The 51,843-nt window shown below is 37.9% G+C and overlaps 7 protein-coding genes, 1 long non-coding RNA gene and 1 pseudogene across 10 annotated transcripts in view; 4 read left to right on the top strand and 5 right to left on the bottom strand.

The window, feature by feature from the left end:
• The window catches only part of LOC149038392 (uncharacterized), a 3,033-nt gene extending 3,017 nt beyond the window's left edge, over window positions 1-16 (top strand). Inside the window, exon 1 of the mRNA XM_089185074.1 lies at window positions 1-16. This exon is cut by the window's left edge and continues 3,017 nt beyond it. The gene's annotated coding sequence lies outside the window, so the exon portion shown is untranslated.
• Window positions 17-2,488: 2,472 nt separating this feature from the next.
• LOC149038391 (uncharacterized) lies at window positions 2,489-4,069 on the top strand. The gene is made up of 2 exons (XR_016180480.1): window positions 2,489-2,734; window positions 2,903-4,069. It is a non-coding gene; the product is annotated as an uncharacterized LOC149038391 (long non-coding RNA).
• Window positions 4,070-7,927: 3,858 nt separating this feature from the next.
• Window positions 7,928-9,547, bottom strand: LOC149038390 (uncharacterized). The gene has a single exon (XM_089185072.1). It carries the CDS (start codon window positions 9,530-9,532, stop codon window positions 7,928-7,930), a length of 1,605 nt encoding a protein of 534 aa, XP_089041198.1. The 5' UTR covers window positions 9,533-9,547.
• Window positions 9,548-15,507: 5,960 nt separating this feature from the next.
• Window positions 15,508-18,178, top strand: LOC149038389 (uncharacterized). Its single transcript, XM_089185065.1, has one exon. The coding sequence runs from the start codon at window positions 15,649-15,651 to the stop codon at window positions 17,257-17,259; it is 1,611 nt and encodes a 536-aa protein (XP_089041191.1). The 5' UTR covers window positions 15,508-15,648; the 3' UTR covers window positions 17,260-18,178.
• A 561-nt stretch (window positions 18,179-18,739) lies between these two features.
• LOC149038388 (uncharacterized) lies at window positions 18,740-29,218 on the bottom strand. The gene is made up of 3 exons (XM_089185073.1): window positions 29,089-29,218; window positions 19,449-19,598; window positions 18,740-19,135 (listed from the first exon to the last, which is right to left on the bottom strand). Exons 2-3 carry the CDS (start codon window positions 19,563-19,565, stop codon window positions 18,785-18,787), a joined length of 468 nt encoding a protein of 155 aa, XP_089041199.1. The 5' UTR covers window positions 19,566-19,598; window positions 29,089-29,218; the 3' UTR covers window positions 18,740-18,784.
• LOC113670727 (uncharacterized) lies at window positions 22,043-23,837 on the bottom strand (annotated as a pseudogene).
• A 275-nt stretch (window positions 29,219-29,493) lies between the features above and the next one.
• On the top strand, window positions 29,494-32,794 carry LOC149038387 (uncharacterized). Its single transcript, XM_089185066.1, has one exon. It carries the CDS (start codon window positions 29,603-29,605, stop codon window positions 31,211-31,213), a length of 1,611 nt encoding a protein of 536 aa, XP_089041192.1. The 5' UTR covers window positions 29,494-29,602; the 3' UTR covers window positions 31,214-32,794.
• Window positions 31,838-39,404, bottom strand: LOC113667657 (gamma-aminobutyric acid receptor subunit gamma-2). 2 transcript variants are annotated; one of them, XM_089185070.1, is made up of 10 exons: window positions 39,285-39,404; window positions 37,775-37,976; window positions 37,248-37,327; window positions 36,838-36,905; window positions 36,211-36,431; window positions 35,490-35,572; window positions 34,724-34,852; window positions 34,101-34,315; window positions 33,394-33,543; window positions 31,838-33,098 (listed from the first exon to the last, which is right to left on the bottom strand). In XM_089185070.1, exons 2-10 carry the CDS (start codon window positions 37,825-37,827, stop codon window positions 32,727-32,729), a joined length of 1,371 nt encoding a protein of 456 aa, XP_089041196.1. In that variant the 5' UTR covers window positions 37,828-37,976; window positions 39,285-39,404; the 3' UTR covers window positions 31,838-32,726. The 2 variants fall into 2 exon arrangements, with proteins under 2 accessions (XP_089041196.1, XP_089041195.1); XM_089185069.1 differs by having other exon boundaries at window positions 39,086-39,369.
• Window positions 39,405-40,398: 994 nt separating this feature from the next.
• LOC113667770 (gamma-aminobutyric acid receptor subunit gamma-4) lies at window positions 40,399-50,191 on the bottom strand. 2 transcript variants are annotated; one of them, XM_089185068.1, is made up of 11 exons: window positions 50,094-50,178; window positions 48,271-48,335; window positions 46,798-46,937; window positions 46,240-46,352; window positions 45,443-45,510; window positions 44,672-44,895; window positions 44,361-44,443; window positions 43,707-43,835; window positions 42,956-43,170; window positions 42,084-42,257; window positions 40,399-41,860 (listed from the first exon to the last, which is right to left on the bottom strand). In XM_089185068.1, the coding sequence occupies exons 3-11, from the start codon at window positions 46,860-46,862 to the stop codon at window positions 41,429-41,431; spliced, it is 1,503 nt and encodes a 500-aa protein (XP_089041194.1). In that variant the 5' UTR covers window positions 46,863-46,937; window positions 48,271-48,335; window positions 50,094-50,178; the 3' UTR covers window positions 40,399-41,428. The 2 variants fall into 2 exon arrangements, with proteins under 2 accessions (XP_089041194.1, XP_089041193.1); XM_089185067.1 differs by lacking the exon at window positions 48,271-48,335 and having other exon boundaries at window positions 50,094-50,191.
• Between the last annotated feature and the right edge of the window lie 1,652 nt (window positions 50,192-51,843).

The following is a 51,843-nucleotide window of genomic DNA, read 5'->3' as shown; positions in this document are numbered from 1 at the left end:
TTTAAGTACCAGTAGACATATAACTTCGAAAATAAAAACTAAATTAACTATAACAGGAACAAAAACTCGTTTTGGCAGTAATAACCTCATTCATCACGCAACAAATCTAGAGAACCGTGCGACAACCTCCATTTATAGGATAGGGTAGATATGATTATTTGAAGTTTTCCCACTAAAGGCGAAAATCTTATGTTATTATATTAATGCCCAGCAAATAAACATACCAGTAGTCCAAATTGTACAGGGCATATGAAAGAGGAAACAGAATTCGACACACAAAATCAATTTTTTCGGGGAGAGTTTTTTTTTTTCATCCCACATTTAGTTCTGGGTGACTTTGGGTTTCCTTCAAGACACTGTAAGAAACTGCCATTCTTCTGCGATAGCTCTGGTGTCTCGTCCTTCGAGCCAGTGTGGCCGTCACTGGTAGGACATGAACTCTTCCCTTAGCTGGGGATTTGACGGAATCACCTGATATGTTCAAAGTTTTGGAGCTCCTGCGATGACGTAGGTCCAGTTTGCTCAAGGATAATCGAGAAGTGTTCTATTAAATCTTTAAAAAAAATTATCTTTTTCCATTTGATTCACTGTCACGACCATACGGGGATTGAAACCTCGGATCACCGAGGGAGCAAATCACTTAGTGAACAGCAAGGATCGAAATGCACCAATCAGAGCTGTTGAAAAAACAACTAATCATAGCAGAGCATTATGCATGACCGGTCGACCTCATCGCCTGAAGAAGACTAGCAGTATGCAGTCGAAACGTCGCGATCTACATCACACGTGACTACATCGTGAGACAAACGAAAAAACTTAGCTTTTATTACATATACCACGTTTGCATCAATTTACATTCGTAGACTGTTTTATTTTTTAAACCCTCGGTTGTCTTTTTTTTTCTGTACTTATGTAGCGTCTGCTTACGTTTATTGTCCATGTTTAATATCAGGACTGAAGAAAATTACCTGCTTCAGCTTTAAATTCTGCAAGGAAAATCAGTGTAAGATCCTAACGTGTATTCTATTTTGTTTTTATGTTGCTTTGTCTTTTTATGCCTTCCTTCCCTCTCAAACATATTAATTAAAGAGATGCATTGCGGCCTGAGCTCGTTTACTGGGCTCATTATCAAAGAAATACACCAAATGGAATAAATCGGCTGAGGGTAAAGGCCCAAAGCCACCTTTATTTAAATATCAACATTCTATTGTCTGAAAAACATACTTCAAATATCAGCCCAGTAAAGGTTAGGGCACAAAAAACGCCAAACAAAATTATATAAATTTATGTATAAACTCAACAATAATACGTATCCGAGAGGTAGGGAAAAGGGGAGGAGGTGAGTAAAAACAGACAGCGTCGGATGGAAACAGAAAGTGTCTTCACTCGATTAAAGTGTGAAAAGAATAATCAGTAATCGATACTCGCCTCGATTTCATACTGGCTCAACTCCCTAAAGGGAGTATGCTAAAAATGTACCATCCTAACCCATCTAATACGTCCCGGATGTTGTAACGCCAACTTTCTATTCAGTGTCACACATACGTACATAAAGATATACTAAACAATAATTCGTTCGACTGTTTCAGGATTTAGTTACTATTATCGAAAAACGTTTTGTACGTTTATTTGACATAATAAGAAAACTTTATAAATAAACTGCTTTTGCAACCACCAGACAATTTACACTTTACCTACAAGGCTCATGTCCAAGTCTCAGTTATTTCAAAGCTGTAACATTTTGCTTGTTACATTTCGCGTTAAAAATATTGTTCATTTTGCGTCAAAAAGTTTTTACATTTCGCGTTAAAAAGTTGTTTCATTTTGCGTCAAAAGTTGTTACATTTCGGGTTAATGTTACATTTCGCGTCAAAAGTTGTTACATTTCACGTTAATGTTACATTTTGCGTCAATTGTTACATTTTGCGGCGTAACATACGGGTGTTGCATTTTTGGTAACGCTATGATTTAAAGTTCCTCAATGGTAAATAGAAGGAGGGTTTACAACGAGCCTTGGTTGTCAATAAGGGCAGAAATACATTTATTATTTTCAAAATTCATTTTAGATATGTACGGCCAATATTTATACGGTGTACGTCTAATTTTTGCAGAGAGCGAAAATTGTTTTGCTCTCGGTCATACAACAGATTGGTCTAAGTCTATTTTTAGCGGAATATTGAAGGTCACTATTACTGATAGCGAATCGTAGTAAAAATTCTTTCCGATCCTAAAACTCTGAAGCGTTGAATTCGTGGTTGAGTGCATTTACACTCAAGTGTGAATTTCAGTAGATTGATTTTAAGAGTCTCGTGAGCCGGAGTTACCACTGGTTTTTCCAATCTACCAATCATCTTGTTAGTAAATATAGTAAATTATTTCACTTAGACACAGTACAGTCCAAATACACTGTCTAGAAAAGTTTAAAAATATAAATTTACCTCAATGTCTGTATGTACACGGTATGACTATATTAAAGGAGATATGAGGCATTTTTGTGTGGGATTTCCCACACTTAGTCAACGCCCGAGAAATTTATTTCTTTATTTATTTGTCCACGAGAGAGAAGTGCTTGTCACGTGGTTTCTATTTGCGTTCAGTGAGCCGTGAAGACTGGATTCCAGTCGGCGTTTTTTCATAGTGTATTGTACGGCGGCCATTTCTCTTCTCAGTCGTTGGGTTTTGGAGAACTTATTCGGAATTTCATGTTTGTTTCTTGGGGATTTTTGTTTCCAAGGTAAGGATAAGTCATTTCATATTTTCACGGGTTCTTTGCGTGCTTTAACTTTTCAATTTTGTTGTGGAAGCTTCACGATTAAGCTCTCACGAAAGGCGATTACGTTTGTACACCTGGTTTGTGTTCTTTCTTTCATAATCTGAGGCGTTTGTTTCGTTATTTCTTCAGGTGTCTATAACAAAAGATTTTTTCACGTAAGTCAGCACGCTGAAACGCGGCTTGTGTTCAGTGCAGGTTGCACAGGAGCTTTTACGCTTTCACAAGCCAACATTTATCTGCTTGGACCTTCGGTGCGGGTTGTGTCAGATTGAAAGGAGTCATTGTACTCTCGCAAGCCAACATTTGTCGGCTTGAATGTATTTGTGCGGGTTGCGCTTCAAAGAGTCTCAAGGTATCTCAAAGTGTCTCACTAGTGTCTCAAAATGTCTCACGAGTGTCTCAAAGTGTCACAAACTGAAAGAAACTATTGTTTGCCTTGAACTGTCAAGAGTGTTATCTATTTTAATAAACTGAGTTTCTAGTTAGTTGGATTGTTGTTGCTCGCTCAAGCACACAAGTAAATATGGGGATCTCCATTGACCAATTCCGTTCAAGGATTGGATCTCATGAAGATTTACATCCTGATTTTAGTGAAAACTATGACCTCTTTGATGATCTCAACATTTCATCAACATCGCTGAATAATGAACCACTGATATTGAATGAATTACCTAATTTTGATTTTCGTCAAATGGTCCAGACACCCGATAAAGAGCAAAAAGAATTTTTTTAACACATTTTACATCAGATTAAAACCTCAGAAACCCCTTTCTACTGCTTCCTCAGTGGAGGGGCTGGTGTTGGCAAATCGCATTTAACAAAAGCTTTGTATCAGGCAGTGCTTAAGTATTATAACACTAGAGCTGGTGATGATTTTCATCAGATCATAGTTATACTATTAGCTCCAACTGGTAAAGCTTAAGGGTGACACTCTTCATAGCACTCTGGCCATTCCTGCCAATCAATCACTGAGAAATTACAAACAGCTTGATTCAAGTAGACTAAACACTTTGAGGAGTCAATTGATTTTTGTTGATGAAATCTCAATGGTAGGAAATGGTATGTTTGCAATACAGCTAAACAATAGGCTTAAAGATATAAAAGGCTGTAGAGAGGATTTTGGAGGTGTGAGCATAATTGCTATTGGTGACTTATTCCAATTAGAATCTGTTATGGATGCTTATATTTTCAAAGACCTCAAAAATGTAGATTTATGCTGTTCTTTCTCCCAGTTTATGGCATAAACACTTTAAAATGTTTGAACTTAATGAAATCATGGGTCAAAGAGACAGCAAATTGTTTGTAGAATTACTTAATAGGTTGCGTAAAGGTAAACACACAGTAGCTGACATTGCAAAACTTAAAGAGAGCTATACAAGAAGACATCAACAACCCAATAGATGCACCTCACCTATTTATACAGAATGCTAAAGTAGATGAATTTAAACAAAGGGCCCATAATGCAGCCACAGGAAACAAATTCACAATAAATGTTCAAGATAGTGTTATTGGAGCTATCTCTCCAGAGCTAAGAAACAAAATACTAAGACAAATACCCAATGATCCAAGAAAAACAAAACAGTTAGCCTCAACCCTTTGTCTTGCTGAGGGTGAAAGAACACACCTTGTCATGAATGTACGAACCGAAGATGGCATGACAAATGGTGCTGGAAATGTTGTTAAACTAGTTCAGTTACATCAACAAACCAAACCATCTGGTATTGTATGGGTACAATTTGACCACTCAGATGTAGGTCAGAAAACAAGGAATGAAAAAAGACATTTGTATGTACAATGAATTGAACACACATGGACCCCAGTAAACCCTGTGACTACACAGTTTGCGGTAGGTGGAAACAGAACAGCACAAGTTGTTAGAAAACAATTTCCACTGCGTCCCACAGCAGCAAAAACAATTCACAGGTCACAAGGTGATACTGACAGTAGAATTGTTGTGGATTTTAGTACCAGAAATACTATTCCACACATACACTATATGGGACTCAGTAGAGTGACTGCTATAGAAGGCCCATATATTTCTGATTTGTGTGAAAGCAAGATTGCTGTTAATCCAGATGGAGAGATTAAGAACAACTGCAAAACTTAAGCTTTGCACCTCCCTCTCCATGACATAACATTTTCCCTTCTTAAACTGTGTTATCTTAATGTAAGGTCTCTTCACAAACACATAGAAGATAAACATAAAGACTTAATTTATCTAAGTGCTGATATCAATATTTTCACAGAAACAAGATTTAATTCTCAAGATAATAATGACATGTATGACATTGCTGGTTATGTTCTCTTCTGTAATGATAACCTTAATTCCAGCAATGGATCAAGGTCTTATGGTGGTACAGCTGTGTACAGTAAAATCCCATACTTACCTGGATACCCCTATTGTCACAATATACATGGTGTTGAAATAACAGTAATTAAGTTAGCAAGGTTTGAGGATTGGACAATCATAGGGATATATCACTCCTCCCCAAACGTGCCTGTAAGACAACTTTATGAAGCAATAACTGAGGTATTAAATAACATTTCACCAGACAACAATATCATTACTAGAGACTTTGATATAAATTGGCTTGTTGAAACAGACAGAAGACCTTTGTATAATTTACTAGTGAGGGATAACCACTACAAACAGTTCATATCAACTTATACAACTGACAACAACACAGTAATTGATCATATATATACAAATATATCTAACATTGATATACAAGCAGATGTTTTAGAAACACATTTCACAGATCATAAAGCTGTTTGGACCTCATTTCACGGTGTCCTATAACAAATTACTTTATTATGATGTACATTGTTTTTAAGTTAAGAGAGCAACAAAAGAAAGCAGTAAATAGTTATGAAAAGAGTTGTTTCTCTTTTTTCAGAGGAATTTGTAATGAGAAACTTGCAAAACTATTAATAAGGAAATGCTGCTTATTCATTTGGTACCGGAACAGGCCTTTTAAAATTAAGTTTGAAGTCATCTTTCTAAGAGTTGTCCAGTTTAACAACCATTTACAAAAGACAAAAATAAACTACATAACACACAGTCCTGAAATTTCAAGGCAGTTCCTTTAGCATCTTGGCTAATTTCTAACTGCAACCTTTATTGACAACCCTGCATTAAACAATTATTCCACAGTTAAGTCTGCAACCCCTCCTGAAATACTCCAGGATACCAAAAAAACAACAACAAGCAAACAAACATATTAGTGAAGTGAGAAAACAACCACATGCGTGACTTTCACGTAATATAAAATTCGTGATTGCAGCATTCCCACGTGCGTAAAGTGCTTGTAACTTACGGGAAACACACGCATGTTACACCAAAAAAACCCGCGTGTAGTACAAGAGGCCGATTACTCGCAATTTCTCGTAGTTTTGAATTTCCCTTTTGTTTTTCAGAACACCCATATACCTGTACTTTTTTACACCGATGCGATAGAAATTAATTGGAAAAACATTCCTTGAAATAGGAAGTCGTCCTGTATTTTCAGCGAAAAAGATTGTCAAGTGATCAAAACAACACCGGCCAGATTATAGTCACGTGCTCGGCAACGACTTGTGGAAAGCGATCATCTTTCATTCTTACCATCAAAACAGTCACGCTTGCATAGAAGAATAACAAAACGAAACGATTACAACGGAAAGACCCAAATTGGCGTAGAAAGAAATAATGCTGCAAATTACCATTTTTTTTATGTCATGTGTACATGTTTCCGTGGGAATTTCTGTGTCAACAGCTTGCTGTCAATCACAAACTCTTCGTGATTCTCGCTGGTCCTCGTTATGTTCAGCGCATGGACGATTCGAAGACGCTTCAAATTTGGTTTTTAAGTTGATCATAGCACTAATCTGAAACATTTAAAGTCCATTTCAATATAGTAAATGTCGAGACAGGCGTGTAAAGACAATAAATATCGCAACGATCAGTGCAATCATAATAGCGCCACGACTTTGGACTTACTTCTTCGGAAGGATAGATCTCGAGTTCGAAGCCGACTAATTACGACTAATTACGAAGAGTCCACGCTAATTTGCATATCGCAGAGCGCCCACAAGAACTCGTTTCTACGCTATCGTGTATCCACGAGTTAAAAAGTAGTAGCAGAAATTTTTTCAGTTTTTTTTCAATGACTGTTACGAAAATATTTACTGCTCCAAGTATTTCCAGTATTGCCGTATAAACAAATAAATAGCCTAAGCCACCAAGAGGTAATTTATTTGTTGAAGACGATTACCAAACGTTCAAAAACACGCCAAAAAGCTTCCAGGGAGGGAAGGAAAGGCATATTGCTTGATAAAAGGAAAAGTCAATACCCCAGATCCCTCCTGTGAATCTGTATTTGTTCAAATAATTCCCACACAAAAATTACTATTCAGACAGTTGATTCCAGGCCTAATATCACCCCTGTAGTACACAGTTGACTCACAGTGAGCGACAGGTTTGCTTCTGCTCAAAAACCCCTTCCAAACACTTTGTCAATAAAATCCCACACAAGTACGCATTGCGGACCTATTTTTTTATACCGACAAGAAAGGTGATGTTCTTGAAAGCTTCATGGTAAGATCCTTATAAAACGAGTGTACAAACAGCACCCGTACGCTTTGAAAATTCCGTGTGTCTTGACTTTCTGTGATGTTTGTTCACATACATTATTAACAGATAATAACATGATTTCTCTTGCAATTTACTCGTGCTTATTAACTCCGAATTGGACTCGGAATCATGTTAGTACTAATACATATACCTTAACAGACGTTTTGGTGTGTAGTACCGCTGACAAGTAAAACAAAAGTACAACAAGTAAAAATGCTCATCGATATTGCACACCAAAACATCTAATAAGTTTATTATTATCCATGCAACTGCGTGTTTTTCTGCCAGGTCTTTTTGTTCATTTCTCATAAGGCGGGAAAAGCAAAGCGGATAGAGAAGCGTAGCGCGCGCAGCCGACTAGTTTTTATAATGACCAACTGTACAAATAACCGAACAATATCGGTGGATATTTGTACTCTACTTTGTGCAGTTGGATAATAATAACGGGTAAATGCAATATGTTATCAATCTCTAGCACCTACACAAGTCAATTAACACAAGGAAGACTGAAAGACTACCGGCAATTAGGTTTTAGAAGTTCTCTATGTGAAGGGCATTTTGCAAGGGTGATCTTTAGACTTGTCAAAGCGCCCACGCACAACTTCCCAGAGATTTGCTGTCGTCCAAATAGCCAGTGGAACCAGGTTAGTTATCGCAACCAATATGTGTCTTTTCCATCTTTTGCGCCAAACAGCCATAACTGCTATATTCTGAAAGTGAGTCTCGATGGCCAAGGATACGCCGGTGAAAAACCATTCAATAACCAGCGGAACTGACGTATGAATTGCAAATTCCTGAAGCAGCTTTAACAATGAAATGTTTTGTGAGTAAATGAATTGATATAAGTACAACAATCCGTTAACAGATACAATAGCAGTTGATTCACATAACATGCCTAAAATGGTAATATCAGCCATTAGTCTCTCACGGCGAGGAGTGCGAAAAGTTCCCCAAGGAGCTAATTGTCTTTTCAAGATCACGTGACAAATATGATCAATGAAGACCATGGTGCTTCGTTCTAGGACTTCTACCGCGCCGTGGATTATTCCAAGAACAGCGATGAGTTTGAGGTTATCAAGCTCTGCCTGCATTACTCGAAACATGATCGCTGATCCAAAATACAACGGCACTAGCAAGATGTACGAATATCCTGGATGAGCAATTTTCTTCAAGCGTTGAGTGCAAAGTCGTAAGATTACCTTATACATAGCTCCAAAGACAGGTGAGAAGAGTGCAATAAGGAGTTTTCCATGTTCATTTTGCTTGTTGTACATTGGATAAATAAGCGATGCTATAAAGATGCCAATAAAAAAAGTGAAACAACCTGGTGTTGTCAATTTTATAAATAAACTCGTTCTACTCGACAGGTTCCGGAAGTGATTTGTTAGGGGATAAACTTGGCAACATGCGCTTATTAGAAAAAGAATGTTAAGAGGAATCCTCTGAGTCACAGAAAGCTTGGAATGAGATTTTCCAAAGACTTGAAGGACAACACGATACACTGTATCCATACAAAAGAAGACAAAAGCAACAAGAATAAGTTTTCTTTTCACGCCCTTTAACTGATACGGTCGAAAAAGAAAAAGCATTCCTGCAAAGAACCACATGTATAGAAAGGCAACACCTATCACGTCAGACAATGTTCTGATCCACTGTATTTTAACTGGGATTGTCTCCCCTTGGTGAAGTTGGCAGTTGCGTATCGTTTCGTAAGAGACGTAAGAGATCATGATATAAAAAAGGCCAATGATGGCAGGTGTTAAAAGTGAAATTAATGCGCCGATGTACATTGATTTACAAACTGTGTGAAGAATGGATGGTCTGAACCGCTTCCAAGCCATTTCGTCATTTTCATCTTGCTGTTCGTCTTCATCTTCCTCTGGTGAGCTCGCGTCAATGACCCGATATCTAACTCGAGAATTACCAACTGACAAGAGATTATAATCTTCGTCCGATGGCGGTGAATATTCCTGATAAATAGGTTTATCAACGGGCTGACAATTCCACTCTCGACACTCACTGCTCAAGCTATCGTCGTATCCAAAGATCTCCACTTCAGGCTCATCAGGGTCGTAATGCTCTGTCGCGCCGCGTGTGAAGCTGAATAAAACACGGGCAAAAACTTCAATCAACAAACTGTCATTCATTATCCGCGTTAGATATTCTTCGAGAGAACACTTGAAATCTTCGATATCGAATGAACATGTTTCGAATGAGCTCCAGAATTTTTAGTATGATGTTTTGAAAGTGAAAGTGCTAACAAAGCAGAAACAATACTCCGGCCATCTGAATGTTAGCGAAAGTATTCACTACTCCACTTGTTCACTGAAAATCTGAGGAAAAATATGTTGATGTTCGATATATATTATATGTATTTCTATCGTTTGAATTTTAAACAAATCCTTATAAAGAGGTAGTCAGAATGAATACTTCAGCTCGTTGGTATCTAATGAACATGTTTCGAATAAGCTCAAGTTTTTTAAGTATGAAATTTCAGTGAGAGTGCTAGCAAAGTAAAAGCTATTTAGCCCTGTCAGAGGATCTGGTATAAAAGCTTCATTTCCGTTCCGCGGAAACAGGCCAAGTGTCGACCAGAAGAATCCAACTCTATACTGTGCTGCGTGAAAATTCAAGATGTGACATGACAACGATTGGTCAGTAATAAATATTGATGTTTTTCTAGAAATTGTGAGACGTAATTTCAGCAATGAACATTTTACTCGGTATTGTATCAAGCGGGACATATTCTTTTTTTTCTTTGAAATTAAGCGCATTGTTCTTTAATATCCATGATTGAGTGTTGCTCTGAAAGTAAATTACCACACCTCATTGAACAAATAGAATATCAATCACTTCTACGCCAATTTTAACTTAAGAACTTTGTTCTTTAGGGCAAACATTTCACCAAAGACCTCTTATTTAACAGCCAGTCTCGAAAAATACTGATTTCTTTAGCAAAGAGATAATTTTCGTGTATGACGGAACTTCACTTCCTCATTGCACAATGCTTACGTATGCAAATCGTTTTCCATTTGTCCACGATGATTGAAACGGGTCGACAATATTTGCTTTTGTGTCGGTTGTTGGCGCAAACACCTTATCGAAAATAAGCTTTCTGTCAATAATTTAAAGAATATTAAAAAAGGAACTTGTTTGATTCAACAAAAAATTGTCAGAGCTGAAAGTTTGATGAAGAAAATAGCAGACAGTTAGGAGAATTGTTGCCGGAATCTTGAGGGCGGAGTAAAAACGCCTCCATTGCATTTCAGGGTGACAGTTCTGAAGTTTCGAGATTTCAGCCCTCAGTGATGTTCAGTGAACATTTACGAAGTAATTCAAAATAACAATGATCGGTCAACTTAAACTGAAGCTTCCCAATGTCCATTTATTATTTCTAGATAAGCTTCCATAAGTTTTTTTCAATGATTATCGCTTTCTTTGGTAATGTGTCGAGATATAACATTTTATTTTTCCTGATTTCAGTTGCAATGTGCATCAATATCCAATACCGATTAAGCCAGAATAGCTTAATATTTTCAAGGCATAAAGCCTATTAAGACCCTAATCATATTTCTTTCAGTTTTTTTCAAAAAGTAATCACTAGATATATCAAAATATCTCTTTATGTGTTTTCATGATGACAGGACTTCGCTTCCTTAATAAATAATGTCTGCGTTTTCTCATAGTTTTCTAATTTTCCACGGCAATTAAACAGTTTCATGCCTTTCAGTTAACAAGCATTCAGTTCCTTTGTGTAAGCTTCGCCCTTGGTCTATATATAAATCGAAGCAGAAAAAATTTGGTCCCTAGCTTTAAGTACGGACCTCTAACTTGGTCAGTAAGAGGTATTTAATTAGCTTCAAATATTAACCGAAAGCCTATTTTTGACACGATGTTTCTGTTAAGGAAGTTTTTTATCCATGCAAAAGAGTCACGGTAATTTGATATCATTTGGCTTTCGAGCCTATTTGGCAAAAACTTTCTAACCGTTCTCAATCGTGGACAAATGGGAATCTGTTTTAAGTGAAGTTCCGTGATGATGAAAGAATTCAAAAGATATTTTACGGGACTGATTCTAAAGGAACGTATCTTGAAGTCATTGAAGAAGTGTTTGCCTTAAGGACAACCTTCTCAGCTTAAAACTGAGGTAGATCTGATTCCTAGGTATTTTATTTGTTCAATAAGGTGTAGTATTTCCACTCTTAGAGTTACAATCAGTGATGAATGTTAAAAAACATTGAGCTAACCCTCGGCGAAAACAAAATATTACGTCACGCCTGATATAGCAATGAGTCACAGAGACTATTACTAAGATAAAGGCTGACTACCTCTCTATAAGGATTTGTTTAAAATTCAAACGATAAAAATATCAAAAATTTATAAAATTGACGTCAACATTTAATTTTTTTTTCTTCAATTTTCAGAGAACAAATGGAATAGTTAGTACTTTCGCTAACATGCAGATGGCCGGAGTATTGTTTCTCCTTTGTTGGCATTTCCGCTTTCAAAAATTATACAAAAAAAACCTGTAGCTTATTCGAAACATGTTCATTCAGTATCGAAGATGTCAAGACTCTCTAACGCGGATAATGAAAAATAGTTTGCTGATTGAAGTTTTTTCCCGTGATTTATTTAACTTCACAGGCGGCGTGACAGAGCATTTTTCGACCGTTCCAGTTAAAGGGCGGGAAAAGAAAACTCTTTCTTGTTGCCTTGACAATGACAACACCCTACCGCTTCCTTTCTTTATTGGCGTCTTTATGACATCGTTTATTTATCCAATGTACAACAAACAAACTGAACATGGAAAACTCCTTATTGCACTCTTCTCACCTCTCTTTGTAGTTGTCTTTAAGGTAATCTTACGACTTTGTGCTCAACGCATGAAGAAAATTACTCATCCGGGATACTCGTACATCGTGCCGTTGTATTTGGAATCAGCGATCATGTTCCAAGTAATGCAGGCAGAACTTGGAAGCCTCAAATTCATTGCTGTTCTTGGAGTAATCCAGGGCGCGGTAGAAGTTATAGAAGCGAAACACCATAAACTTCATTGTTCATATTTGTCATATGCTCTTGAAAAGAAAATCAGCTCCTTGGGGAAGTCTACGCACTCCTTGCCGCGAGAGACTAATGCTGATATTACCATTTTAGGCATGTTATGTGAATCAACTGCTATTGTGTCTGTTAACGGCGTCTTGTATTTGTATCAAATAAATAAAGGGGTAAGTTTCTAAAGAAACTGTGGTGCTGCGTCGGTGGGAGAGTATAGCAGGTAATTTAGTGTTAACAACTGGGTTGAAAACGTAAATTAGCCACCGTAAAGGGTAAAAAAGCTGACGTTTCGAGGGTCAGCCCTTCGTCAGAGCGATTAGATTCTAATCGAAGGGCTAACGCTCGAAACGTCAGCTTTTTTACCCTTTACGGTGGCTAATTTACGTTTTCAACCCAGTTGTTAACACTAAATTACCTTGTATTTGTATTAGTCTACTTTCTTACAAAACGTTCCACTTTTGAAGCTGCTTCAGGAATTTGCAGTTCATACTACAGTTTATACAATGAAAAATTGTCAACTGAATACTAGTGAAAAAATTAGTGGCTGGCATGACGCGGCGTTTCGTCTCGGCCAAGATACTCATCAGATACCTTCCGTAAATACAAAGCGAACTCGTCGAGCATCGCGCTCAAAGTACCGTTCCCGTTTGACAATTTTTCATTGTATATATTGTAACTCGTAAACACGCGGCTGCAAATCCTTCTGCGATAGAGGGCCAGACTGCTAACATCTTGACTTCGCGAAGGGGACTTTGAGCGCGATGCTCGACGAGTTCTCTTTACGAAAGGTATCTGATGAGTCTCTTGGCCGAGACGAAACACCGCGTCATTCCAGCCACGACTTTTCACATACCACAGTTCTGCTGGTTATTGAATGGTTTTTCACTGGCGCATCCTTGGCCATCGAGACTCTCTTTCAGAATATCGCAGTTATGGCTTTTTGGCGCAAAAGATGGAAAAGACACATTTTGTTTGCGATGGCAGATCTGGTTCCAATGGCTCCCTAGACGACAGCAAATCTCTTGGAAGTTGTAGATGGGCGCTTTGATGAGTATAAAGGTCATCCGTGAAAAATGCCCTTCGCAAGCAGAACTTCTAAAAACTAAATCCTGGCAGGCTTTCAGCCTTCCTTGGGTTAATGGGCGTGTATTGCTCAAGATTGTTGACTTGTTGCATTCACCGAAACGTGACATAAAGGACTGAAAACAAAATTGATCCGCTCAGCTTGTGGAAGGTAAGAAATCTTTCATTCTTTTCTGAATCCTAGGTATATTTGCGCCAGGCGACGACGGAAAACATTTAGACAGCGAGGAAACTTTAACAGGCGAGCCTGCGAGGTGCTTGGCACGGTTAAAAAAAAGAGCTCGCAAGAACGCCATCGTTTACCGTTTACACGGATGATTCGCTCATGCACGCGCCTTTCTTCTTAATAAAAAAATGGCAGGTCCTAATACTTAATTCCGATATAGATATAGATACCGGAATTGTAGTAAATTTATCATTCTAAACTTTTCAAGAAAGTGTATTTGGAGTGCCCTGTATGTAGATAAAATCGTGTTCTACGGATGTGAGACATCAGAGATTAGCTCGATATGAAATTATACGTAGAGTAAGTTGACAGTATTTTCGAAACTTACGCGACAATCTTTAACCACTTATTTCAAAACATCCTTTCAGATGTAGATGCTCTCACGATGACAGGACTTCATTTGTTTGATAATAGTTCTATAATTTTCCATGGCAATTAAACAGTTCGATACCTTTTCCTAACGAGCACTCAGTTCTTTTGTGTAACTGTTTAATGGAAAAACCCTCAGGCAAAAAACCCGAATCGAAAATGAGCTTTCGATCAATTGCTTCTCTACGAGCTTTTGTTGGTCTAAAAGCTCTCAGTTTTATCCATGAATACGGTTTGCAATGATCCGCAGTACTTGGCAGGGTTTAGAGGCGTGATAGTTTCTCCTTCTGTTTTCCATACATGCACTGTATAGAAAGACTAGTAAAAGGGGACACACTTTCTCTTCAACGAGTCGTCCTCTTTAAATCTAGCTCTTGAGAATTCAGAGATGCAGAAATATCAAGATATGAATAGAATTATATGTATAGAATATATGTTTTTTTCACTACTTATTTTTTTCCAAGAGTTATTGTCATAGTTATTAAACCTGCCTGTGTTTATAAAAATTCAGACTTGAAATACAGACCGCCATACAATTCAATTACATACAAAAACATTTAGTTACTTGTTTTAAGAGTTGGTTTGTGTCATAAGCTGTGCTTCCAAGCGAAGTGGCCTTAAGGGCTTTTGAAAATTGACTACGTGTTTAACAACGTGAGCAAATTTATTCTCTTCCAGTTTGTTCTGTTGCCTAAACAAAAACTGCATGTTCCTGCTTTCATTTCATTCAAAGAATCAGAGAAAGTCTGCGCTCGCGCCATCCTCAATCAATACAATTTATGTTTCCTGTGTATGCAAGTGTGCACCTTCACGTAATTCTAAGCGCTGTCTCACTTACAGACTATTTGTCGCTATGCAATGCAAGTGTAGCTTTTTCGTCGTTTGGTTATAATTTGACAGGTTTAGAACGACCGAAACCATTTTCAGCCACTCTGAGGCTTTTAGGATTAAAAAAGCAAAGAGCCCATTGTCTCGAAACTTTTTGCTTTTCACTCGACTGAGCATCAAAGGCAGAAAAAAAGGATATTAACTGTATTGAGTTCGCTGAAAACGCTGTGAGTTTGCTTCGTAAGCACTTTCAGTATGGATGTACTTTCACTTCCCAAGTATATATCCACCTAAAAGATCGCAGCTATTGGGAAAGATTGCGTTTTGTATCGAAACTTTAACCTGTGCAGTTAAAGTCGGTCATTTGACGGGTGAATAGTGAGCAGCAATACACTGATAGAGGTGTTTGGTTACGTTGTGTTCAGTTTTACTCGTACCCATTGTTTCGAAACTTTTTCCTTTTCACTCGACTGAGCATCAAAGGCAGAAAAAATGGATATTAACTGTATTGAGTTCGCTGAAAACGCTGAGTATACAAAAATTTACTCAGCTAGAGTTTGCCTCGTAAGCACTTTCAATACGGATGTACTTTCACTTTCTAAGTATATATTTACCTAAAAGATAGCAGCTATTGGGAAAGATTGCATTTTGTATCTAAGTTATAAACTGTGCAGTTAAAGTCGGTCATTTGACGGGTGAATAATGAGCAGCAATACACTGATAGAGGTGTTTGGTCACATTGTGTTCAGTTTCACTCGTGGTGTGTCAGAGCATTACAATCCAGAAGAACCTGTATTGACACCGGAGACGTTTGGCTACGATCCTTTAGAAAGCACCGGTCGAGAATGGTATTATCATCCCGTAGATGAGTTTATATTTCAAGAATACAGCGATAGAAGGGATACAGCTTTTTCTTATCTTCCTTCATCAAGTCTTAATGTGAGATGTATAAACGCGTGTGCACCAGAGGAAAATGAAGAGACGTTAGGCGGCCAACAAGATGAAGATCGAGCAATGGCTTGGAAGCGGCTCAGACCATCCACTCTTTCCACAGTGTGGAAAGCACTGTGTACCGGTGCTTTGATTTCATTGTTGACTGCTGCTATTCTAGGTGTCCTATATATAATGATAACCTACGTCTGCTATCAAACCATATACAACTGTCAATTTCATGACACGGAGACAATTCCTGAGAAAGTACAATGGATCAGAACATTGTCTGACATCACAGGTTGTGTTTTCTTGTACTTGTGGTTCTTTGGAGGTGTGCTTTTACTTTTTCGACCATATCAGATAATGGGGTTGAAGGGGAAACTGTTCTTAGTAGCTTTCCTCCTGTTTTATTTGGATACACTTTATCGCGTGGCGCTTCAACTTCTTAAAATATCTCATTCTAAACTTTCTGTGTTAAAAAAGATTCCATTGAACGTACTTTTCCTCTCCAGTATATGTTGGCAAATTTATGTCTTAACAAATGCGTTTCGCTCGCTATCAAAAAGGCTGAATTTATTTTTCAAAATTCTAATGCCAAGTTTTTTCCCTTTCGCAATCGGCATCTTCGTAGCGTCTTATATTTACCCGATGTACAGCAAGCAAGATGGGAAAGGAAAGCTACTCATAGCAATCTTCTCGCCTCTCATCGGGGTCGTTCTTAAGGCGATCTCTCGAATATGCGTCCAGCGGTTATGGCGCATAACTCATCCAGGACGTTCGTTCGTCTTGTTAGCGCCGTTGTATTTTGGAACAGCAGTTATGTTTCGAGTGTTGCAAGCAGAGCTTGACAGCCTTAAATCCATAGCTATCCTTGGAATAGTCCACGGCGCTGCAGAAGTCATAGAGAGAAGCACCATGGTTATCATTGATCACGTTTGTCATGTAATTTTAGAAAGAAAATCAGCTCCTTGGGGAAGTTTCCGCACTCCACGGCGTGAGCGACTAATGGCTGATGTCGCTATTTTAAGTATGCTTTATGAATCAACTGCTATTGTTTCTGTTAACAGTGTTTTGTACTTGTATCAATATATTTACTTACAAAATATTCCACTTTTAAAGCTGCTGCAGAAATTTGCAATTCATACCTCAGTTGCACTGGTTATTGAATGGTTTTTCACCGGCGCATCATTGGCCATCGAGACTCGTTATCAGAACATCGCAGTTATGGCCGTTTGGCGAAAAAGATGGAAAAGACACATTTTGGTTGCTATAGCAAATCTCGTTCCATTGGCAATTTGGACGACACCCAACCTCTTGGAAATTGTACATGGGCGCTTTTATGAGTTTCAAAGCCACCCGTGCAAAATGCCCTTCGCTTAGAGACTTGGAAATCATTTCGCTGGCGTCCGTTCAGCCTTTCCACGGGTGACGGTCTTGTAAGCTTCTCTTCGATACCGCCTTACATTATTCGGTTCGTAGCGGAAACGAACTTTATGAAGAAAGAATCCATGTTCCGTCTGCTTGTACAGAGAAAGAAAACTCTGACCACAATGATTATTTCTAAAAGACCTGCAAGGATGAAGATTTCATTGGAAAGAATAGCAGAGATTGTGTCTCACTAAAATAAACTCCATTCGATCTAGCGCTTTGAGGCAATTAAATATGGAGAGTTTCAGCCTACAAATTGAATTAATCACAGCTCTTATGGGCTACGAACATTGTCGTAATGAAACAGTCAGTGACAATATTTTGTTTGAGCTCGTATGGGTCTGCTTAGCACCTCTTTGGGTTTGGGTTCAATGACATACGCATGCACATTATTTGAAAAATAGTGCAAGGGCTCGATTTGGTATCTTAGAGACACATAACATAAGACTGCTACGCATTTATAGCTTGAAACTTGCCTTCGAATTCTTTGAATCGTGTAGGTAGAAATTCTTTAGAAAAACTCATAAAAATACAGAGCATATGGATACCTTAACAAACTGAAAGTTGCAATACCCTATAGCTTTAATGGTCTCGAGGTGAAAACCAAAATAACTTAGACTTAAACACTCCATGTAAATTGGTTAACTAAAATTACATGGACCATGCTTGTCGGTTACTATACTTAACCAATTAGTAAGTCATCCAACATACAGTTAACTCTGTAATTTATATACTGGTTGTTTCTCAGCATAATGGTCGCACAGACATTTGCGTTAGAAGTTTGTTGTACAGTATTTTTACGTTGTTGCTTTACTGAATTCTTAATGCTCAGTCTGGTTTCTATCCAATAAATAGATTCAATGTTGCCGCAGGAGATTCAAAATTTGTTTTTATCACATTTTGACGCCATATGTGATCTATTACTGAACAAACGCATGACAACATGGAACATGTTTGCTTTATATGATAAAGAAGCAAAACTGTTTTGATGACTCAGCTGCGCCACATTTTGACGTAATCTGTGATCTGTTACTGGACAGACCCACAACAATATGGTATATGTTTGTTCTAAACAATAGAGAAGCAAAACTGTTTGATGGTGACGTCACCTATGCGTCTGTCCTCCGATAGATCATAAGTAAGAGGCAATTAAAACGCGCGCGTAATATAGCTTTTTACAACTTACTTAGCATATACACGTGCACAGGAAAAGGATTTTATGTACACCAATTACCACCCTCTCAGGTACTTCCTGGGAAAGTATTTAATATTTAAGTACGAGTAGATATATAACTTTGAAGAAAAAACTAATTATACAATAACAGGAACAAAATCTTGTTTAGGCAGTCATACCCTGATTCGTCACGCAACAAATCTGGAGAATTATGTGAAAACCTCCATTTATAGGATGGGGTAGATATGATTATTTGAAGTTTTATGATTAAAGGCGAAAATCTTATGTTATTATATCAATGCCCTACAAATAAACATACCAGTAGCCCAAATTGTACAGGGCATATGAAAGAGGAAACAGAAGTCGACACGCAAAATCTATTTTTTCCGGGAGAGTTCTTTTTTTCATCCCACATTTAGTTCTGGGTGACTTTGGGTTTCCTTCAAGACACTGTAAGAAACTGCCATTCTTCTGCGATAGCTCTGATGTCTCGTCATTCAGGCCAGTGTCGTTATGAGGGGCTGTGGCTGTCACTAGTAGGACATGAACTCTTCCCTTAGCTGGGGATTTGACGTAATCACCTGATATGTTCAAAGGTTTGGAGCTCCTGCGATGACGTAGATCCAGTTTGCTCAAGGATAATCGAGAAGTGTTCTACAAAATCATTCAAAAAAATTATTTTTTCGATTTGATTCACTGTCACGACCATACGGGGATTGAAACCTCGGTTCAATGTCAGTATCTACCCTTCCCCTGGCCTAACATTAACTTTAACTTGCTATCAGTTGACTGTTGTTGGACTTGGGGAGGGGTAACTGCGCAGTTTCTCAGATACTGATATTAATCTCAATCTAAATATCCCACGCACTGTCCCTGCAATATCTTTTTAAGGAGGGAGGCGGTTTAGTCTCTCTAGGTCAAAAGGAGATAATTTCACAATTGGAAAAAAAAGTGGAAACCTCATTACCAGTCCTTTGTTGTGTATTCCTTCCTCCTTGTTTTTTTCATTTTGCTTCTCATTTGCGAGTCTATCTGCCAGTACACACTCAACCAGGGACAGAAAGATAAAAAGAAATAACGTCATTAGAAACCAGTCCACTCCTTTCACATAGCTCACCTGCAATGAAGTTACATGTATCGGGTATCAAGTAACGCTCAAAGTTATGCGATATAAATATCTCTATATAAATTTATAGAACTTAATCCAATTTTCCTGTTTTTTTTTAATTTTGTTTGACGTGAGTTACGCAAACGTGACACTGAGCCAGAAATACACTTTGATTACATATTGTTGAGAAGTATTATCCACAGATAGAAGTATTTTGGGGTGTGAGAGGCACGGATGTTGCATTTTTGGTAACGCCATGATTTAAAGTTCCTCACTAGTAAATGGGTTTACAACGAGCCTTGGTTGTCAACAAGGGCAAAAATACATTTATTCTTTTCTAAATTAATTTTAGATATGTACGGCCAATATTTATACGGCGCACGTATAATTTTTGCAGAGAGCGAAATTTGTTTAACTATTTTTTTTTTAAAAAAGGTGTCCTTCTTGTGATGGTTTTCTTGACTGTTGATAGCCTAAACCATAACGAATTTTCACGAATCCCTGCATACCACCGTCTGTTAAATGCATTTCATGTTTTAGTCATGAGAGTTCTCTGACCTTAGGCAACATGCCGTTGATGTAACCCAACAAGAAAACAATTGTGAGAATGCAAGTGATGCCGACAGTGAGCCTTTTAACACAATCCAGCTCGGCATAACGAGGAAGATAAATGAAAGGTACAGCTGGATCATGTTTGTCATTCTTAACTAAACAATGTTTACAGATATTCACAACACAGAAAACCTCGAAATCTAATATTTAACAAAAAAATAAAAAACCATCAGCAAAAAAAATGCACTCTTACAACAATATCTACAGAATTGTATGTCTAACCCTTGGTAAACAAATAGAATCTGCTTCATTACGGTTAATGAAATGAAACTACGAAGTGACAAGAACAAACCTTGCACAAAAATGAATGAAACATGATATCTGTTTACCACCTGAGGTGGATCATATGTAAAAGTCAGTTCTTAGTTGGCTTAATTTTGTCGAGTGTAAAATTCCATAGTTACAGAACGAGTTTTTGCAAAGTAATTGTTGATCTTTGTGGACGTTCAAACGTTTATATCGCCAATGTAAATCTCTGTTAATATACAACTATCATTGCTTTTCTGACACAAACAAAATGATAAGGAATATTATTATGTATTACAGTAACTATGAAAACTCTGATTTGTTTGAGAGAATTCAGTCATTATACATAGGCGTGTGAAGTTGAAACGATAACCCAATATCTGCAGCAGATATTGGGTTACTATGTTGAGTTTCTCAAACTTTTGCAAACTCACAGAGAAGTGTCTTCCATGGCAGATTGTTTCAAAAAAATGTATGATAAAACTATTACTTAATCAATTTTTTATATAATATTAGGGACAGGAAATTGTTTGGCTCTCGGTCATGATCTCGAGTCAAATATTCTCCCGTCTGGCTCTTCCACTCAGTCATTAAGTAAATAAAATTGGAAAGTGAGACATAATAGTCAACCTCGTTTCTTAACCCTCACCCCACCCCTTGGGATGAAGAATGGGACGTTTCAGTTACGCACTAGCATTTGAACTTAAAGAGCAAAACTTTACCAATATTGCATCTAATTTAGTGCATAGCTTAAAACTTTAGAACAGATTGGTTTACGTCTATTTTTAGCGGAATATTGAAGGTCGCTATTACTGATAGTGAATCGTAGTAAAAATTATTTTTGATCTTAAAACTCTGAAGCGTTGAATTCGTGCTTGAGTGCATTTGTACTCAAGCATGAAGTTCAGTAGATTGATTTTAAGAGTCTCGTGAGAGTTAACTCTGTTTTTCCAATCTACCAATCATCTTGTTGAGTGCGTGACTGCTGGACAGTAAATTATTTCACTTAGACACAGTCCGGTCCAAATACTCTGTCTGGAAAAGTTTAGAACTATAAATGTAATTCAATGTCCGTATGTACATGGCATGTCCATGTTAAAGGAGATATGAGGCATTTTTTTATACCGACAAGAAAGGTGATGTTCTTGAAAGCTTCATGGTAAGATCCTTATAAAACGAGTGCACATTACAAACAGCGCCCGCACGCTTTGAAAATTCCGTGTGTCTTGACTTTCTGTGATGTTTGTTCACGTACATCATTAACAAGTAATAACATGATTTCGCTTGCAATTTACTCGTGCTTATTAACTCCGAATTGGACTCGGGATCATGTTAGTACTAATACATATATTTTAACAGACGCTTTGGTGTGTAGTACCGCTGACACGTAAAACAAAAGTACAACGAGTAAAACAGCTCATCGATATTACACACCAAAACATCTTATAAGTTATTCATTATCTATGCAACTGCTTTTTTTTCTGCTAAGTCTTTCTGCTCATTTCTCATAAGGCGGGAAAAGCAAAGCGGATAGAGAAGCGTAGCGCGCGCAGCCGACTGTTTTTTATAATAACCAACTGTACAAATAACGGAACAATACCGCAGGATATTTGTACTCTACTTTGTGCAGTTGGATAATAATAACCGGTAAGTGTAATACGTCATCAATCTCTAGCACCACCACAAGTCAGTTGACACAAGAAAGACTGAAAGACTGCCGGCATTTAGTTTTCAGAAGTTCTCTAGGTGAAGGGCATTTTGCAAGGGTGATCTTTAGACTCGTCAAAGCGCCCACGCACAACTTCCCAGAGATTGCTGTCGTCCAAATAGCCAGTGGAACCAGGTTAGTTATCGCAACCAATATGTGTCTTTTCCATCTTTTGCGCCAAACAGCCATAACTGCTATATTCTGAAAGTGAGTCTCGATGGCCAAGGAAACGCCGGTGAAAAACCATTCAATAACCAGCGGAACTGAAGAATGAATTGCAAATTCCTGAAGCAGCTTCAACAATGAAATGTTTTGTAAGTAAATGAATCGGTATACGTACAACAATCCGTTAACACACACAATAGCATTTGATTCACATAATATGCCTAAAATGACAATATCAACCATCAGTCTCTCACGGCGAGGAGTGCGAAAACTTCCCCATGGAGCTGATCTTCTTTTCAAGATCACATGACAAATATGATCAATGAAGACCATGGTGCTTCGTTCTAAAACTTCTACCGCGCCGTGGATTATTCCAAGAACAGCGATGAGTTTGACGTTTTCAAGTTCTGCCTGCATTACTCGAAACATGATCGCTGATCCAAAATACAACGGCACTAGCAAGATGTACGAATATCCTGGATGAGCAATTTTCTTCAAGCGTTGAGTGCAAAGTCGTAAGATTACCTTAAAGATAACTACAAAGAGAGGTGAGAAGAGTGCAATGAGGAGTTTTCCATGTTCAGTTTGTCTGTTGTACATTGGATAAATAAACGATGCTATAAAGATGCCAATAAAGAAAGTGAAGCAGGAGGATGTCGTCAATTTTATAAATAAAGTCGCTCTACTCGACAGGTTCCGGAAGTGATTTGTCAGAAGATAAACTTGGCAACATCCGCTAATTAGGTAAAGAATGTTTAGAGGAATCTTCTGAATCACAGAAAGCTTGGAATGAGATATTCCAAAGACTTGAATGACAACACGATACACTGTATCCATACAATAGAAGACAAAAGCAACAAGAATGAGTTTTCTTTTCACGCCCTTTAACTGATACGGTCGAAAAAGAAAAAGCATTCCGACAAAGAACCACATGTATAGAAAGGCAACACATATCACGTCAGACAATGTTCTGATCCACTGTATTTTAACTGGGATTGTCTCCCCTTGGTGAAGTTGGCAGTTGCGTATCGTTTCGTAAGAGACGTAACAGATCATGATGTAAAAAAGGCCAATGATGGCAGGTGTTAAAAGTGAAATTAATGCACCGATGTACATTGATTGACAAACTGTGCGAAGAACGGATGGTCTGAATCGCTTCCAAGCCATTTCGTCATTTTCATCTTGCTGTTCGTCTTCATATTCCTCTGGTGAGCTCGTGTCAATGACCCGACATCTAACTCGAGAGTTCCCTATTGACAAGAGATCATAATCGTCGTCCGATGGCGGTGAATATTCCTGATAAATAGGTTTATCAACGGGCTGACAATTCCACTCTCGACCCTCACTGCTTAAGCTATCGTCATATCCAAAGATCTCCACTTCAGATTCATCAGGGTTGTAATGCTCTGTCACGCCGCGTGTGAAGCTGAATAAAAAACGGGCAAAAAATTCAATCAACAAACTGTTATTCATTATCCGCACTACAGAGTCTTCGAGTGAACACTTGAGATCTTCGATACCGAATGAACATGTTTCGAATAGGCTCCAGTTTTTTTACTATGATGTTTTGAAAGTAAAAGTGCTAACAAAACAGAAACAATACTTCGGCCATCTGAATGTTAGCGAAAGTATTCACTTCTCCACTTGTTCACTGAAAATTTCAGGAAAAAGATGTTGACGTTCAATATTATTGATTATCTGTATTTCTATCGTTTGAATTTTAAACAAATCCTTATAAAGAGGTAGTCAGAATGAATACTTCAGCTCGTTGGTATCTAATGAACATGTTTCGAATAAGCTCAAGTTTCTGAAGTATGAAATTTTAGTGAGAGTGCTAACAAAGCAAAAGCCATTTAGCCCTGTCAGAGGATCTGGTATAAAAGCTTCATTTCTGTTCCGCGGAAGCAGGCCAAGTGTCGACCAGAAGAATCCAACTCTATACTGTGCTGCGTGAAAATTCAAGATGTGACATGACAACGATTAGTCAGTGATAAATATTGATGTTTTTCTAGAGATTGTGAGACGTAATTTCAGCAATGGACATTTCACTCGGTATTGTATCAAGCAGGACGTATTCTTTTGTTTTCTCTGAAATTGGGCGCATTGTTCTTTAATAGCTATGATTGAGTGTTGCTCTGAAAGTAAATTACTACACCTCATTGAACAAATAAAATATTAATCCCATCTACGCCAATTTTAGCTTTAGAACTTTCTTCTTTAAGGCAAACATTTCATCAAAGACCTCTTCTTTAACAACCAGTCTCAAAAAATACTGATTTCTTTGGCAAAGAGATAATTTTCGTGTATGACCAAACTTTACTTCCTCGTCGCACGGTGCTTACATGCAAATCGTTTTCCATTTGTCCACGATGATTGAAACGACCCGACAGTATTTGCCAAATGAGCTCTTAATGCTTTTGTGTAGGTTGTTGGCGCAAAGACCGTATCGAAAATAAGCTTTCGGTCAATAATTTGAAGAATATTAATGAAGGAACTTGTTTGATTCAACAAAAAATTGTCAGAGCTGAAAGCTTGATAAAGTAAGTAGGAGAATTCTTGGTGGAATCTTGGGGGCGGAGTTAAGAACTTCCATTGCATTCCAGGGTAACAAGATTTCACTGCTTTAGTGATGTTCAGTGAACATTTACTAAGTAATTCAAAATAACAACGATCGGCCAACTTTAATTGAAGCTTTGCAATGTCCATTTATTATTTCTAAATAAGCTGCCATAAGGTTTTTTCAATAATGATCGCTCTCTTTGGTAATATGTCGAGATATAATATTTTATTTATGCATTGTGCACCAATATCCAATACTGATTGAGCCAGCATAGCCAAAATTTTACAATTCATAGAGCCTATTAAGACCCTAGTCATATTTCTTTCAGCTTTGTTAAAAAAGTTACCACTTGATATATCAAAATATCTCTTTATGTGCTTTCATGATGACAGGACTTCGCTTCCTTAATAAATAATGTCTGCGTTTGCTTATAGTTTTCTAATTTTCCACGGCAAATAGACAGTTCCATGCCTTTCAGTTAGCAAGCATTCAGTTCTTTTATGTAAGCTTCGCACTTGGTCTATATGTACATCCAAGCAGAAAAAAAATGTTGCATAGCTTTAAGTGCGGATCTCTTACTCGGTCAGTAAGAGGTATTTAATTTGCTTCAAAATATTAACCTAAAGCCTATTTTCGACACGATGTTTCTGCTAAGGAAGTTTTTTATCCATGCAAAAGAGTCACGGTAATTTGGTATCATTTGGCTTTCGAGCCTATTTGGCAAAAACTTTCTAACCGTTTTCAATCGTGGACAAATAGGAATCTGTTTTAAGTGAAGCTCCGTGAAGATAAAAGGATTCGAACAGACATTTTACGAGACTGATTCTACGGACCATATCTTGAAGTCATTGAAGAAGTTAAGGACAACCTTCCCAGCTTAAAACTGACGTAGAACTGATTCCTGAGTACTTCATTTGTTCAATAAGGTGTAGTATTTCCACTTTCAGAACCACAATCAGTGATGGATATTAAAAAACGATGAGCTAAACCTCGGGAAAAACAAAATATTACGTTACGCCTGATGTAGCAATGAGTACCTCTCTATAAGGATTTTTTTAAATTTCAAACGATAGAAATATATAAAATTTATATCATTGACGTCAGCATTTCATTTTTTTTTCTTCAATTTTCGGAGAACAAGTGGAGAAGTCAATACTTTCGCTAACATGCAGATGGCCTGAGTATTGTTTCTCCTTTGTTGGCATTTCCACTTTCAAAACATTATGCAAAAAAAACCTGTAGCTTATTCGAAACACGTTCATTTGGTATCGAAGATCTCAAGACTCTCTAGCGCGGATAAAGGAAAAAGTTTGCTGTTTGGAGTTTTTTCCCGTGATTTATTCAGCTTCACAAGCGGCGTGACAGAGCATTTTTCGACCGTTCCAGTTAAAGGGCGTGAATAGAAAACTCATTCTAGTTGCTTTTGTCTTTTCCTGTGTGGATACAGTGTATCGTGTTGTCCTTCAAGTCTTTGGAATATCTAATTCCAAGTTTTCTGTGATTCAGAAGATTCCTCTCTATGTTTATTGCTTCAGGAATTTGCAGTTCATACCACAGTTTATACAATGAAAAATTGTCAAATACTTGTGCAAAATTAGTAGCTGGCATGACGCGGCGTTTTGTCTCGGCCAAGAGACTCATCAGATACCTTCCGTAAATACAAAGCGAACTCGTCGAGCATCGCGCTCAAAGTACCGTTCCCGTTTGACAATTTTTCATTGTATATATTGTAACTCGTGAACACGCGGCTGCAAATCCTTCTGCGATAGAGGGCCAGACTGCTAACACCTTGACTTCGCGAAGGGGACTTTGAGCGCGATGCTCGACGGGTTCTCTTTACGAAAGGTATCTTATGAGTCTCTTGGCCGAGACGAAACACCGCGTCATTCCAGCCACGACTTTTCACATACCACAGTTCTGCTGGTTATTGGATGGTGTTTCCCCGGCGCATCCTTAACCATCGAGGCTCGCTTTCAGAATATCGCAGTTATGGCTTTTTGGCGCAAAAGATGGAAAAGACACATTTTGTTTGCGATGGCAGATCTGGTTCCAATGGCTTTCTGGACAACAGCAAATCTCTTGGAAGTTGTGCGTGGGCGCTTTGATGAGTCTAAAGGTCCATGAAAAATGCCTTCGCATGCAGAACTTCTAAAAACTAAATCCTGGCAGGCTTTCAGCCTTCGTTGGGTTAATGGGCGTGTATTGCTCAAGATTGATGACTTGCTGCATTTACCGAAACGTGACATAAAGGATTAAAAACAAAATCGATCCGCTCAGCTTGTGGAAGGCAAGCAATCTTTCAGTCTTTTGTGAATCCAAGGTATATTTGCGCCAGGTGACAACGGAAAACTTTAAGACAGCGAGCAAACTCTAACGGGCGAGCCTGAGAGGTGCTTGGCACGGTTAAAAAAAAGAGCTTACACGCCATCGTTGTCCGTTTACACGGCGTTCGCTCATGCACGCGCCTTTCTTCTTAATAAAAAAATGACAGGTCCTAATACTTAATTCCGATATAAATATAGAAACCGAAATTGTAATGAATTTATCATTCTGAACCTTTCAAGAAAGTGTATTTGGAGTGCGCTGTATGTAGATAAAATCGTGTTCTACGGATGTTAGACATCAGTGACTAGCTCGATATGAAATTATACTTTGACTTAGTTGACATTATTTTCGAAACTTACGCGATTATCTTTAACCACTTATTTCAAGACATCCTTTTAGATGTGGATGCTCTCACGATGACAGGACTTCATTTGTTTGGTAACAGTTTTCTAATTTTCCACGGCAATTAAGCAGTTCCATACCTTTTCCTAACGAGCAGTCAGTTCTTTTGTGTAACTGTTAAGTGGAAAAGCCGAAGGCAAAAACCCGAACTTTTAGCTTTCGATCAATTGCTTCTTTACGAGCTTTTGCTGGCTCTAAAAGCTCTCAGCTTTATCCATGAATACGGTTTGCAATGATCCGCAGGGTTAACAGGCGTGATAGTTTCTTCTTCTGTTTTTCATACATGCACTGTATAGAAAGGCTAGTATAAGGGGACACACTTTCTCTTCAACGAGTCGTCCTCTTTTAATCTGGCTCTTGAGAATTCAGAGATGCAGAAATATCAAGATATGAATGTTTTTTTCACTACTTATTTTTTCCAAGAGTTATTGTCATAGTTGTTAAACCTGCCTGAGTTTATAAAAATTCAGACTTTAAATACAGAGCGCCATACTATTCAATTATATAAAAAATATTTAGTTACTTGTTTCATGAGTTGGTTCGTGTCATAAGCTGTGCTTCCAAGCGAAGTGGCCGTAAGGGCTTTTGAAAATTGACTACGTGTTTAACAACGTGAGCAAATTTATTCTCTTCCAGTTCGTTCTGTTGCCTAAACAAAAACTGCATATTCCTGCTTTCATTTTCAAAGAATCAGAGAAAGTCTGCGCTCACGCCATCCTCGGTCAATACATTTCATGTTTCCTGTTTATTTTTTTTTTTTTTGAGAGGGCACGGTAACGAATCCTGCAATCTGATTGGTTCTTTACCTGGTCAGTATTTTCCTATCTCTGCCCACGGGCCACGGCAACACTTTCGTGAATCGCCGAGTACATCCCAAATTTCGTTGCCATTTTTCATAAATATGTCTCGTTTTTCCAACTGGGCAGTATTTTAAAGCAAACACGTCGGTCACTACCTCGAGCCGATAAATAACTTATGAATCCTCTCTTTTCTCTCACTCAAATCACTTTGGTTGACAGAAAAATATTGGTTCCAGAATTAATTTGTTTAAACATTAGTGTCATTACGTTGGTTGACAAGCGGCCTAAAAACCGTCTGCAATTAATTTTAATCGTTCACCAAAAGCACCTAGGGAGTTAAAACGTGAGGTATTTGGTTACAGTCATTCACATTCATTAAATATTTGAATTTTCTCAAACAATTTGTTCGTAGTGAAAGAGCGAGCGAAATTTTAAATTCAGTTCTACATCAAATATACGCTCTCGATGAGTCTTTCCAAGTCCGTTCAATTTGGACATTTGTACCGTAAATGGCACAACAGAAACTGAAGGAATTTATTAATTAAATCCCCTTGTGTCTCCTTGGAATGGACCATTCGAAATTAGTTTTTGTGAAGGAAAGATCAGATTTACACACGCCATTGCAGCAAACAAACGAGCGAACTCTCACAACTTCAAAATAAAAAATTTGAATTTACTCACAATTACTTTCCTCGCCGTTTACTTAATACACACGTACAGAGGTAAATCTTCGTACATGAATGAATCATCGATCAGAGTGAATAATACTTTCCGTTAGAGCATTGAATGTTTTGAAGAAAACATTGTCGTGACAGTCCATGCCAAACTAGTTCCGTTGTTATTCAAATCTTCTTCCGATTTTTTTTTCTTACGCGCTTCCTAATTGACTGGTGTCAGATCGTGACAGATACTTGCAAATATAATGTTTCAAAGTTTGCTTGGAAGCCTTTTAAATCACCTTTATCCTTACGCAAATGGAAATGTTTTGGACATTAAGTGCATTGAGTTCGCTGAAAACGCTGAGTATACAAAAATTTACTCAGCTAGAGTTTGCCTCGTAAGCACTTTCAATACGGATGTACTTTCACTTTCCAAGTATATATCTACCTAAAAGATAGCAGCTATTGGGAAAGATTACATTTTGTATCTAAGTTATAAACTGTGCAGTTAAAGTCGGTCATTTGACGGGTGAATAATGAGCAGCACTACACTGATAGAGGTGTTTGGTCACATTGTGTTCAGTTTCACTCGTGGTGTGTCAGAGCATTACAATCCAGAAGAACCTGTATTTACACCGGAGTCGTTTGGCTACGATCCTTTAGAAAGCACCGGTCGAGAATGGTATTATCATCCCGTAGATGAGTTTATATTTCAAGAATACAGCGATAGAAGGGATACAGCTTTTTCTTATCTTCCTTCATCGAGTCTTAATGTGAGATGTATGGACGCGTGCACACTAGAGGAAAATGAAGAGACGTTAGGCGGCCAACAAGATGAAGATCGAGCAATGGCTTGGAAGCGGCTCAGACCATCCACTCTTTCCACAGTGTGGAAAGCACTGTGTACCGGTGCTTTGATTTCATTGTTGACTGCTGCTATTATCGGTGTCCTATATATAATGATAACCTACGTCTGCTATCAAACCATATACAACTGCCAATTTCATGACACGGAGACAATTCCTGAGAAAGTACAATGGATCAGAACAATGTCTGCCATCACAGGTTGTGTTTTCCTGTACTTGTGGTTCTTTGGAGGTGTGCTTTTACTTTTCCGACCATATCAGATCATGGGGTTGAAGGGGAAACTGTTCTTAGTAGCTTCCCTCCTGTTTTCTTTGGATGCACTTGATCGCGTGGCTCTTCAACTCCGTGGAATATCTCATTCTAAACTTTCTGTGTTAAAAAAGATTCCATTGAACGTACTTTTCCTCTCCAGTATATGTTGGCAAATTTATCTCTTAACAAATGCGTTTCGCTCGTTATCAAAAAGGCTGAATTTATTTTTCAAAATTCTAATGCCAAGTTGTTTCCCTTTCGCAATCGGCATCTTCGTAGCGTCTTATATTTACCCGATGTACAGCAAGCAAGATGGGAAAGGAAAGCTACTCATAGCAATCTTCTCGCCTCTCATCGGGGTCGTTCTTAAGGCGATCTCTCGAATATGCGTTCAGCGGTTATGGCGCATAACTCATCCAGGACGTTCGTTCGTCTTGTTAGCGCCGTTGTATTTTGGAACAGCAGTTATGTTTCGAGTGTTGCAAGCAGAGCTTGACAACCTTAAATCCATAGCTATCCTTGGAATAGTCCACGGCGCTGCAGAAGTCATAGAGAGAAGCACCATGGTTATCATTGATCACGTTTGTCATGTAATTTTAGAAAGAAAATCAGCTCCTTGGGGAAGTTTCCGCACTCCTCGGCGTGAGCGACTAATGGCTGATGTCGCTATTTTAAGCATGCTTTATGAATCAACTGCTATTGTTTCTGTTAACAGTGTTTTGTATTTGTATCAACACATTTACTTACAAAACATTCCACTTTTAAAGCTGCTGCAGAAATTTGCAATTCATACCTCAGTTGCACTGGTTATTGAATGGTTTTTCACCGGCGCATCATTGGCCATCGAGACTCATTATCAGAACATCGCAGTTATGGCCGTTTGGCGAAAAAGATGGAAAAGACACATTTTGGTTGCTATAGCAAATCTCGTTCCATTGGCAATTTGGACGACACCCCACCTCTTGGAAATTGTACATGGGCGCTTTTATGAGTTTCAAAGCCACCCGTGCAAAATGCCCTTCGCTTAGAGACTTGGAAATCATTACGCTGGCGTCCGTTCGGCCTTTCCACGGGTGACGGTCTTGTAAGCTTCTCTTCGATACCGCGGAAACGAACTTTATGAAGAAAGAATCCATGTTCCGTCTGCTTGTACAGAGAAAGGAAACTCTGACCACAATGATTATTTCTAAAAGACCTGCGAGGATGAAGATTTCATTGGAAAGAATAGCAGAGATTGTGTGTCACTAAAATAAACGCCATTCGATCTAGCGCTTTGAGGCAATTAAATATGGAGAGCTTCAGCCTACAAATTGAATTAATCACAGGTCTTATGGGCTACGAACAATGCCGTAATGAAACAGTCAATGACAACCTTTTTTTTTAGCATGACGCAAACCGAACAGAACACCAGTATCGCGCTCGTATGGGTCTGCTTAGCACCTCTTTGGGCTTGGGTTCAATGATATACGCATGCACATTATTTTAAAAAGAGTGCAAAGGTTCAATTTGGTATCTTAGAGACACATAACATAAGACTGCTAGGCATTTATAGCTTGAAACTTGCCTTCGAATTCTTTGAATCGTGTAGGTAGAAATTCTTTAGAAAAACTCCTAAAAATACAGAGCATGTGGATACTTTTACAAACTGAAAGTTGCAATACCCTATAGCTTTAATGGTCACGAGGTGAAAACCAAAATAACTTAGACTTAAACACTTCATATAAATTCGTTAACTAAAATTACATGGACAATGCTTGTAGGTTACTATAAATTTACAGTTAACTCTGTAATTTATATACTGGTTTAGATTTGTTTCTCAGTGCAATGGTCGCGCAGACATTTGCGTTAGAAGTTTGTTGTACATTATTTTTACGTTGTTGGTTTACTGAGTTCTAAATGCTCAGTCTGGTTTCTATCCAATAAATAGATTCAACGTTGCCGCAGGAGATTCAAAATTTGGTGAGAACATCACTGACACGATCGGCTACCCTTGATATTGTGCTACTTTTTGTTCTTACCACATTTTGACGCCATATGTGATCTATTACTGAACAAACGCACGACAACATGGAACATGTTTGCTTTATATGATAAAAAAACAAAACTGTTTTGATGGCTCGGCTGCGCCACACTTTGACGTAATCTGAGATCTGTTACTGGAGAGACCCACAGCAATATGGTATATTGTTTGATGGTGACGTCACCTATGCGTCTGTCCTCCGATAGATCATAAGCTAGAAGCAATTAAAACGCGCGCGTAATATAGCTTTTTACAACTTACTTAGCATATACACAGGAAAAGGATTTTATGTACACCAATTACCTCCGTTACAGGTACTTCCTGGGAAAGTATTTAATGTTTAAGTACGAGTAGATAAACAACTTTGAAAAAAAACTAATTATACCACAACAGGAACAAAAGCTTGTTTAGGCAGTCATACCCTGATTCATCACGCAACAAATCTAGAGAATTGTGTGATAACCTCCATTTATAGGATGGGGTAGATATTATTATTTGTTTTATGATTAAAGGCGAAAATCTTATGTTATTATATCAATGCCCTGCAAATAGACATACCAGTAGCCCAAATTGTACAGGGCATATGAAAGAGGAAACAGAAGTCGACACGCAAAATCTATTTTTTCTGGGAGAGTTCTTTTTTTCATCCCACATTTAGTTCTGGGTGACTTTGGGTTTCCTTCAAGACACTGTAAGAAACTGCCATTCTTCTGCGATAGCTCTGATGTCTCGTCATTCGGGCCAGTGTCGTTATGAGGGGCTGTGGCCGTCACTGGTAGGACATGAACTCTTCCCTTAGCTGGGGACTTGACGGAATCACCTGATATGTTCAAAGTTTTGGAGCTCCTGCGATGACGTAGGTCCAGTTTGCTCAAGGATAATCGAGAAGTGTTCTACAAAATCATTCAAAAAAATTATCTTTTCGATTTGATTCACTGTCACGACCATACGGGGATCGAAACCTTGGATCAATATCAGTATCTACCCTTCCCCTGGCCTAACATTAACTTTAACTTGCTATCAGTTGACTGTTGTTGGACTTGGGGGAGGGGTAAGTGCGCAGTTTCTCAATCTAAATATCCCACGCACTGTGCCTGCAATATCTTTTTAAGGAGGGAGGCTGTTTAGTCTCTCTAGGTCAAAAGAAGATAATTTCACATTTGGAAAAAAAAGTGGAAACCTCATTACCAGTCCTTCGTTGTGTATTCCTTCCTCCTTGTTTTCTTCATTTTGCTTCTCATTCGCGAGTCTCTCTACCAGTACACACTCAACCAGGGACAGAAAGATAAAAAGGAATGACGTCATTAGAAACCAGTCCACTCCTTTCACATAGCTCACCTGCAATGAAGTTACATGTATCGGGTATCAAATAATGCTCTGAAAGTTATGCAATGTAAATATCTCTATATAACTTTATAGAATTGTATCCAATTTTCTTGTTTTTTTTTTTATTTTGTTTGGCGTGAGTTACGCAAACGTGACACTGAGCCAGAGATACACTTTGATTACATATTGTGAAGTGTTATCCACAGATATACGTATTTTGAGGTGTGAGAGGCACGGGTGTTGCATTTTTGGTAACGTCACGATATAGAGTTCCTCACTAGTAAATAGCAGAAGGGTTTGCAACGAGCCTTGGTTGTCAACAAGGGCAAAAATACATTTATTCTTTTCTAAATTAATTTTAAATACGTACGGCCAATATTTATACGGCGCACGTCTAATTTTTGCAGAGAGCGAAATTTTTATAACTATTTTTGGAAAAAGAAAACGTGTCTTTCTTATGATGGTTTTCTTGACTGTTGACAGCCTAAACCATAACGAATTTTCGCGAATCCCTGCATACCACCGTCTGTTAAATGCATGTCATGTTTTAGTCATGAGAGTTCTCTAACCTTAGGCAACATGCCGTTAATGTAACCCAATAAGAAAACAATTGTGAGAATGCAAGTGATGCCGACAGTGAGCCTGTCACCTCCATTATCAGGACTCATCCAGAACACAATCCAGCTCAGCATAACGAGGAAGATGCATGGAAGGTACAGCTGGATCATGTAATATCCCAGACGCCTTTGCAGCAAGAAGAATGCTCCTACGATGGTATAGTTACCTGTGTATGATAGCCAAGAAAATCTGTCATCATTGTATATGTAGTTGCATTACACTAGGTGAGGACGACCACGTTAGTTTTGTAGAAGACTCAACTTCAATTTAACAACTCTTTGTCGCCTAGACTTTTTCCTGTTCTCATTCATATGATATAGCTCTGCAGTGATGATCTAAATGAAATCTGTTGCAACAAAACTGAAAATGGATACGAAAGAAAACTTTCGACAGGCCATCTACTATCACAAGAGAATTACCTGTAAATATACCGTATGTCTCCTTAAATAACCACACAAAGACTTATAACCTTGAAAGCTACTTGTCAAAATTAGTTTAGTAACTTAATTACAGTTCGTCTTTCAGGGCGCGGAAGCTTTCTAAATCTTGCTAAATCTTGTCATAAATAATTTACCTCCGATGTATACTCCAACTCGGCGTGAAGGTTTTGCAGATATGATTGAAAACTGCGCCATCGTAGTTTGTTCGACAGTGATAAGGTCTCGTTTCCACATGTAATCAACATCGCGCGTAGAAAACCCGTCTGAGACAAATACAGCACAATGTGCATTAAGGAGGATTGAACATTCTTCGTCTGCCTAAACAATGATTAATCAAATGTACCATGACCAGTGCCTAGTTACGGACTACTTGGAAAATTATGAGAAAACCCTTAATTGAAACGCTGCATCTTACTCTATATAAAACACTTCAGCAGCTAAGTTGCAATTAGGCTACAACTGTAGTGTACATCAATTGCCATACCTACAGATCGCAATGTTTTCATCAGTGTACTAATTTAATTCCCGCTGCCCTTTTCATCAGACCTTATTTCCTCCTGACGCGCTTCGCACTTTATTTTCTGACTTTACCTTGTTGAACACCGCCTTGATTGTGGTTCATACGCTCACACTTCTTCAACTAATTTGATGGTTTATTTGCTTCTCCTTGATTTACTTATCCGCCACTGCACCCTGCTCTACTATATAAAAGTCGCTTGACATGCACTCAGAAACTTTCAGTTTCAGGCATCCAAGATTTTAAAGAAATGAGTGCATGTAACAGTATTTAAGCTAAGAATGATTTTTTTTCCTTTTTTTTTCCTTCAATGGATTCAAGAAGAGAGTAAATGGTGAAAATTATTGCCAATATGCATGTAACATCTCCCACTATATACTTACAGCTCCCAAATGTGAGCGAACAGTTCTGTGTGTCGATTGGAAAGTTGTGAAGATCCATATTACAGGCGGACACTAAGTGAGTACTAAAGATAAACAATATAAAACTATAATAGAACGCTTGAGATTCAGTCAAGATCAAGTGTTTTATTAGACAATTTTGGGATAAAATTAGTCCCAAAAACTTTCATGGGGACCATAAGGGAAACTACTTCGGGTTTCACTTCTGGCTGCTGCACATTTCATCGTAAATAAGTTATGAGAATTTGGTGCTGGATCAAGTTGAAAAATTTTATCCGATAAGTTGGAGTAAACTTACTACCCGTTTGTTGGATAATGTGTGTATTTCATAGGGAGAAGTTAAATGTTAATCACTACTGGGAGTTAGAAGGATAAACTTGCCATAAAGTTGATACCACAGATGCAGCACATGAATCGCCAACGCTCACACTCTATACTGAGGACTAATCTGCCTCGTTTTAGACCCAAGACCCCGAGTATCAAACCCTGTCGGGCGACACATACCCTTTAGGGAAAATTAAAGAAGTAATATCTCTCAGGATCTCTTGGTTCTGAGTCTGACACTTAACCGTTGCCTTTCCCAAGTGACTTTCAGTCTTCATTAGATATTAATGAAGAATTCATATTTAAGTCGAATTAGCGGGTGGTAGCCGTAGAAGTTTTATCTGCAAGCAAATGATATTCTTGTGAACAGCAAACTTACTTTCTTGAGTAGAATACGCGCCCAGAGGGTTCCACATTCATAGAGGAATGCAAGCTTTTGTCTTCTTTATCCAGATCTGTTGCGCGAGAATTATATGAAAAAGTATCAGGCCTCCATATTAAGTTGATGTCATCTCTAGCCAGATGCACAGTTTTGTTCACGACGTTTGCTAATCGAGGGTCGTACCATTCCTGACGAAAGTACATGTACGCATCTAGTTCCTGTACGGGATAAGAGAAATCTTTACGACTTATCCTACCACAAGTCTCCTATAGCACAGTGGTAGAGCATTTGAAGTACTTAACGGAGCTATTGCCTGCGCACGGAGTTCTCTTTTTTTTTTTTTCGAGTATACCTGTGACATTCACTAAATTACACTGAATAACCTTGTATTTGTCTCAAGAATCCAGGAAACGAAACTGAAAATTATTCCTTGATTTGATTCTTAAATTCATGCCATCGACTGAGATTAAATCGCTGGATTTATTTTTCCACCCTACCGTCTGTTAATCATGAGCTGCTTTGTAACTTGCAGTTTAAGATAAAAATTAATGAACTTGCCTTCCCTAATTTTAATTGCAGAAAATGTTTGACTGCAAACATTAGTAATAGTTGAAAATATCCTACCATGTTGACCTCTTCTATTTTCCCAAACGATTCCACATAAAGATCCACCAATATCAACGTGTAATTAACTAAAAAAGCGCCACAAACGAAATGGTTAATTTCGGGTATATGAATTGTTAATTTTGTCAAATATTCTCCCTACGATTTCAACTGGCTGTTTTTTTTTTATTTTTGCTCTCAGTTCCTTTGTTATGATTGGTCTTAGTGATAGCGTTGGAAGAAGCTTAACGACACTCAATGTGGGTGCGAATGGGTCCGGCAGGATTTGGTATCGATGTGTACTGGGTATGGATCGTTTTCAAGGCGTTTCACACGCAAGGGAAATGAAAGTTACAAAATTAAGCATTGATTTGCCATCAATAATCGATTATCTGACCAACTGATGGTCATTTTTAAACTACAGGTCATACCTCCATCGTTGGGATGTGTTCCTCTGTCGTAACCGGAGTTGGTCAAATGTTCTTTAAGCACTTGGAGTGATGAATCCGCACTGAAATGACGAGAGCAAGTAAGCGAGTGGTCACAGATAATTACAATATCAAATATTATATCAAGCTGGAAATTAAACAAAGAATTTCCTTGTGTGCACTACCTGCGTGCCGTCTCGACCATGATTCTTGTCAAGGACCTCATGAGTAACTTTCATTTATGAACTACACAAGATTCCTTCTACTTTGAAACCATCATAGGAGACAAGCAAATTAACCAGATACCAACACAACATAAATATTGGCCAGTCTTGATTTGGATTGATCATATTCATTAGTTATCATTTACGTAAGAATTCAGTTATTAGATGTAACGTTTTGGTGCAAGAATCAGTATTTATTTTTTCAACACTAAGGTTGACTTTTGTCAATTATCATTTAAATTGATTATTCTATAGATGTTAAGACTAGCAGTTTAGACTTGAGGAAAAATTTTAAAAAGACGTTACCTGGTTACAGTAAGAAGGAATGCTTGATACACAATCAAAATGAGCAACGCCATCCCAGCAAGGGTCCGCCAACAACCTTCTTGTTTATATAAGAGTAAGGAACGATAAAGTCAGAGAGTATTCTCAATCTAGGTCTCCTTATATCTTGCCCGCCATATGTATGCAAATGGTTCCAGCGGTTTGAGAAGAGTACAGCCTCTTGCTACAAAAAAATGAGAGGAAAGGGAAATCTTTTCAAAGATATTGATTATTCGAGTAATTCAAAGCTGGGTGTGGAAAGTTGTCTATGAGACTGCCTTGGTATTGCGTTCTTATTCTCGATAATTGGTTGTGGAAAGTACGTATACGCATCACCCTGTCCCAGCCAATCAGATGACTTGGTCACTCACGCTTTCCTGCACCTTTGGTCGTTCACTCTTAGAGTTACTTTCGTCAGCTCTCATCGTTTTTTTTTTTTTTTTTTTTGTCCTAATCAACTTTGTACTGAATAATTTGATTTGTTTCCATGGAAACACCCTAAATGAAAGCCTCTATCATCATTGCCAACACTGTAGGTAGAATTCAATCTTTCTCATTTCCAATGGTTCTTCCCTGAGTCGATGCAGCCTTGATTCACGGGTCAAATTGATAATTTATCTTGATTATTGTTCCTCGTCAGCCGACATGTTTTGTGATGGAATATACAATAGATGTTATTTTTCAGCTTGCTTTCGAAGTTATTAACCCAGCTTAATAATTAACATCAAGCACGTCTCGTCGTTTCTTCCTAGCTTTTGTTTCAAATGGTTATGATTTTTGCAGCTTTTTTGTCAATTGAAAATATTCTCTTCGTCCACAAGACTATCCCAGTATGCCACACAAGCGCATTTTTACCCTTTACAGAGGTATTTTCCTTAAAATATCTTACTGAGTAGTTTTGTCATTCTAAAAACGCGAAGTTGAATTGAAAGAATTTTCTAGAAAAATATGTACAGTGAAAGAATTGATGAATTGATGAAATACAAATTCGACTCTTCAAAAACTTTGGTTAAAGTTCAGATCATTGAAAAAAAACGAAGATTCAACATCGCTACCGAACACCTCTATACCAGTTCTGTGGGAAAAAAAGTTTGTAAAGCAAACAGCGTAGAAGAGTCTGTTTACATATTCCAGAGGTTTGAAAGTAAATGCGATATTCCGTATCATAATAAAAATTATTCTGAGATGGCTGTAGGCTCGTCTTGTTTATGTCGCTCTCAACCAAACCTTTACTTTTCTACGGACAAACTGACTCAAAACCTGTTTATCACACACACCCATAAAAGTACTTACCGTGTTAAAACAGTGACGAAATACAGTTTAAAGACACCTTCGTTCCAATAACTCTTAGTTTTGGTAAGGTAATATGGAATAATAATATTCCACAAAGAGGTGAAAAAAAAAGTATCAACTACGCGGGAAACCGATTGATCTTCACAGAGATAGTTCTCTAAAAGGTCTTTGTAATACTCAATGCAATGAATTGATTTACCACTCCAGTGCTGCTAGAAGTTTGAAGTATCGTGGATTTATGTATGAAACGATCTTCCAGATTAGAGCTTTCCCGTAGGACGCCTGAGCAGGTGTTCGCTCCTGATAGCGCGGCATAACTAAGTCGTTTGTGATAAACTTTGAGCTTGCGATTGAACAATAGACTTCAAATTTGTTTTATTTCTCGCTAATGTAAAATTATACACAAGGCTTTGCGACAAAGGTAATGACATACCTAAATTTCACGAAACAGAGCGACATAATTTTTGATAGCTATTTGGTAACATTAAAAACAATTTGTTGGTGGTAACTTAGAAAATATTTGTCTTTGCAAGAGCAGATATCCGTGTTTTAAAAGCTTCTTAAGTAACACCAGGGGGCTCTGTAGGTAATTTCTATATTGTTTTCAAAATTCTTGATGGTGATTGGCCACAGGGAAACATCTGAACGGTTGCCGTCAGGTGGGAAGCCATTGTATTGAACCCTAGGTTACTTGCTTCATTATCACCTGTGCTCCATTGGCAAACTAGGTATCACTCCATTGTAGTTAAATATTATTGTTGTTTGCGCCTGTTACTCTTTATTATCGTCAGCTGAGAGCTTTAGATAATCCCCTTTATTTTACGAACATGCTGTGGCAGCATGCTTTCCGTTAACGTACACGCAGCACGTGCATTAAATAACTTGGAAGGATCTTCAAGTCACGCGAGGTTCTAAATAAATATGAACTTCTACGACGCAAGTCAATGAATAAAGCAGACTACTTATTCATATACTATCAATTACCCTATCCCTTAGCGGAATACTTACGAAAAAGGGTTCTCACTCTTGCCATTGCTTTAATAACGGGAGAGTTTGAAATCCCATCTGGGTCAAAAGCGGGTTTGCGTCATTGTAGTTCCGCTGAACAAAGCAGAAAACACGCATATGAACTCATCATGATGATTCCTGGAGGTCTTAGAGCGGAGACAGCACACTTCCTAAAAGTGTTAATCCTGGGAGAAGTTTCGAGTTGAAAAACTTTTCAATATCTCGGTATAGACAAAACTGCAAGAACACCCGACTTTCCTTGGGAAATGTATGAACGAAAATACGAACCACTTTCACTCAAGCTCGATGTTTGAACTGATAGGATATACTTTATTTTTTCAGTCAACTTAAAATGGCAACATGGAAGAATAACTCCTTTTATCGAGTTGCCAGGCTAAATACTGCAACACACAAGACTTACAAATATTTTAAAAAATAGCAGTAATTTGACAGGCCCAAAAAAAAATTACCGTGGGAGAAATAATTACATCAGTCTAACGTAAAATTACACAACATTTATAAACAAAGGTCTCCAACAACTTTTGAGAGAACAATGAAACAAAGAAAGCAACCTTGGGCTAGTTAAGTTAGAAAGAGAGATCTAGAAACATTCAGCCTTTTTGAACAAATACTTGACTATGCTTGACACAAGGATTATCATTGAGGCAGAGTCTTTACTCCGCCTTAGCTCAAAGCATTCAGATTATAATAGGCGAATAGTGAATTGAATTCAATATAGACAGAGAGATAAAAGGTTTACACGCACAATAAATTATGCTTACTCTTGTGAATAACCTAAATGGCATACTCTTCATTTCTTTCGTAAGGCACGCATATACTTCAGAGGTTCAGAAAATCCTAACATTATTATTGTGTTTATATTAACAGCTTGCTTTCACTCTTTCACTCAAACCAATGATCAGTATGCGTAGATATGATCCATTTAAAATTTTAATACATTGTGTAAAGGACACGTAATGAGAATTTAGAGAAATGTTAACTACGGGGGAAATTGTTCAGATATTGTCTTAAGAAAGGCTACAAAAAGAGTATGTTCTCTAGTAAAGATAATTAGCTTTCAGATCTCGGCCATGGAAGGGTTAAAAGTCTTCTGCCGACATCGAAAGTGATTTACATTCAATCGACAGAAAGAGTGCTATTTCGAAAAAAAAAAAAAAAAAGGTAGGTTTCGGAGCGGGAGAAAAATTACGATTTTGTCAAATATTGTAATTATCATACTAATGTAGTATGCGAAAATAAACTGAGTCGAAAATGCCCGCAAAAAATCAGAACTCCTTCGACAGGATTTGAACCTGTGACTTAAACTCCGGTATTTTATATTCTGTAGGGTAAAACATTAGTGCCGTGGAAGTAAGTCACCCAATATGCAACGTTATACAGCAAAAACGTTAAAGGAAATAAGACGCGGCTTGCTTTGTCCACCTTAGCCGAGAGTTCCATTGGGCGAGAGTTTCTTTTGTTGAAGAAGCAGCGAACAACTGTGTCGTAATGCGCCTGTGTGTTTTCCTTATCCATTTCGACCCAAGCTTCGTCGGGCAAAGGCGGACGCATCTCCCCAAGACTCAAGTGCCTGTATTCATCTCTTATCATATGAAAAAGTTCACTATGTTCATTTGATTCCCAGTGATTCAGGCGATTTCCTCCCTCGTTGTTCGTCTGTGTGCCAGTATCTGCTTTTCGTGGCCTCAGAATTTGCACACCAGACACGTAACGGCAGTTTAACCCTCCTTTGTCCTTCACCGAATTCTATTTGGGAGAAAATGCAATTAGAACTATACCAGGTGGGAAATTGGAAAAAAAATCTAATCATAGCACAATATGAACGGCGTAGCATACTAGTATACGGGGTAATATGAGGCATAACAAATCAGATTTCAGTACTATATACTACGTCGGAGTACCTCACAAACTCAGCAAAAATTAAGAATTCATTAACAAAGCTTAATCCTCCTCCTCGATTATATTTTACCTTCCTTGGTTCCTTGTCCCCAGAATTCCTCGTCCTTCTGTTTTTTTGCTCGTCTTCTATTTTCCTGGCATTTGCCCTCCACAACCTGTCCACGACAATGCATTCCAACAGACTCAGAAAAATGATCGTGAAACACACCATCAGGTACCAGTCCATTCCTTTGACATAGCTGACCTGTGACAAAAATATTACACGTTGTCGTAGCAGAAGTCGCTAATCCACACAGCCAGTATGAACTACATACATCTATAAGTTTCTATGAATGGCTAGGTGTAATTGCAGCTAAATTTCAACTGTTTTCTCTCACGTGGTACATTGTGTTGAGATTAGTATTTTTCAATTAAAATAAGATTAATTATATGTATTTATTTTGATACATCGTTTCAGGCATTGGCAGTAAGGAAATCGGCGGACCATAATTAACATCTTGTTTTGGAAATGATCTGATACCTATTAATAACAAATGAAGTGCTTATGCAGCAACAATTGTTCTCAGTAATAACAGTTGCCGTCTAACCGCACACTGTACGAGACAGATTCGCACCCTGTGATTCTGATTTAAACAGACCCGAATAAAAGTCTGTATCCATTATTCATTTAAATTCCACGATATGCATGCTTAGAAATTCCCCTTCTCCCTAACATTCTCATCTTTGTAAATCCATCATCAGATGGATATACAAATACGTCAGAACTAGGTGACAGGCGTGTCATTTCTTGTAACGTTTGGCTTGATAGTATATGATAATGCAAGGGGATGTCAAATCACATTTACCACCACGAACAGAAATACCATAACCCAACCTCTTTCCAGAAGAATGTCCTTTTGATCGCCCCAAACTCCTAGTGATAAATAAAGACTGCTCCCTTACCTTGGGAAGCATTCCGTTTGTATAGCCGAGCAAAAACACGATGGTCAGGATAGTGGTGATACCCACAGTCAGTCTACTAGCGCTGTCATCAGGCCTCATCCAGAACACGATCCAACTGAGCATGACCAGAAATATACAAGGGATGTACACCTGAATAATGTAATAACCCATGCGTCTCTTGAATGGAAATGTCACTGTTAACACTGTGAAGTTCCCTTAGGAAAAATGAAAGACGAGGAGTCAGGACTGTTTTGAGAAAGGGCAGCCAGTCACTTCTCGACACATCGTTTGATCGGACCCTGCCTGTGTCTAACTATTCAAAGAGACAGATTGCCTCAAAAGCGAGCTCCCCTTCCCCCCCCCCCCCATCTTCCTTCCTACCTCCCCCTTTCCACCCCTAGTAAGGAGTGGTTTTGACTCAGATGAAAGAAATCACAGAAGCAACAAACACTCAGGATTAACCTCGAATGCCTCCTTGCGCCAGAAAAGATTACCAATTGAATTTGAAGAAATTTAAAGAATATGTGTCTAAATTCGTGTACTAGATTCAGCGTCTTTACCACAAAGGCAACATTGTCCTCAGGATATCAATTGAAGGGACTTCATTAACCATTCCTTAAAATTCTGAAAGTTCCTTGGACCACCTAATCATTGTCAGTGAGAGTTCGCCTCGTGTTCGAGCCGACGTAAGTTACAGTCAAGCAGGTTCAGTTGGACATGCATGCTAATCATATTTATCTCGCACTCTTACCGGTGGAAAACTCGTTGACTTCAGTGGACAACGTCGGGTCACCGACGGAAAATTGTGCCATTTCTTTGTTAGCAATTGATATCGTGGGATTCCTCCATTTTAAGAGAATGTCATCGTCTGTATGGCCATCTAATGACAGGTAAAAATAAAATAATAAAAAAAGTAAAGAACAAAAAAAACACGAGAGGATCGACCTCTATTCGTGGACATTTCGGAAAGTCAACTGAATAATTTAGTAGTAAACTTTCCCTCGGCATTTCTTCATGTATAATTTGGTTTTATTAACCCTTTACACCCTAACATCAGTATCCAGATTCTCCATACTCTTCTATATACGTTTCCTTTAGTACTGACAAGGAGAATTTGTTGGACAATCAAAACTCCTTTGGGTGGCGATCATTTCCTTTATTCTCATGATCTTAAGGATTGATTCAGCCATATTACTGTAAAGAGAAATTAGATGCTGGTCACTCTTAGAGTTTAAAGGGTTAACTGGCTTGATAAATAAATAAAATTGGTCATCATAAGAGATTATAAGGCTGACGTGCGAGTGTTAGTCTTTCGTAAGGGCGAAGGATCTGCCCACTAAACAGAGAATGAATGCTACAAAAAAACAAACAATAACAAACAAAATCAAGAAAAATAAATACTCACAGCTTCCAAATGATAATTTACACTGCTGTGTGTCCATAGGAAAATCGTGCAAATCCATTTCACATGAGGCGATAATGTGTGTACTAAAAGGAAAAAAAAAGATCCCTAATATAAGGATTAAATGTTTGTTGCTTTTCATCATGTTGACATATAAAAGCATTTAAGAAATTATTTCTTATTTTACAGATAAATTTGATCTTAAATATCATCTGAGCGATAGAACCCTTAAGATATTTGATGAATGATCCTTTCTGAGTGTGTAACTGCTTCGAAACTCAGTTCTCGCTCATTATCATTTACAGTGCACTTACCTTCTGCTGTACATAATGAAGCCTCTCCGATCGATTCTGATGACGCTATGAACCTCAGTGTCGGGCAGCATCAGGTCCGAGGTTTTCGCGTTGTAGCAGTAGGAGTCTGGTAACCATAGGCGAGAAATATAATCTCGTTGCAGCACTTGATTGTCAGAGGTTATGTACTTAGCGATACGATCCTCGAACCACATCTGACGGAAATACATAAAACCTGGAAATTCCTAAAAAACAGAGAATTGAAGGGAAAATGTTTAGGGATCAGTAATTATTCATCACGGGGAGGGAGGGACAGAGGAGTTTGGGAGAGGCCACATGGTTTCCACTGCCAATAAGGAGGGAGGGATCGTTAGAATATTACAGAACCTTACGAGAGAATTGGGTAAATTTTACAGTGACACAGCCAAATTCTGTCAAACTCCCCCCTTCCCCCCCCCCCCCCCCCCACAGGTGATAACTGATAATAGTCGTGGAGAAGTGGAGCGTCGAGTAGGTTCGATATTAATGTTTCCATCACCAATAACGAAAGAGTGTTTTAACGAACGGCGTGATGAAGAAGGATAATAAATGTTGTGTTCGGTTTTTCACTTTTAATTTAAACTTGGCGCCATTCCCCTCAAGAGGGCTCGACTAAACCTGAGGCTCATGGAACGTGAAAAAAACAAGCAAAAAGCGCATTTAATATAAAGTCAAACCTTAGCATTGTTTAGTGGTTTGAGGAAAAAAAAATCAACTCCAATTTTAAGGATAATCGTTGAATAATGATCTTACCATGTTTACTTCTTTTATGTTTCCAAACGACTCCACATAAATATCTAGGAAAACCTCAGTAGGTTTACCTACAAATAATAAATTGCTTGTAAAACAATATTGTTTTGATTTATTATTTCATTTTACATACTGGGAGATCTGTCAAATGATTACAAGAAATAAACAAAAGCGGATGGTTCTGAATCAGAGGGAACAGCACTCGAAGCGTCGTACACTCTTCTTATTTAACACCATCTTTTCATTCTCTGATGAAGTTCACGATGTGGAAATATCCAGGCTCACCTTATTCATTCCAAGACATTTCTTGGAAATGACATTTATACAACAGCCCATCACCAGAGCTCTTAATCAATTGACCGCATTCATTTCCTTTTTAGGCCAAAATAGTAAAACCAGCTTATCGGGGAGGGGTTCCCCTTTCCCCCTTCTCCCTTCCCCACCCCCCACACTCTCCCTTCCCCATTTCCCCCCCTCATTCCTTTCCCCCCACCCTCCTTAACCATTCCTCCTTCCCCAATCACTCCATCTCCCCTCCCCCCTCCCACCCTCACTTCCCCTTTTCCCCTTCAAAGATAGAGTAACAGGAAAGGTTGAGCTTTATCCTCTTATGTAGTAACCCGGCAAAATACAATTAATCTTAAAACGTAGCATACACTAGTTTGTGATACCACATTGTGTGAAAAGGGATTTGTCCGTGTTTTTCCATTTTTAAATGTGAATTTTACTGTAGCTTATCAAGTTCATTATCAAGTAAAATGTGTTCTCATAATAGAGTAACTTTGTTACTGAGTAATCACCTGATGTAGCATTTGGCCTGACTGTCTTGTCGTACTTTGTAGTTAGATACTCCACCAAACTTATGGGAATATTTCCTGTTCCATTTAACGCTGGCTCAGATTTATTTTCCTCTCTACAATCCATTAAAGGTAAAAACGTAATGATAATCATGCAATAAGATTGGTAAAAGTGACGCATGGTCTTGTGAAGTTCAGCCCCTCTTTGTGAAACCAGCAACCGCATGCGCTACTACTTTGAAACCTCATTTTTTTTTTCAGCGTACTTTGATTTAGTGTCATAAAACCAAATTAATCACAACAGCCTATCATAGAAGGGAAAATATCACGAGGAGCCAATCTACGAACTGGGACTGTCGGTCAGTATTTGAGATTCTTTTGTCTGGTGTGTTTCCTCTCTTGACATTGTATCTAGAGTGGTCACTTGGCAAAGTTAACGAGACGGAGAACAGCACAATGGTATCGGAGGCAACTTCGTTTTCTTAGCAAAACAAAATTCGGACTGTCTATTTCCGACACTCACAATACTCATATATTATTCATATTACACAGATGTCTCACCGTCCAGCAACATTAACAGCAATTACGGAGAAAATAACGACATTTCTAATCCAACACGGGGCCATGATTCTCTTTGGTATCTTTTAGTTTTCAAGGATAACTACGCAGTTCTTCCTCTCCAGCACTAATTTCCTCTATTTCTGTTAAAAAAGAGAAAGGGCATACTGCTTTCAGTTCTAAATAAAGTTTAAAAAAGCTACGAGTATAAATATTGAAATTCATGAGCTAACGCCAGAAAATGAATGGTTGTTTCTGCAATCGAGACTTAATCATTTACATCACTGCAGATCAGTGATATAACCCCATATTTGCATATATGGAAAAGTACAACTTAAAAAAGTTCAATTTTGATCTGTCCGTCAATGAATGAGAACTATAAATGTTTCGTCTAATGCAGTATGGCGAGCTTTCAATCAAGACTGATGCCTGCCAAGCGTTGAGACAGGTGTAAGGAAACAATGAATCCTTTATGAAGATTTAGATATATGAAAATTCACATATTTGCACTGCGGTGGAAAGATGAAATTAGAAGATCCTCGCAGCTAAGAACACTACTGAAACTAGTAGTTGTAAGTAGGACCTGAAAATTTTTTTTTTTTTTTTTTTTCAGGCCCGTACGGAATTTGAACCCGTGACCTCTGCGATACCGGTGCAGCGCTCTACCAATTGAGCTAACAATCCTAACAATCCTTTTGAATCCTTTAGCTCTCCAAGAGATTGACTCCCAACTTGTTCTTAGTGTATTTTCCAACAAACTGATGAGGAGAAGGGAAAAAGTCATCAACTATGTAGCAATTCATTGAGATATCACCAAATTTCTCTTAACTAGTTTATTACGAAATGTAATGCTCCTGGAAAGGAGAATTACGAAATAAAACTTGGATTTTAATGGCCTTGCAGGTATAACTCCCATTATTGTGAAATACTTACTGTAATTATCAGATATGCAGTAAGTATATATCAGCACGAAAATAGAACCTTGAATGTTACGCAATGCTCAAGTTTAAAATGTCATTTTTCATCGCTGTTGTGTTTTATGACTCAGACCTTGTGCTCTGTTCTCGATTTTAATTTCAATTCATGTCACGCTGTTTGGTCAATTTGTATTAAAAAATGTACTGTTTGTAGCAACGAGTAGTTTCTCGAATTCTCTTCTAGAATATGGAACACAATGCTTTTGTTTCTGATAAAGGGTAAAACCAAATATCGTTAGTTTTGCTTTTTATCGTGGTAAAATATTTTCCTCTTGAGGAAAGACAAGCCCTAGCGGAATATTTTTTTTGCTTCTGTCGCAGCGTCGCAGCCCACAAGCTCGTTTTCAAAGGAACAAAAAAGGACAAAAGGACAAATGCTCCAAATCAGCTAAAGCTCGGCATTTTCTAGATCTAGTTGCTTCTTTCTTTCAAAATACAAACGACGGCCTATTTGCTAGGTTATTTGTTAGTTAACTTATCGAAAAAAGTTTAAACTTGCCTGATAATGCGAGGAAACCATTTCGGTACTGAAATCGCACAACCCGCTTGAATGTACACCGAACTCTAGAAAGCAATTAGTCATTTCTGAAAACTTTGGCAAATACCACACAAAAGACGTTACCTTGTCTTTATGAGGTAAAAAAAAACTGTTAATGTAAGATGCAATAGATGTTATCACAATTTCCATGAAATCCCATTAATTATTAATTGCCTCACAACATTCATCAAAAACCTCATTTCGCGCTTGCTCAATTTGTTTCCATATGAAAATGGGAATCATGTCGTGAAATTCTTTCCTCGACGTGTGTTAATTCTGCCCAGTACGCAGTTTGACATTTTGTTAACCCCAATCCGTTTGTCTATCTGCACATATACATTGGCTTACCACATTAACCTTTACTCTGGCATAACGTGATAAGCGCAGCATTTAAACTGTTTGCGAATACATCATTTGATTGCCTACCACACGAAACCAGAAAAGTGTTGATGCTACTAAAATATCCATCCGTAACAAAATGAAATTGCACGTGTCTCGATTATTTTCATGAAAAAAGCATGATCAGTTTGGCGGACTGGCCCAGGACAAGGCTCATATTTTTTCTTCTCTTTTAGTTTGATTAAGGGCCGTTTTTTTTTTGCCGATTCAATAACCTAAACATGTTATAGTGAAAGTTGATTTATGACCTCTTTCATGGAAAACGGAGGGAAATAGTATAACTGATAATTACCATACGATAAAAAATTCAACGTACCGAAGTGAATAGAGTTTGGAGATTTTCTGTCCGTGATACACGATCCGTTTTATCTAGCAATCATCGTTATAATTACAGAAACCATGTTGCGTTTCTCTTAAGCACTCAGACTCAGCATATGCCCTCCCTATTTCCTCGGCTCAGAGAGAAATTGAATCCAATTCGGAATGAGTTGTTAATGACGTAAACAAAAAAACAAAAAAATTGGCTGACCGACTTCCTTCAAAGGAGAAAACTTTTCAGTTGCCAAAATGGGTTGTAATTAAAAAAAAGTAATGAAATTACATGTATCTTAAGGTGAAATTATAATCCTGATTATAAAAAAGCGTTTTTTTTTGCCTGAATCCATAGCACGAAAATAAATTTATCAAAGATAACATTGTTTGAAACCTTTGTTAACTGAAGTTTAGTTTAAGGCCCATCTCATGTTGAAGCACATTAAAGTAAATTCTCCCGTTAATGTTTCAACATATTAAATAAAAAGTTGTTGCGAAGGAACAGGGTCTGTTATATCATAACACGTAATCATTTCTCATGGCATAACTTGGGTGGATGAAACTTTTTGACGCAAAACTTTTCTAAGACGATGGCACCTTAGTCGCGTTAAAGCAGGAGCTTAACTCTTCTAGGAAAAGGGTTTTACAGAAGATGGGAGATTGATAAAAGTACAGCACAGCTTTATTTATTAGGCAGATTTGGATTGAAGAGCATACTACGAGCAGTATTCAAAAGCTTCGTTATATTTCCTTGGCGCGTCGCCCCTCGAAACTTAATGTAATAAGGGCGTGAGTTGCTGTTTAATAAATATTCGAGTATGGAAATAAAGATTTTTTTTCTTCCTTTTTTTCGAGAGTCTATTTTTCCTTAGTTAATATACAGTGCGTTTTCACTTGCCTATTGATTTTCCACAGGTTCAGTTAACAGTACTCCTTCCACCAGTGGCTTAATATCAATTTCAACTGAAATGACATCGACACTGCTAAGTTCGATTTACTTTCGATTCTGACTGGAGACAATTCTATCAGATTGAACTTCAATCGCTTAAAAGAATCATGATGGCTTAACCTACCTGGCAAGTCTATAAAATTAAACGCGATATTCTGAAGTCAGCAACCAGTTCTTTGGAAACTACGCGATGTTACCTGAGTGTGAACTCATGGATACAAATTACGGAATTTCAGGTGGTCTCAGGATGGGTTTGTGATGCAAATTATGACCTCGTTAACACATGTTTTATACTTTAATACAATTAAATAAAATGTTAGCAAAACACTCAAATGGAAACTTAAGCCACGAAAAGCACATATGTGAATAAAGAGAAAAGTTACATAGCCTTCATTAACACCAAAAAAATTATATATGAAGTCCATTGCACAAAAATTAAGATGTCGTTAAGTACTCGAAATTCTTACTCCTAAGTTAAAATTAATATCACGCCTACTTATTTCATATCGACTTGAATCTAAGTGGATTCACCTGTAACATTACAATGACAGTTCGAATTATTTTTCACGCCTCTGACAGTTTGTGTTTCATCAACTTCTCTCTAGTGAAAAACGATGTATCAACTGCTATAAGTGTAATTTGTGCAGAGGAACTGTCAACCTTTAAACTGTTTTTTGTAATCTTCCCATTTCAAATCGTGGTTTTAAAATTTTCAAGTTACTGCTTGGCAATTATTTATTCATGGTTGTCATCCTTTACGTTGATAAATTATTTAAAATAACACCGTTATGTTTGTAAACGATTTCAGTTAGACATCCTATTTATACATAGCTTCTGACCAACATGTCCGTGGCGACCAAGACATTGATAAAAACGTCGATACTACTCTTAGTGTATAGGTTTATCCAATTGTTTTGCTTCTTTTTTTTTCTCAAATGACGCCGAATATCTGGACAGTTTCATAAACATATGTGGAGGGCATTCTAAAAGCAAAGTGTTTTTTAAATGCAAACGAACAACTTTCTTAACACCAGAAATTGAATAGAAGGTAAGGCGTAACTTAAAAAGTGTAAATATTCTAAGGCGTCACTCTTGATTGATTGCCTTTGAAAAATTACTATTAATGCAGATTCCATGTAAAAATGTCTAATTCTTTACCAAGTTTAATTGATTTAAGAGACTTTTTGATATGTCTTTCAGCACCAATAGCCCTCAAGTCACGGCTTTAGAAAGAAAATGTCGTTTTTCAGCATAATTTTTCCTAGGCCTTGAAGGATCCCGGAAAGAAACATCTGACAACATAAACTATTCTATCTCTTAGGCTCATACATTTCATGTACAGTTGTAATCTCGATCATCGCCATCGATTTTTCTTAATGATGAAGCTACACAATGTTGGGTAACTATAACGTAAACCCGTGCAGCTTACGCTTTGTGTTCAGTACTGTCAAAAATACAACAGAAACTTTAGGCAGTAAGTACGGCAACGCTGAGCAAAAGGTCTATTGAAAAATGAATTAACTCTTTTGCTTAGAATTTCTCGAATGGCAAGATGTACTTACCTTCTATTGGCATCACACCTAAACTACAGCATAACATGGGAGCGCATTATAGAGTTCCTGATAGAACCTTTAATAATTCGCCGTCTGGGTCTCTGTCCTAAACTTGGAAAACTTGGTGATTTCACGTTGTTGTTTTGTAGAGGAAGGCTAAGAAATGTACAAAGTTTTAAAACGCACGTGCTGAGCCATTGTTCTGCTTATTAAATCTTTTGTTTCGCCGCGTCCTCCCTCGTATTTGCTTAGGTTTACAGTCAAGTCGCCCGACAGTCATCTTGCCCGAAGTCATGTCGCCCGAAACCTGAGTCATGTTGC

This window comes from Pocillopora damicornis, chromosome 10 (genome assembly GCF_964200805.1).
Source record: "Pocillopora damicornis chromosome 10, jaPocDami1.2, whole genome shotgun sequence".
NCBI lineage: Eukaryota > Metazoa > Cnidaria > Anthozoa > Scleractinia > Pocilloporidae > Pocillopora > Pocillopora damicornis.
Note: the sequence above shows the minus strand (reverse complement) of the source record. Positions and strands in the feature narration are given on the sequence as shown.

What these genes read in the sequence shown, in the direction of transcription:
- LOC149038390 (XM_089185072.1), bottom strand. Translation starts at nt 9,532, where the DNA reads ATGAATGACAGTTTGTTGATTGAAGTTTTTGCCCGTGTTTTATTCAGC.
- LOC149038389 (XM_089185065.1), top strand. Translation starts at nt 15,649, where the DNA reads ATGAGCAGCAATACACTGATAGAGGTGTTTGGTCACATTGTGTTCAGT.
- LOC149038388 (XM_089185073.1), bottom strand. Translation starts at nt 19,565, where the DNA reads ATGACGTTATTTCTTTTTATCTTTCTGTCCCTGGTTGAGTGTGTACTG. An exon ending in GAATACACAACAAAGGACTG is followed by an intron (nt 19,136 to 19,448) that starts GTAATGAGGTTT and finishes ATGATTTTGTAG; the next exon opens with AACACTTCTCGATTATCCTT.
- LOC149038387 (XM_089185066.1), top strand. Translation starts at nt 29,603, where the DNA reads ATGAGCAGCACTACACTGATAGAGGTGTTTGGTCACATTGTGTTCAGT.
- LOC113667657 (XM_089185070.1), bottom strand. Translation starts at nt 37,827, where the DNA reads ATGGCGTTGCTCATTTTGATTGTGTATCAAGCATTCCTTCTTACTGTA. An exon ending in TTCCTTCTTACTGTAACCAG is followed by an intron (nt 37,328 to 37,774) that starts GTAACGTCTTTT and finishes TCGTCATTTCAG; the next exon opens with TGCGGATTCATCACTCCAAG. An exon ending in TTAACGGCATGTTGCCTAAG is followed by an intron (nt 33,544 to 34,100) that starts GTTAGAGAACTC and finishes ACTTCATTGCAG; the next exon opens with GTGAGCTATGTGAAAGGAGT.
- LOC113667770 (XM_089185067.1), bottom strand. Translation starts at nt 46,862, where the DNA reads ATGGCCCCGTGTTGGATTAGAAATGTCGTTATTTTCTCCGTAATTGCT. An exon ending in CAGGCCAAATGCTACATCAG is followed by an intron (nt 45,511 to 46,239) that starts GTGATTACTCAG and finishes TATTATTTGTAG; the next exon opens with GTAAACCTACTGAGGTTTTC. An exon ending in TTCATTATGTACAGCAGAAG is followed by an intron (nt 44,444 to 44,671) that starts GTAAGTGCACTG and finishes TTTTCCTTTTAG; the next exon opens with TACACACATTATCGCCTCAT.